The sequence below is a fragment of the Rhinichthys klamathensis genome, unplaced genomic scaffold (genome assembly GCF_029890125.1).
Source record: "Rhinichthys klamathensis goyatoka isolate OS25496 unplaced genomic scaffold, OSU_Roscu_1.1 h1tg000105l_1, whole genome shotgun sequence".
Lineage (NCBI taxonomy): Eukaryota > Metazoa > Chordata > Actinopteri > Cypriniformes > Leuciscidae > Rhinichthys > Rhinichthys klamathensis.
Window position 1 is genome coordinate 721,375 of NW_026606644.1, and position 72,089 is coordinate 793,463.

The 72,089-nt window shown below is 39.9% G+C and overlaps 3 protein-coding genes across 3 annotated transcripts in view; 1 reads left to right on the forward strand and 2 right to left on the reverse strand.

Annotated features, from left to right (window-relative positions):
- Window positions 1-21,147: 21,147 nt before the first annotated feature.
- Window positions 21,148-24,847, reverse strand: LOC130087181 (uncharacterized). Its single transcript, XM_056253407.1, has 2 exons — window positions 24,415-24,847; window positions 21,148-22,493 (listed from the first exon to the last, which is right to left on the reverse strand). The coding sequence occupies exons 1-2, from the start codon at window positions 24,845-24,847 to the stop codon at window positions 21,148-21,150; spliced, it is 1,779 nt and encodes a 592-aa protein (XP_056109382.1).
- Window positions 24,848-29,575: 4,728 nt separating this feature from the next.
- Window positions 29,576-32,232, forward strand: gpr35b (G-protein coupled receptor 35 b). Its single transcript, XM_056253400.1, has 2 exons — window positions 29,576-29,759; window positions 31,197-32,232. The coding sequence occupies exons 1-2, from the start codon at window positions 29,757-29,759 to the stop codon at window positions 32,073-32,075; spliced, it is 882 nt and encodes a 293-aa protein (XP_056109375.1). The 5' UTR covers window positions 29,576-29,756; the 3' UTR covers window positions 32,076-32,232.
- A 22,253-nt stretch (window positions 32,233-54,485) lies between these two features.
- The window catches only part of sema6ba (sema domain, transmembrane domain (TM), and cytoplasmic domain, (semaphorin) 6Ba), a 166,188-nt gene continuing 148,584 nt past the window's right edge, over window positions 54,486-72,089 (reverse strand). Inside the window, exons 13-17 of the mRNA XM_056253452.1 lie at window positions 71,350-71,529; window positions 62,462-62,602; window positions 60,922-60,999; window positions 60,309-60,367; window positions 54,486-56,080 (exon numbers count right to left, since the gene is read on the reverse strand). Of these exons, the coding sequence (XP_056109427.1) occupies window positions 55,164-56,080; window positions 60,309-60,367; window positions 60,922-60,999; window positions 62,462-62,602; window positions 71,350-71,529 (1,375 nt within the window). The 3' untranslated portion in view covers window positions 54,486-55,163. The remainder of the gene's footprint in view (window positions 56,081-60,308; window positions 60,368-60,921; window positions 61,000-62,461; window positions 62,603-71,349; window positions 71,530-72,089) is intronic.

The following is a 72,089-nucleotide window of genomic DNA, read 5'->3' on the forward strand; positions in this document are numbered from 1 at the left end:
AGAAATACGGTTTGAAAAAGACAAAGTATAATGAAACATGATAAAAAATTTGACCATTCATCATGGAGCATTTTTTTTTATAATGCCATGCCTGCCTGACACATTTAGAACACATTTAGCCTAAAGGTGCAAAAAGCTCACAATGTTAGTGTTAGGGGCATCATGCTCAGTATAAATCACTGTTTTATAAACCATAAACAAGGTTCAAAGTAGCCCCACACTTCGTTGGTAGTATAATTAAGGTTCTAACATTTGAAACAAGGCATTGATAACTTTGTAAGTGTACATATAGTTTATTAAAAAGACTGTTTTTATTGAAACACAGTAAAGTTACCTTGACTTCTCCAATAATCATTTGCTCCTGCCCTGCAATCTGTATTGAACGCAAAAACAACTTACCCGTGTCAGTGAAGACTTGACAGACAACCAAAACTGCCCAAAACTAGGAACCATGCCAACCAAGCAGCAGCTTTCCTAAAATTCAAATCCAAACAGTCATTAATCCGTTTTAGTTTTGCAGTTTCAAAGTGTAAATTTATTTTCCTCACATTAATTTCCGCCTTCGCAAATTTAATACATAAAACATAACGTTATAAAATCTGCGTTCATATTGAAAGCCGGGGGAGAGGCAGTTAGCCTGACTTTAAACTCTGGGCGGGAAACGTTAACGTTAAGTTGTTAGCTAGCTAACTTAAACGTCACTCCCATATTGAGGTGATTCATTTAACGTTAGCAGCTAATTGTCGTTACTCAAAACTCAGTCATGAATACATCGTTTTTTTAACAACATTCATCATTTTTTCCTTTCATAATATCCATTCAATCGGTCTAACGGTATATAATCTTAAGTTCTTGGATTTCCCTGGAAAATCGTTAGCACCTAGCTGTAAAATGGCGCGTTAACGCTACTTACCACTATAATGTCAAAATGAATGTTATAATAACTTCTAATCTGCGTGTCTGTTCATTAAAATGATATGACGTTAATACTTTTCAAGTATTTAAATGCTGAATGGTACCCCCTTACCTGACAAACGTGTCCTGTTCGCTTCGCGTTGTTCAACAGATGACTCTCCGACTTCTGCGCTCGGTCTCTTCTAGAACCTTCTCTCGAGTTTTCACGTGTGCGCATGCGCAAACCATGCTTTATCTAATAAAAGTCGTTTGATCGAATGTATAATTTAAAATTCATTGTAATGTTATAATTTTATATTGTACCAATCTAAGAAAATAGACTGAAAGACACATACAAATCACAAAATGTAATTTTACTTAACAATCTAATAATTTTAGGCTATTGGAATGAAAAAAAAAAAATCAAACGAAAAACACCAATGTTTTACTTTTTACAGTGTATCCAGTAGTAAATAGAGCTTTAAAAAAGATCTTTACAGATTAATCACTTTCATACACGTCTCCACACAAGTCCTCAATACATTGTCCCAAGCATATAATTAATTAATTAATTAAAGTGCAAGCAGGGCTTAAGGGCTTATGGGTATTTCTCCATTGTAATGCAGTGTGATCTGGTTACACTTGTCTAAAAATATGCATCATGTGGTAACATCTAAATGAACTAGTTTTATTCAAAAACATTACTGAATATAAAAGTTTAGGGTCTGCATGTTGAAATAACTGTAGTCAAACCTTAGCCAAATAACTTATAACAAAGTCAATTTTAAACAGGAATAAAGGGATTTATTAGAGTTTGGCTGACCAACAAATAATTAAGTTGGTAACATAAAATATTTAAATGCTATTCAACAGCATATGTTTTCGTTATATTTCAGTGAATTATAGTGAATAAAGTAAGTATTTTATACACAGTCATTTTACAGTGTACAACTAACTGGAAACATGCTAAATGTCACATTTAAATGTTGGATGTGTTTAAAACTATAATCAGTGCCAGTTCTTTCCTATGTACACACCCCCAAACACCCATTAAAGAGACATTTGAAGGATTGTTCTGCAAAATGGCTCTTTTATTAATCAAACCAGGCTAAATTAATCCCTCAGTCATAAGGTATAAATACAAGCTGGTCCCATAGTTATGACAGATGGTTATGTAATCCTTGAAGGCCTGCCGGAGGCTTGAACAGGCTAATTATTCATTATTCATTAATTTATTTAGAGGGGGCATTAACCCTTTAGCTTAAGAAATAAATCATTCCCTTATATAGTTGCAAAAGAATATATATTAATCACATTTTAACATTTCAGACAACCAGGAGACTTATTCCTGACAGGAAAACAAACAAACATGTTTTTGTGTTCCATCCTCCATCTACACAATTCAAGCGTCCGGACACCAAATTATGAGCCAATATGTAAGACAAAAACATACATGTGCCTCCATGTGCATATGATTTATGCCCCTTTCAAAATCCTAAATGACAATGACGAGCAGCGAGTGCAAGTGAAGCTTGATGATGCAATTCTCTGGCAGTGGCTCTTATGAAACACACAAAGATTACAGTAAGTAGGTTACTGGAACAACCGCTCAAAGCGGCTCTCTGTTTGGCCTCCTCCTCCCCCATCCGTCGCTGTTGTCGCTCTATGACTGTTTCATCCATGTCCGCTTCTCCCGTCCATCTCGAGGCTTGCTGCCCTGGAGGATCTGCTCTTCTCCTTTTCTTTTTGTTGCCTTTTTTCTGATTCAATCTGTTTATTTCTATTCGTTCACCAGACTGGCCTTCTGCGCCCCCTGCTACTCACTGTCTTTCATCTCTCCACTCATCCGCTCATCTGTCTGTCTCTTTCATACAATAAACATCATGGTTGCAGAAGATAATCCAGCCATATCATAACAGAAAACTCTCAGTACAAATCCAAGAGTTTTGTTCCTGATTAAAATGTGTACGCCACTGTTACATCTTTTGTTTGGTTGTTGAGCTCGTTCGATTCTCTACATTCAACCTTTCCCGTGTTCCCTCATACGTGTTCGGTAACTAATAGCAACGGCCGTGACATTCTGACCCTAAACCTACGTAAATGCCTTTTTTACAGTCTATGGTAAATGCAGAGTTATCGAAAGCGTTGGGGACAGGGCTGAGCGAATCAGGTTTTATCTGTAGAAACAGTGAGAGAGAATGCAGTTATGATTCATGACAGATGGAAATTAAGAATAATCGATGTTTAGGCGATGGACACATTTAAAAAAACATTTAGTAAAACATGAATCAGGATGTGATGCTGCAAATAAACAATGTATTCAAATCTATTTTGGTTACACAAGGTCAATAAAGCAGGTTATTCTTAAACAGTTAGGCACCTTACAGATGTAATGTACTGTGTGTATAATATTAAAATAGTTCATACGCTTTGATTTAAACAAACCCCTTACTCTAAGTATTAAGTATTATTATTTTATGCCTTGCAATCCAAGGGCAAGGTAATTACATCAGAAATTTAGAAGAATTTTAGACAGAATAATCTGTTAAAACAAGTTTGATACTTATTTGACTTGTAAAGTCACTAAAACAATGAATCTTCTTTGATTAAAGTCGTGCTGTTTTCTTTCTAAAGACAATGCTACCTCTTTCAGTTTTGCTTGATGGAAGGAGAATGTAAAGGGAATGATCTGTTTGTTCTAGTACAGAAGAACCATTTGTGCTGTGGACATGAATTACACCTCAAATCATGTAGCTTATGTGTTTCATTACTTTTTGAGGCATTCATACTTACAATTTCTACCTGATGGAGGATAAAACTAGATTTGCATTGAAGGAGGGATGCAACATTTAGGAACCAGAATACCATGGAGGTGGGCTTTTTTGACTTGGGCCTGTAAACAATCAAGTAAGCATCCAGAAAACCATAGCAATGACCCAACAACGACCCAGAAAACCATTGCAACCATATAGTAACATGCTGCTATCGAGTTTTACAACCACTCACATTTAAATCTATAGTTTAATAATGTAATCCTAAAACAAATAATATTAATGCATTAAAAAACACACATATTGCAACAGAGGCGTTGATTAATAGAGTGAACGGACGGGTCAGAAACTCATTGTACATGGGAATGGTGGACTGATGAGGTGTCCAATGGGTCAAAAATCCTCACTTTCGCTCTCTCTAACCAAGATGGAGGTTTCAGCATTCACAGGGATTATGTTTGATCCTGTGTTCGCATGGTGCCCTAATCCCACTCCCTCCATCGCTCCCTCTAATCCCTTGCTTTTCCACCATTTCAAAAGCTTTCTAATCTCTACTGGCTTGAGCCTGGTTATCTGATGTGACTCCAGGCAACACACTACCAGGTCAGTGTGTCAGTGAAAACACACTCTCTCACCTTATGTTATCTCCTTCCATTCTCTCTCTCATCCTTATTCCTGTTTCCCTCCCCCTCTCTGTCTCTTGGGCCAACTTTAGATATCAATATCAGAATCTATTCTTTAATTTAAAGTGACCCATTGTGCTTTTTTCAAATATTACCTTTCATGCACTGTGTAATATAGCTTGTTTGTGAATATGAAATGTCTGCAAAGTTTCGAGATCAAAGTGACCGACCAGTAAATTTATTGTCTCCTTAAAGAAAGAATCGATTCTGAACCACTGAATAGAGTCGGCAGCAATTCAAGTCTCACTTCCTGTTACATATAACAATGCAGGGGCGTAGAATTTAGTAGGGATGCTAGGAATGTGTCCCTACCAATATCCAGCGACACTGGTATATCCCTAGCAATAATTTCGATCAAAACTCAAACTATATTTATATAGTGTTGTCCCCGTCCCCACCAATTTCAAAATCAAACCTACCAATTTCACCAGCCACCCACCCTGGTGACTGACCAAGGGGGAGCCGGTGGGATGAGGGAACCCGGGAAAGTCGAAAGGCCGAGGGTGTCTGGTGGAGCCGACAGGTCGACGGACCGAGATGGAGCGAGATGATCTCAGACAGGAGGCGGAGCCACTAGATCCGCTCAGGCACTGATGGTTGCAGGACCTGAGGCTTGGCATTGCAGGAGATGGCAAAGGGCTGACAACCTCCAGCAGAGGCAGGAGGACTGGCTGAGCAGGGCAGTAACGGAAGCAGATGAAGGCTAGACAGGGTTGAAGGTAACAACACATTGTCCATGCAAGTGTCTGTGCAGCGAGGAAGGTTCAGAGGAAACAGGAAAAAAGTTCATACAGTCCATGGTGCTGTCTAGGAACAGCGATAAAAAAAGTCTAGGAGCAAAGGAGACTAGTCGATCACGAGGGGTTTAACAGGTAGATCTATAGATAAACTCATCTTTCTGGCATTTGACCGGCCAGGTTGACACTTCAGCGTGAGAAATCAGGGGTGAGGCGTGAGATCGTGAGAATTGGCTCAATTGCGTGAGAGTTGGCAGCCCTGAATGCCCCTTCTTACAATATGTAAAATAAGTCTCTGTTGTTCCCAGAGTGTCTATGCGAAGTTTTAGCTTAAAATACCCCACAGATAATTTTGTAAAGCATGTTAAAGTTGTCCCTTTTTGAGGATCAGTAAAAACACGTCGTTTCGCGTGTGTCCCTTTAAATGCAAATGAACTGCTGCTCCCAGCACAGAGGGCGGAGCTTTAACAGCCCGCTAAGTGTGTTAGCAGCCCCATGCAGACTAGCACTAAAATGTCAGAAACTGTTGCCTTTTATGTTTAAACTGGAGTCTGACAATGATGGAGAGACTCAAGAAGAAGTGACAACATGTAGAATGGAACAGGACGTTTCTGAATGGTTAGCTGATGTGGAGTTAACTATCTTCAAGTCATTGATTAACATATTCTGTCATGATAATCTATAAATCGCTAGTGTGGGAACTGTTGTAAAATGCCTACAGAGTTTTATGCTATTGTATTTGTGTTACGTACTGTATTGTGGGGGAGACCGGGGATGGTTGTAACATTTTTGACCTTTCTGTCTATATCTTGGAGTACTTTTAAGCCAGTGTGTTCAAAATGTGATTCAAACTAGTTACAAGTGTCTGCTATCAAATGACATAACTTTTGGCTTTGCAACACAAACAGATAATGCATGGTTTAGTTTCAAACACGAGGAGTGAAATGTTACAATTCACCCCATAGTCTGGGTTAGTTGTAACATACCCTGGGGTGAGATGTAACATTATGAGATCCACCGGGGTGATATGTAACATAATGAAATAAGGATTTTGACAAAAAACAAACAAAAAAGGATTTTGAAAGCTTTTTATTCAACACTGACTTTTCAATACAACTGATGTGTGTGTCTGTGTGTGTGTCACTCCTAGTCATAGTAATTGACCACTATACATTTAACTTGAACACAAAACATTGTTTGTGTGTAAGCTTGTTTGTTACAGTCAGTCATAGTATTGGCCATAATAAAATTTAAATTGAACGTGTGTGTGTGTGTGTGTGTGTGTGTGGGTGTGACGTGTGTAAGGTGTTAGGGTTAGGTAACGTTTCATGTTACAACTAACCCAGAGTCATGTAGCCATGAACTAGCTCACCTTACAGCTAACAGGCAAAACATTTGCACTAACAACTTACATGAAAAATATCTACACAGACACACAATAAACATAATTTAAATTTGATGAGTTTAACTATAAAGCAGAAATTCAATTCCCATAACAAAAATAAACCAAGTAAAAAAAGTTACTTTCATACCTCAAAATTGATTTTTCCACTCTAACAGCTGTGTTTGCCACAGGGCTCTACTTTATTACATGTGGAATAAGGACTAAACTGAGCATGTGCGAAGTGAATCAGGGGATTTGTAACAAGTTCCTGATTGGACAGATTGAAATTGTTACAACTGACCCCTGTTACAACCATCCCCGGTCTCCCCCTGGTAGTGTCCACACACTGCAAAGAAACATTTATGCAAACACCATATAAAAGTGAATTTTGCATCCGATGACCCCTTTAAAAAACAATTTCTTTAAAAGCAAATATCTTCCTTTGCTTTGAACTTTGAGCGTTGTAACTTTGCAGATGTTGTTTATGCTCAAACAGCAACATTACGCTAACAAAAGTAAGAAAAGTCAAATCATAATCAACCACCCCTTTAAATATTTATATTAAACTTAAACTTATTTTATTTCATTTTGTTGCTAAAGGAACATTTCTAATTTTCATTTAAGTTTTTATAAGTTTAAGGGCTTTTTTTAAATCTAATATTTATATTTATTCAATTAATGAAAACCGTTTTAATCATTTTAGTTTTAGTCAACAATAACAAGACTGGTCCATACAAAAAGCCATAGCAATGTAACCTTGACACACCTTTGGGGAAAAGCTCTTTAAACAAAACTACACCTACTTCACACTTGTTAAATCAGACAGAAACATTATGTAATTGTTATTTGCGGGCATGCACCAATTTGCCAGCTATAGCCAAACCCATCTCACAACAGCTAGTTTGACTCTCAAAGAATGATCTGTCCTTCACCACATGAACATAAAAGTGAGAAAACACCAAGACCTTCCATTTTAAAGTGATATGAGAGGGAAAAACACATTTCTATCGACTGCAACCTTCAACAGAAATTGTTATAATACAAATAGAAACCAGGAGTATTTAAATGAGATTTTATTGTTGTAGGATATCTGTGGTATGACTGGCATGTGTGGCTTTGGTCAACAAAGACATTACTTCTGTACCTTTCAAAGTGAACAATATGCCAGCTTTATTAATTCTAAATGACAGATGTCAGGAAGGACATGTGTCAGAGAAACTGAAAGAGAAAAACAAGTAGAATCATAGAATTTCGACCCATTTGGCAAAGAACATAATCACACGTCACCAACAAGATGGACAAAAGCACGCATGAGTGACGTGTCTCTGATTTGTGAGGCAAATTTCCCTGCAAATGTTCCAGCTGGGGAGAGGAAGCAGATGCTTGCGGAGCCATTGAGATCACATAGAAATGGCAGGGACGGTGTTGCTGTGGAAACGGGTGAGCGAGCGAGCCTGTTTGTTTACTGCCGTTGAGTCAGCCAGCATGCCTTGCCATGTGAGACTGACATCGGCAGGGATTGGCTGAAACTTTTTCATTTTAGGTTTCAGAAGGGGTGTCGGCAGATATGCACCCTCGATGCACACTTTGGGCTCAATTTATTTTTTTCTACTGAACAAAAAATAATATATTTTTTGAAGAATGTTGGTACGGAACTTTATCGCAAAAAAACTGCATTTAGCTACCCGCTAAACTGGTGATGGATAATGTGAGTTGGGAGAAAAAATATATTTAAATCATTTTGTGTGTGAACGCAAATTTTCTCAAATGAACGCAAAAGTTTTTCAATAATGCAAAATCATTTGTCCTCTATTCTATGTAATATTCTAATGTATTCGCCATTCTACAGAATTGGTTCAAAGTCTTTTTAGCATTTATTGCACGAGAGTAAGTGCTTTGATAACATTATCCGTGTATCAGGCCTAGCGTCATTTACAAAGTATTATTAAATCGTTTACTTACGGTTTGTGATCCAGCTGCTGTCAAATCCAATGCAGTTGCTGATTCATCTTTCAACAAAAATGTATTAGCAAACTCTCCATTACACTGTGTCTCGTTTAAAGGGGACCTATTATGCAAAACTCACTTTTACATGGTGTTTGAACATAAATGTGTTTTTAATTCCCATAAATCATAAACAGTGTCTCAGAACAAGGCCCCGCCCACGACTGCTGACGGACTCTGCTCTATTAGCATAGACCCGCCCTGAGTGAGCTGTACACAGTCTGCCATGTTCATCTCCTCGCCAGAGCATTTAACAGCGACATTCAAGTAAGAAATGTATTCTTATTAAAGCTACTATTCAATCAAGAGCAGTGAGTGATTTTTTTTTTTTTGATTCATATGAACAACCTCTAATCCAGCGGTTCCCAAACTTTTTTCCTTGCGCACCCCCTTCTATGTCCCAACCGGGTTGGCGCACCCCCAATCCCCACTTAAATTTTTTATTTTTTTGAAATGCAACAAAACTTTGTTTTATTGCCATATAAAGACTCGTGTTTTATCATGCTCAAATAACCAGAACACACATGACAATAACAACATCAACAAAGTTTCAATATAATGCAACAAAGCTACGCACAAGCTTCCAACATTTCACACCAATGCGACCGTTATTTAGAATTTGTCACTTTAATGTTTCCATGGTGACGCGTCATTGCTTGTCACGGGACACAGCGCAACCACAACACAGCGCTGAATGAATGAGGATCTGCTTTTATGTCATTTTTCCTTTTTTATCAAAAATATTCACAAATGTATTAGCTATACATGAAACACTGATATTCCGATTGTCAAATATGTGTAAGTGGACGCGTTGTGTTTTTTAAACGCCTTCATAACGATTGCGTTAGTTGAGCTTATGCCCGATGGGCGGCGTCATGTTAGTTTGTGCCACAGTTCAGAGAAGAATCGGATCTGTTGGATTTACAACACGTCAGTTTCTCCCCTTCTCACGAAATACATGAACGTACAGTAAGAGGCTGGTGAACTGGGAGAAGAATAGGGTAAAATCTGAAGCTACGTTCTCACACAGGGTATCCGCGGGGTCTTGAAAAGTATTAAAAGGTGATAAATCAATTTTGGGAAAATTAAGACCCTTAAAAAGTATTAAAAAGTCTTATCACGGCTTTATAAAGTCTTAAATTTTGAAAGTATTTTTTCTAGGGATGCACCGAATATTCGGCCGCCGAAAAAAGCCCAAAAGTGCATTTTCGGTTTTCGGCCGAAAGACTTTTATCACCGAAACAATACGGCCGAAATGTTGTGATGACGCAAACAGAAACCGCGACCTGCACGTGCTTGTCTGAAGCAACATGTCTGCGGTGTGGACGTATTTCAGTATATCTGAACCCGCGAGGAGACGGAAGCCTTGTTTATACTTTCGCCTGCCTCCGCAGCGCGAATCTCCACAGACAGCGCGCGCACCTCTCCAAACGGTCGAGGCGTTTATACTTGACGCGCTCGCCGTTGTACTATTCTTTGAAACGACAGGGGACGACTCAAGTAACTGTCCTCTACCAGCAGGAATCGGTGAGAAGAAGAAAGATAAACACGTGACAATGTTTATTTTTTAGTACCACCACCAATACAAAAATAATCATGTAAAACCCAGTAAACCCTGAGATTATTACTTGTGACATTACAACAAAATATGTATAGGAATATGTACTAAATTAACGCTCTCTTAAATATTTTCTAATTTCACTAAACATATTTCATTAAGTTTCGTGTACATTTGTATTAAACATGGACCTTTGTTCATTAAAATGGCTTTTTATGCTAGTGTATGCTCATTTTTAAAATGTAATCAACTAATTTAGACGTGCAAACTGGGTGCTGGTGTGATGAGAAGTTCGTGCTCGGCTTTGTTTTTATGAGAGAACATTTCATTTTAAAACCTTTCTGCAGGCCAGCAGATTATTATTTAATGTACACATGAGTGGGGTCAAGTTAAACATTTTAGTTTGAATTTTATTTTATATACTGTGCATTGTGCTAAATAAATATTTGCATAATTTGTAATTGTTTTATTCTTTGAAAATGTTAATTTATGCAATTGCAATGCCTTGATTTTAGTAAAGTTTGTACACAGTCATAACCATAAATGCAATGGTACTTATAATTGGCATAATTTCTTTCGGTGTTTCGGTTTTCGTTTTTTCGGCCTTGGGTTCCTCGGTTTTCGGTTTCGGCCAAGAATTTTCATTTCGGTGCATCCCTCGTTTTTTCTGAATTAGCTGTCCAACAGTTTGAGTCCCAAAAACATCGTAAAAGTGTGTGAATTTAGTCTTTTTTTCTTTTTACGAAGAACTGAGGCACATGTCAGCATGATTGTTGTTGAGGGTGGAGCAAAGTTTTGTTTTGTTTTTTAATAAACTTTGCTTTGATTTACTATCCCAGCCTATTTTTTTTATCAGAGTGGTCTATAGTCTTTATCACAAACTAAAACTGTTAAGTTAAAAGTATCACTGATGTAAATGGTTACAGCTACAGGCGGTGAGGTATTAAAAAATATTGAGAAGGTCTTGAAAAAGTCTTGAAAAGGTATTAAAATTAACTTCAAGATTCCTGCATATACCCTGTCACAATGAATAAAACGTGTCATCTTATAATGAAAAGGATTATTATTGCCTTATCCATAGATATCAGCAAAATCAAAATCATTGTTTTGCTAGTACTTATGTGTATTTAAATGTGTGAAACTTAAAATAAACATTATGTGGTTGAAAACACTCAATAGTTGTGATATAGGCTATGACAGCACTGGCTAACGCGCGAAAGCACATTTGAATTTAGAAGTTGATAACGTGACATATTATAGCCTAGCGGCTGCAGAGCAGTGTTTAAAAGAGCAGCTGTCTTATACGTTTCTATTAAAAACTAATAAATAATAGTTTTTTTATTTAAAATATAAGCGATTACAAAGGAAATGTTTACAGTTCATGTTTTTTTTTTATTGTATGGAAAAAATCCCATTTAAAAAAACAGACCGCCATTGCATTTTTCCTCTCGCGCACCCCCTGGTGACAGCTCGCGTACCCCTGGGGGTGCGCGCACCACACTTTGGGAATCCCTGCTCTAATCTAATAGGCCTATGTTTTTTTTATCACCATGTCCCTTTAGAGACTCTGTAAAGAAAGAAAGAAAGCAGCTGGATCTAATATCATCGAAATACTTTGAAATCAAAGCGAAACAACACTGTACATCAGAGATGGGGACTCGAGTTTGAGACTCGGACTCGAGTGCGACTTAAGTCCCACACACAGTGACTTCAGACTCGACTTGAGACTCGTCCTCGAAAGACTTCAGACTCGACTCGGACTCGAGCTGCGGGACTCGTGAACAATGTTTATTTTTAGGAAACGTCTGATGAGCTCGCTGTTACCCCCCTCCCTCCGTTACCTATAACCTGCCTACGTAACCACGTACTACGTGGCCTATTGCTGGCAGCGCGCGCGCGACCATGAGAGGATAACAAACAAAAAGTTCGACTGCACCGGCCGCTGCTGTGCCATTCATCGTTAGCTTTAGGTTCAAAAACTTCAAACAAGACGCGCTCAAAAGAAGCGCTCAATGCAAATTATGCAGTATCACGATAAAAGATTCTGGCTCAACTACATCTAATTTTATCAGGCGTCTGAAAACGCACCCTGATAGGTGAGTAAACATGTTTAGCTCAGCATTGACCATCTACCGTTAGCTTGCTTATTGCTTTAGCTACCTAACGTTACGGGAGGTTAACTCCGATTGTCTTCCTTATGAAATATGAATGAGCGATTGTTTAATTGCCAAACTTGTGGTGGTCGATTAACGTAATGTTAATCATTTACGTGCCGCTGGCTGCCCGTTGTCTACAAACAGGTTACAGGATTATTGTTGTTTATGTAACGTTACAGTTTCATTTAGTTATAACGTTACACTGGTTTGAGAGTCTGGGATGTGTTGACTTACAGTATAACGTTAAGCTATGATTAGTTGCATAGGCAGTGCAGCCAGAAGAAGCCAGAAATGTTTTGTGGCCCATACCTAGTGAGTGTGTTAAGAGAAGAGAAGGTTAACCAGTCTGATCTCACCCTTTGGATTTTTTTATTTCTAAACATTTTGTTCTTAACAAGTTAACGTTACATGCCATAAGTTGGTCAGTTGCTTCACATTTACACTAAAGATTTTGAGCATTTGAATGTTTTGGAAGTGCACTGTAGTGTTAATTTCATTTGGACGCAATAGTTTATTTGCATTTAGCTACACTGATGTTTTGCACTAAATAGGAGTGTGTCAATTTTAGTGTTGTGAGTTATATCATTTTCTATATTTGGTCTTATGTCTTGGTATGTTCAAGCTACAAGGCAAAATAAAGAAATTAACTAGGTCCTAAAAGTAAAGCATTCTTGGTGTTTTTGTCATGTTGCAATAGCCTGTTTACACTGCTTATATACCAAAATCAAAGCTGATACTGTATGCTAATAGATAAAGGAGTCATAATAACATATGGTAACAAATGGTACCCCATTTTGATAGTCCACTTTATACATTCGACTAACTATAAGTAACTTTGCAGCTGCATGTCAACTAACTCTCATTAGAGTATTAGTAGGCTTAATATCTGCTAATTATGTATTATAATATCTTATTTTGTTGGTTCCCCAACAGATATTCTACTGACTATAAGTAACTTGGCAACTACAAGTCAACTTGTTCTCCAAACCCGAACCCACATCATAACCTGACAGTCTACTAATACTCTAATGAGAGTTAGTTGACATGTAGTTGAAAATGTACATGGTTAGTAGAATGTCTAAAGTGGACTATCGAAATAAAGTGTAACCTAACATATTACATGCTTCGAATTCCTTATATAAAGTTATGCAGTGTTCTAAGCAACCTGGATGGGTCGCTGTACGTGATGCAACACTTATAACCACAAGAGACTTGAGACTTGACTTGGACTCTAGCTCAAAGACTTGAGACTTGACTTGGACTCTAGCTCAGAGACTTGAGACTTGACTTGGACTCTAGCTCAGAGACTTGTGAGCATCTCTGCTGTACATAGGGGTGGGCGGTATGACCAAAATTCTATTTCACGGTAACGATATATTTCACGATATAGTTATTTATATATGTAGCTATTCTCGAAAAATCGACAAAAAGGGCTTCGTATAATAAATAAACCCAAATACTTTAGAAATGAAAAGTACTTCACATTGTTTTCTGTTTCTCTTATTTGGTAAATTATTTCTTTGGTAAACTATTTAGATAGCTAAATATAAACAAAACACACTCATCAACTTTTAGATGAACTGCCCCCAACTGATTGATATTAAATACAACTCATAGGTGCAATTAAACTTTAAATAAAGTGTTTCTGAATAATTTTTCAATCTCATGTTATGCTTTACTTCATCAATCAGTTTATAATATCTGAATATTTTATATTGAACTATTCTATTCATGATAAATTAGTTATTTCCTTTTAATTTTGTAGGATAGTTATACTAGTTATGTTTAAATGTGTTCCACGGTACATTTTTGCCATGTCTGCTTATAGGCTACACACTGCGTTTTTAAGGGGCTTGTTTTGCTCTTTTTGTGATATCTGGCAACCCGTCACTCTGCGCTTTAATCAATAGAAGTTCAGAAGTGACTAGAAGGAGAGCAGCAGTTTGAAAACCGAACAGCAGCTACTGTTAGTGTTGACAAAGTAGCCTAGTTTAAATTATACACACCTTGTAACTGCGTCATTATTTGACCATAGCCCGGTGAACACCGCGCTCCCTCTCAGTGCGTGTGCACGCGCGCGTCTTCTGCATCAGTAAAATGCGATCGGTTAATTTGAGTGTCAAGTTGTAATCACGTATCGAATCAAAGGAAGATTTTATCAGCTGGTTCAGTGGCCAATTGTTTGGAGTTAGAAATATATAACTCACGATGCATATTTAGTAATTTTGCCTCAGATAGGCAGGCTACAGGATTACACATTCACTTTAACAAGGTTGCACATTACCACGGGCGGCAAACTGTTTGCGTGTTTTAAAACTATAAGAGACGGAAAGATGCAGATAACTATACATTATTTAAGGTTATTTCTATTCGTTACGATATTGATGAACTGTTGTTGTCCAGCTTTCCCCGTTGCGAGCGTGCATGCACTAATAGCCTGGGTGCTGCACTGCTCTACTTAACTGCTGCGCCTTTCCCCCCGAAAATATCACGTTAACAACAACAACAACCCTTTAGAAAATGTCATTCCTTTGTGGATCATCTTGATCTGCTTTCTCCGTGTTTCTTTTTACAATTCTCAGTGTTTCAGTCTCACGCACGTTGGACGAGAGTTAACCACGCCCACTTATTTGCATGTCGCGGTATACACGGAATAAAAAAATCTGTTACGTTGACATTTTCTACCGCGGTAACGATATATACCGTCATACCGCCCAGCCCTAACTGTACAGATGAAGTAGAAAAATGACAGAACTCTCTGTTTGGTGACCTAATTTTACTGTAACCCCCCACAGGCCCAGTCTCACCCCATAAAGACCAATATGAGTTATAATTCATCTCACACTCTCTTCCTGTTTAACTCAATTAAACATGTAGTTACTGTCACTCTAAAACACTATTGTCTATATTTTTGCTGTTCACTCCTGTCCTTCGTTCACACAATACCAACCATCAAAAAAAAAGGAAAACACCATTTTCCATTTAGCTGGTGTCCATGGTTACAGCTATTCTACCTCCTTTTACAGTAATACCATCATTCTCACTTTCAGTTAAACAAGACACTCTCACTTTCAGCGTTTCCTCTCTCTCGCTCGCTCGCGTCTTGATGTTTCTCAAACTTCAGGAGGTCGTTCAGAGGTTACGCAGTTTCATTTTTTTCCTCCCACTATACTGTGAGAGAGAGAGGGGGAGAGAGAGAGAGAGAGAGAATCATTGGTGAGAAACAAAGAGATTTAATGAGTCTCGATGGTCAGGGCTTACATAACAACTCTGCAGTGTTAGTGCTAGCGTAGCATATTCACACAGCACTTGAGCTGATGTAAGACTCAGAATCAGTATTCACAGCGAGCGGTGCATGCAGCAGGGACACACCAGCAGCCACAGCATATATGGTAATCTCTTAACACTTTCTGACAGCGAGCACACTGCACTACACACTGGAGAGAGAGAGAGAGAGAGAGAGAGAGAGAGAGAGAGAGAGAGAGAGAGAGAGAGAGATACAGACAGACAGACAGACACACACACACACACAGAGGAACGATAAATAGATAGATAGACAGACAGACACACACACACACAGAGGAACGAGAGAGAGAGAGAGAGAGAGAGAGAGAGAGAGAGAGAGAGAGAGAGAGAGAGAGAGAGAGAGAGAGAGAGAGAGATCTTTTAGAACATGAATGTGTTCATTTCAAATAAGTTGCTGGAATATTCAGGGTCTTAATTCTTTAACATTTGGTTCTAAAAGCACAGACCCAGAATTTCTAAAACATAAAGAAAACAACTTAGAAAATTATCAAATCTGAAACATAAAGAACCAAACAACACTGACATATAGGAACTGAATACTTTTCAAAACTAAAAATATATAAAAACACAATTAGTGAAAAAGCAACACCATCTGACCAAAAGTATACAAGAATTAGAACATTCAATAAATCAGAATCAGTTCTAGGATATGTGGAATAATCCGAGCACAACAAAACCACAAGACCTACCAATACAAGATGGAGAAATTTGGACAAATCATTTTGAAAACTTGTATAAAGAAATCCCATCAAAACAACTCAATGACAATTACAATGTGATCAAACAAAATCTACAAACATATGAAGAGACAATTAAAAATAATCAAAAATCCACTTGACTTTCCAATTACACATGAAGAATTGATAAACAAACTCAAAAGCCAAAAATGTAAGAAATCTTGTGGTCCTGACAGCATTCTAGGTGATCATCTCAAATTATTCAACATTATACTTAGTTCAGGCTGTTTTCATGACATCTGGAGCCAAGGACTTATTACCCCAATCCATAAGAGTGGAAATAAATTGGACCCTAATAATTCCAGAGGCATTTGTGTGATCAGTAATCTGGGGAAGTTATTCAGCAGTTTTTTAAACAATAGAATTGTAAGCTTCCTTAACGAACACAATGTCCTGAGCTCGAGTCAGATTGGCTTCGTTCCAAATCACAGAACTACTGACCACATTTACTCTAATCAATAAACACGTAAAACAGACCAAAAACGGAAAAATATTTGCATGCTTTGTCGATTTCAAAAAAGCATTTGATTCTATTTGGCACAACGGATTATATAACAAACTTTTACAAAGTGGTGTAGGGGGTAAAGTTTATGACATTATAAAATCAATGTATTCGAACAACAAATGTGCAATACGAATTGGCAACAAACATACAGAATTCGTCACCCAGAAAAGAGGAGTGCGGCAGGGCTGTAGCCTGAGTCCAACGCTGTTCAACATCTACATTAATGAACTAGCGGTGCAGTTGGAACAGTCTACAGGCCCTGGACTCACTCTACAGGACAGGAGCATTAAGCTCTTGCTGTATGCAGACTGTAGCGGCAACTATAGCCGCTGAGAGGCTAAGCAGCAGGAAATATCCGTGACGCGTTTTCTTTCACTGAATAATAACATTTTATTGGCAAGATAACAGACTATCCACGTAGAAACATGATAAAGATACTTATAAACGGTCAACAGAAAGTGAGCACTACCCGCTACTCACCCCCTCTCTACACAATGAACCAAACAGGAAACACTACCAGGTATATACCCACCGATACCCATGTGACCAAATCACCTGGAAACGTACACGCAAAAATACAAAATAAAAGACCAACATTTTCTGCACTTACACAGACGACCCACTACAGCAGCACCTGGACCTGCGGGAGAACTACTGCCAGAACTGGGCCTCGGCAGTCAACCTCACAAAGACCAACATTATGGTCTTTCAGAAGAAGCCCAGATGTCAGGAACACAGATACAGTTCAGTCAAGGCAGCACCCGCCTAGAGCACACGATGCAGTACACTTACCCCAGCCTGGTCATCACTGCATGTTTCAGTATGGCTGTGAATGCTCTGAAAGATAAAGCTCGATGAGCTCTATTCGCCATTAAGAAGAAATTCCAAAAAATGTAATTACCAATTCCAATCTGGTGTAAAATCTTTGATAGTGTAATTCAGCCCATTGCGCTGTATGGAAGTGAGGTTTTGGGTCCACTCAGTGATCAAAGTTAGCCTACACTAGTTGGGATAGACATCCAACAGAAGCCCTACACACAGAATTCTGCAAAATTATTCTAAAACTACAAAAGAAAACACCCAATAATGCATGTAGGGCAGGCCGATTCCCATTGATTGTTAATATGCTAAAAAGATCCCTCAAATTCTGGATGCATCTAAAATCAAGTCGCACAGAATCGCTACATTTTAAAGCACTACAAACCCAAGAACTAACCCTGAATAGATAGATAGATAGATAGATAGATAGATAGATAGATAGACAGACAGACACACATGCACGCACACGCACACGCACACACACAGATAGATGTGATAGGTCAGGTAGGTTTCAGGTAGGCCTACATTAGGTTTATTTAAAGCAGTGTTTCTCAACCTCTCCTGCAGGGACCCCCTGACAGGCCATGTTTCTGTTTTAACCCTGAAATGGCACACCTGATTCAAGTCATTAAAGGCTTAATGAGTAGTTGACTAATTGATTAATTGAACTATTCCTACTCTAATTACTCATTAAGCCTTTAATTACTTGAATCAGGTGTGCCATTTCAGAGTTAAAACAAAAACATGGCCTGTCAGGGGGTCCCTGCAGGAGAGGTTGAGAAACACTGATTTAAAGTAACAACAGGTAGTTTTTTGCTCTCGGGCTCCCCCTACAGTTGGGAAACAGTATTGTCCTCTACTACTGTCGTAAACTCTGTCATCCTACATGCACGTGCAATTGTTGACAACCAGGATAGCCCTGAACACTGTAGGAGGAGGTCACATGCAGGTGTTCTGCTTGCGTCGCGTGTGAAATGTCTTCATCCCAGGTACAGTGGCATATATTTCAGCATGTCATATGAATATAATTTCATGGGTTTTATTTTTTTTCTAACGACAAATGATCGCGATGCTCACGTTTACAAGCCAGCGTCATTATAGTAGCCTAGTCTATTGGTTACCGTTTTACTGGATCTATTATATGATACTTCAATGCAATGTTTGAGTGGTTGATAATAACCATATATCGTCAATATTATAATATCAAGCTACCATAAATGAATCTGCAAATTTTACAAATCGATTTGCATTATAGCTTGAGGCAAGACAAATAAACAAATATCACAGACATGTTAGGTATCCTAAAATATGATTTTATTAATAATCTTCCTCCTTTCTTTGTACATGTTGAGTAGACTACACTTTTTAGGTCAAACATTTGCTATTTGCATTTCATCGATTGCAAAGTTCAAATCAGAACGAGAATACTAGCGATAGCTAACCATCAAAAACTAGAATATCGTTTACTAGCTACCAGATTGATAATTCGCTACTACTCTAGCGAATTAGAGAGGTTAGAGAGAGGCATTCTTTTTTCGATGGAGGGTTCGATGCTCCCTGCACACGCAAGGTCTCTCGCTCGCTTTCTCTCTCTGCCGTCCGCGCGCGTTGGAGCACAGTCTCTGTCTCGCGTGCGCGCTCGCTCTAGATTCCGGGAGATTTGAACTAATTTGCGGTATAACTTGTCGATCACGAGTGGCTCAACAGGTAGATCTATAGATAAACTCATCTTTCAGGGATTTGACCGACCGGGTTGACAATTTAGCGTGAGAAACCGGGGGTGTGGCGTGTGAGCGTGTGAAACCAATCAAATGCGGGTGTCTCACGGCCAATGCGTGTGAGTTGGCAGCTCTGCAATGTTGATCCTCGTTCTGCCTTTAACGCGATCACTTTCTCTTTTTCTCTTTTTGCTTTGCTCCGATAAAACCTTTGCTTTCTTGTTTTTCTGTGCTGCTTCGGCCATGACTATAACATTTGGCTCGCAAGTCCGATTTTAAGGAAGTGGGGGTGGTGGTGGAAGTGACGTATATGCCGTAAAGCAGTTGAATTTTGTAGTTCTCTTTGTTCGCCGGTTACTACCCGAAACCCGAAGTTTAAAAGTACGATTAAAAACGCTACAGACCCCGTCAGGCTATGGCAGACGTGTCATTCAACCTATTGTAAGTCGATGTACCATCACAAGAGACTTGGAAATATATTATGAAGGTTGAAAAGTTACCTGTTGTTACTTTAAAGCTGCTGTCCGTAACTTTTTTCAAGTTAAAAATAATCCAAAATAATTATAAAAAAAAAAAAACATATTCAGCCAGTGTTCAAAACTATCTGCTTGCCGTAGCTCGATTCAAAATGGTTAGCTTGTAATAATGATTTTATTTCCAGTGGTACTGGTGGGTTTCCGCGGGAGATTCGAGCATGTCTTTGCGTCATTACGTCACATCCGTACACATAAAGAAGGAGTTTCGGCTAGCTATATTGCGCGTGAGGATGTTGACGGTGTGGAGATGTAGAGATGTATAGCCTTTTCTCGCAGCACTTTACATAATTGAACTTATGGCGGATCCAGAAAGATCCAAACCACAATCATCAGTGTCAACTGGAGATTCACCAGTTATAAAACCCAAAAGACTTCGTACTTCGGATTTAAAGTGGCTAGAGAAAGACAGCAACCGTCTCATGCGAACACAAGGAACATAGGCAGGGCGTTTGGTGCGTGAACTCCGTGTTTTGAAGGGGTTCAAAACGGAAGAAGAGACGGCTTTTTTCTGCTGGACAAGTAAGACATTTCAATACTTCAATCGTGTAACAGTACCAAAATTGTTTGCTTAATTCACACAGTTATGGAGTTTCCTTTGTTGTGCCTTTCTCGTTTAGCTATTATGGAGAATATGAATTCTGAACTACAGGTAACCATAAAACACATTAAATGTAGTCACGCAAAGCTGATGTTGTTAACATTAACAATTTGAGAACAAAGTATAATTTGCACGGTTCGACATAAGCGATCGTTAGATTTAATCAGCGCGATTTACTGCAGTGCAATCTATGACTGAAGAGCTCTTTTCCAAAACGCTATATATCCATTTTGATTGTTTTGAGATAGAGGACAATTATTTACCCAGACCTACATATTTTGTAAGTATTTAATTTATATAGTTAAAAATCCTGTTTGGGTCAGTCTGAACACCATCAACAATAATTGAGAAATCAAACAAGAATGTTAATGATCATAAATCCAAAGTTTATTTTATTTCTTTTCAAAACGCTATATATCCACTCTCCACTACATATCCACCATGTGTTCTTTGCTCAAAAATGTTATAAAACCATTCATTTTTTTCAGTCTGTTTTTAAAATAAGTTAACATACAATATCATGAGCTCTATATGAGACTATAGAGCGCTCGCTATTCACAGTAAAGACACAGTAAAACATAACACACATACAAAACAAATGGCCAATTAGTGCAATATTAAGTGCGAAACCAATTAAAATGTTGTTGCTTGAAGTGCATAACCTTTATAACAATAAAACAAAGATAAAATTTAATACTGCATTACATACTGCATTACATTCATTCACTACACTGTAGGAATTTATTCTGGGTCTTCGTCACTCTGGTGAGCGTTTTCATTCACATCAGATAGTGCATCACTATAAAATGCGCTCACTGCCTCAGACACACCTATTGCTTTCAGGAGTGCAACCACATCTTGCTTCTTTGCTTTCTTCACTGTGGTTTGGCTTTCAAGAATGGCAGGTTTCAGGTCAGCCCACCGTTTGCCCCGTTTCAGCACACTGTGGAAGCAGTACTCCCCATTGTATGCCACCTTTATACCAACCTTGTTGGTACTCAAATCCAGCATGCGTGCTTCACTGATCTTGAAGCTTCTCTGCGCCTTCACGCACTCTTTTGTAGCTGACTTGTAATCAAAAGCCTTCCAGTCTGTGCCGTAAATGTACACATTACCAAACTGCTGCAGGAGGGCATGGTATTCTTGTGGCAGGAGAATTGTGTCGATCCTTCTGATTTTCTGCTCAATCCTGCCAAAAACTCTATCTGCGGGGAGATAGCTGTGCCCCCTGACTGGAAATGTGTGCTCGATGCAAAGATTGGGGAAGGTTTGCCTTAGCTCCATGAGCATGGAGACCATGGTCATATTTTTGTTTTGTCCATAGCACGAGTCACTGAAGAGCCGAAGCCCCTTGGATCTGCGAATTTGACTGGCAAGGCGAACTGTGAAGCAGTCATTCAAAGCAGATGCAATCATGTTGCTGTTCTTGGGACCCTGATTTTCCTGCCACACATAGAGATGGACATCCTCTTTTGGCTGCCGACTATTCTCTCCATGGTGTCTTACAACACCAAACAGGTAGAGATACAGCTGACGAGAGTAGTAGGCCTGCCCTATTGGAGTTTTGGGAAGGATCAGATTCTGCATCATGTCAAAGCAGACAGACACAGAATCCTTCGCAACTCTGCCTAGTAGGTCATAGAAAACACGAGCTCTACGACGATGCAAAATGAATGATGCAGATTCTATCTGCCTCTCTGCTTCTGTCATATTTGGATCTGTGATTCTGAATTTGTATTTGGCACAATCAGAACATGCATCAGTTGCTGGGTGGCCGAAGCCAAGATTGAAATTTTTGGCAAAAACAGAGTAGTAGAGGGAGTAGCTTGTGTGTGCGTGGTTTAGAGCCTCAAAGAGCCCATGCATCCTGCGCACACTGAGGTCAGCTGGCAGATACCTGCGCCCAGGTGCTCCCCTCCGCCCATAGTGGCTGGCCCTGCACGTGAAGGTCTTGATGTGATTTATGATCAGTTGCCTTCTACTGTCGTTCCCCTCGATGTTTCTCGCACCACCTCTTCTCTCCGGACGAGCCTCTGCAGTCTCAGCATAATACCGGGCAACCCGGGAGGCCCGGTCTTTGCTGATTCCTGTGGTAAAGTGAAGGTAAATTAATGAATTAGATCGATTGAATGTAAAACCAACATGCATACACATCATTACACACACTATACACATAGTCCAGTACAGAATCAACTTAAAACACTTCTTTTGATCAGTGTTGTTTTCGTCAACGATGACGATAACGAAATGATTTCGTTGACGCACTTTTTTTTATGACGATAACGCGACGATGACTAGCTAAAAATGTCTCTAAGGTGACTAAAACATGACGAGACGTTTTCGAGTTTTCGTTGACAAGACGAGACGGAACGAAAATGATTATAAGTCTGACGTTCACAATCACAAGCATGTCATTTCCGCCTATTTTGCGTGAAATCTGTCTGTTTTGAGCTAAAAAAAAGTATCAGCAATGCTGCCGCTTCCTTGTTTTGGGTAGGCTACCCATGCCACCGCGCGCACCAGATTCCACACAACACACCTGCGGCTAGTCACTCACCACACATCTTCGAAGGACCACGGCAGCGATCGAAGCCAATAGACGGGCATGGTGGTCGGAAATGACGAGATGATTTATGGACATACTTTCAGTTTCAGTATAATCCAGCGGTTCTCAAAGTGTGGGGCGCGCCCCACTGCCGTGACAGGTCTCCTCCAAACGGGAGGAAATTTTCCGTTTTATGCCTTTGTATCTTTATTCGCTCATGGCGTCCGCATCGTCAACTTCATCTTTGCTGCGACACCGAAAACTCCAGTTTATTAATAAACAATTAAATGTCTCCTTGCTATTTTTTTACACATTCATAATCATTACTTTTGCCGGTTATTTGTGGCAAGCTTTATGCGTGCGGTCGTGCGCTCGAGTGCGGCTATAACGCTCATTATCCTGTATAGCCTATTTAAGTAATTAAATTAATATAAAGGGGCGATTTGTCCACTAATGGCTTAAATGAACAACTACTAGTCGACTAGAATAAAAACTTTAGTCGGAGGCAGCCCTTATTCCACATATTCTCGAACCAACAGGCCATTCTGGGTTGAGCGCGCGAGCCTGAGCTGAATGAGCGAGCGGAGGGATATTCAGAAATGCGCTCTCCGCTCACATGCTCTGATCGGAATAAAGGAATATTACAATAATTAATCATTAGTTTATATCTTATACACTGCCCATACACTACCCATCATTTTAATCCCATATCAAACACAGTATGTTATGTCTATTTTATCTATTTAAAAAAAAAAAAAAACGTTTTTATGTATAGGCTAAAGGCAGAGAGCTGTGTGCATTCTTCTTCCCTTTGCCACATCATATCTCTGTGAGATGGGCTTTTCAGCTTCACTGAAAACAAAGTATAGATCTCAGCTGAACATTGAGCATGACTTTTGAGAAATTGTGCAATGCAAAACAGGCTCATTGCAGCCACTAATGCAGGGATAAATAGACCTGTCTTGCCAAATGGATTTCTATTCTTTTCTCTTTTTTTAACAGATTGCAAAGTGGCACTTTTATTTCTTTTCCATTTTTGAACTTGATACAAATTGACACAGCTGCACTTTTATTTTCTCTATTTTTTAAAGACTAATTTTTTCTTTTTTTACTAAAATTGACTAAAACTTGACTAAAACCTTTTTTTGTTTTCGTCGACTAATACTTGACTAAAACTATTAAGTTTATAAGTGACTAAAATGTGACTAAAACTAAAAAGCATTTTCGTCCAAAAGACTAAGACTAAAACTAAAAGGGCTGCCAAAAACAACACTGGTCTAGAAATGGCTTTAGCCATCCACTACACAAATAAAGGGTTGTGTATCATCATTACTTTTCTCTGATAAGTAGCCAAAAAACAATCCTTCTAATAGTATAAAACATGACGCCCATCAGTGTAACTACAAAGGAAAATCACATACAAAACGGATTTCAACTATTCCAAACATGAAAACTTTACTCACCCAAAACTGACAGGAATGTGGCCTTGCAAACTGGCAATTTGTTGGGGTGCTCATCCCACAGCAGGCTGTATTTCACGGTGACATTCCTCCCCTTCTGTCGGTTTTCGTCGTTCTGACGCTGCCGTTTTACCTCAGATACGCTCATCAGGCGAAGAAGTGCCGCGTCCTGATCCACCTTATTAGGTTTGTCATGAAACTTCTGAAAATTCATGACAAGGTCATCGGGTGTCAATCTATCTGCTTGGCAAAAGCATTTAGCTGAGGTGTGTTTACATCCAACGGTGGGGATCCGTCCTCCACCAGAGTAGCGCATCTTCTTAGTTTGTTGACGTTCGTGGTTGTCTTCGTTTAAACGCCGTCGTCTTCCACCTGGCGCGGGCTTAACAGCTTCTTCGGACCCATCAAAAGTGTTTATCACAGTCAACACATTCATTTTTCCGACGTATTTAATTCACACTGACGATGTTTACCTCACGCCTCACGTACACCTCACGCATGACAGCTATTCGAAGACTCCGATTGGCCGAGAGAATATATCGCACTTTGACTCGAAACGAGTGTAGCGGCTGTCGCGGTTTGGAGTAAAACGACACCATTCAGTACAATTTAAACAGGGATATGTAGCGATTTGGTTAGAAACATTTATGGAGCAGTGAGTAGGCTCGGTATACAACAGAATGACGTGACAAACTCATTTTTTTTAAAATGGCGTTTATCGCGTTTTGGAAAAGAGCTCTTCGCATTTTCCCCGTAGTTGATCTGAACAAAAGTGGATGTTACTTACTTGTTCAGAGTAAATTTTCCAGTGAAAATTCTTATGTTGGTCATCCTGTACTTCCAAAAAGTAGAATGTGTGATTCTGAATGCCAGTATCCACACCGGTGCTGTGACCGACAGCCGCGACGCGCACTCTCCTCACAACATTGTGTTCATCCGCGCTGTTTCATGCCGATGTACAACTCACGTAAAATTAATAATTCCGCGAATGACTGCAATTGCAGACTTCAAACAGAGATGGCGACAAAGAGGAAAAGCTACGGACTGCAGCTTTAAGAACAGAAACTAAATAATCAAATGTAAAAATAAAACACTACTTAGTTTTCACTGTATGAATTAAATATATATACTGATTCTTATTTATGCTACAAAAGTTATTCAGCCAAGAGCAGTGAGTGATTTTCTCTTTGTCTTTTGTTCATGACCCCAGGTATTGCAAGCTGTTGCGATATGCATATTGCGATACATTTGCAATATTTCGATAATTTCTATATATTGTGCAGCCCTAATAGATAGATAGATAGATAGATAGATAGATAGATAGATAGATAGATAGATAGATAGATAGATAGATAGATAGATAGATAGATAGATAGATAGATAGATAGATAGATAAAATGTCAGATATATATGGACGGACAGATAGAAAGTCGATTCAAATAGGTGAATCAGGCAGTTAAAAATGTGATGTTCATTTTCATAAACTAGAAATTTGTCTGTTTTTGGTGATGAGTAAACATGTAGAAGGGCAGTTACAGCTTCATTAGCACATGTGATATGAGAGCGCTCTGAGAAATCATGATGAAATATGTTTTTCAAAATGATACAAGAGAACTGCAGCAGCTTAAAATACATGAGCACGTTCCCCAAAGATAACATCAAGAAGACAGCAGCAGATTCTGCAAAGAAAGAAACACAAAAACATGACACAAAGGAAACTCTAGAGGAAGAGAGGGTCTGAAAAAAGTTTGCAGAACTAAAGTTCATGCTTATCTCACAGTATAGGCACGCTTTTAACCAAACCTTTTTATATGTCTAAAATCCTTCGCTATGAAGCTCTGTTGTTTATTGACGTAAAAGAATACAAGATAGATCTTCCCCTAAGGAACCAAGAACCACTGTAGAAATACAGAAGATTATATTCAGTTGTCAACACAAGAACAACAGCAACAGAGAGAAACAAATGCTGTTATAAATACTAAAATAGTGAGACAAGAGGATGTTGTAAACAGAACAGTGCAGGAAGTTTGAGATGTTTCTACTGTACATTATTTGCTGCTTGCAAATAGATTCAGCCTTTTATTTGTCTTCCATTCAAGCCTTTTCTGACATATGCGGTCAAAGTTGGGGAGTTGTGTATATCGCCTATTTTATAACAGCTTCAGCTAATCAGATTTCTAATTCATACATTAATTCAAGTTAATATAATAAATTTGTCTGCAAAAATCGGTAAAGCTTCATTGAAAGTTTTGATGGATTTGATACAGGCAGGTTTCTGTACCTGATTCTCCAACAGAAGTGTTCAGCTGACCTACTTTGGATGTTCCATCAAGGAAAAAAGATGCCGTCCAGACCATTCCAGCAAGAGAGAAACCGGCCATTCATTTATACCCTTTTTCAATCACAGAGACCCCAGACTCTGACCCTGGAATGCGTATTTAAATATATTTTTCGTCCCCTGGAGATTTCTAAATATGCGAAGAAAAGCAATTTTGAGAAAGAATAAAAAGAGTGGTCTGGAAAAAACTGTTCTGATCGACTACATTCAAACTACATGGTACACGAACAAATAAAGAAAGGAAACAGTGAGAGAGAGAAAGAAGAGAACAAACCAATTTAAAGTAGAAAAGAAAGAAATTAAGTTGTATCGTGTACGAGGTTGGCATGAATAAACCAGACTGTCATGCTGGCAGGCGCCGGTGTCCTGATTCTCTAACAATATCTCTAAAGTCACCATAAAATCAAATTGGACACATTTTTTTCAGTTTTTTTTTAAATTTATGGAATATTCAATATTGCATTATTATTATTATAAATAATTATTATATATTGTTATAAATGATTTATCTGTGCAGCAACATCTCTTCTCTGATGATGTGTTTACTGGCATGAGGGCGGGGCAACCTGTCACTCACATGATATCGACCAATAGCAAACCACAACCAACCAATCAATTCCCCATGATCAAAGTCAAGTACCACTCTACATTTTTTTTTCTTGTTCGAGAAGCCGTTTCACTCGGATATACGTCACAAAAAGGAAGTAAAGACTATCGCAACTTCAGTTTCATGCCGACTTTAAAGGTGCATTGCGCAACATTTCATGTTAAAAATACCCGTTTTTCTAACCCATACATGCTTAAACAATTGCCTGCTGGGCTGAATGAGCCCTTCTCTGATCACTGCGATTGCCTCTATAATCCTGTACAGTAAAATAAATAAGAGGGATTCGGGCCGGAACGTGAGACTGGGCATGACGTCATGCGCGTTCACGCTCCCCTGGCTATGTCTGGCAGGTTTGTGTATTTTCCGCCATTCTCCGTATCAGCGAAGACAACTCGAGCGACAAAACTTCAGTCAACTTACGACAAAAGTAGAAGATGGATTCAAAGAGACCGGCTTGTAGTTCATAAACCCCAACGCAAACTCCACGCAAGACAAAGACAGTATGGCAGTTTCGCTTGTCGCCAGAGGGGGGCATAGTTCTGCAAAAACTCAGAGAGGTGCGCAATGCACCTTTAAGAAATAATTGTATTCCTTGCTCTATTACTTACTCACTACACACTAAATAAACTCATTATATTAACAATCTACAAGATTTTAGTGCGGTTTGCAAATAAAACGGCAAAAAAAAAAAAAAATAGACATATTTTAAAGGCCCACTGAAGTGCCTTGGAACACACAGCTTTGTATGATGCATTAACGTAATTTCCACTGAAACAGGAAGCTAATGCGATACATATTGAATGGCTTTTCAAATAGCCAATAGCGTTTAGTTTACCTCACAGACTGCAAGTCGTACTTGACAGCTCCATGTAAGCGAATCCGAGCACTGATGATACGTTGGATTCAATAGCAGAGGTGTGAATTGATTTTAGCCATTTCATTCTTAACCAACGTACAGTTGGAAAACAGAATAAAACTCGAGCGTTTGAGCAACCGAACACACATCTCCAACCCATATTGCTCTGTGACGAGTCAATGGCCGCTTTGGCCAGGTGGTATTTATAGCACAGGGTGCAGGACGCTTTAGATTCTAGAGAGCATTTGATCGAACAAAAGATGAAGTCCGTGTTGATGTCATAAAAATCTGTGATCCATTTTAGCAGAAGTGAGAGACTGTAAGTTTTGAATGCTTATATCTCCTAAATTTTGTCATTGTTTTGGAACACTATTCATTACCTTAAGGCTAACATATTCAAATTAAAAGCAAAAAAACTTACATTTTGATTTCAGGGGCCCTTTAAGGAGGGACTATCTAGAGACCAGAATATAATCGAAACTTGAGGGTGGACTCTTTTTTCCTAAGGTCAAAGTAACCATCTAGCAACCACTCAAAACACCCTATAGCAACTATACCAACATGCTAAACACTCAGAACACCGTTGCAACCACAACAACCACAATTGTTCAACTTAGGCTAGGCAATTTTCAGAGAAGCAGCAATAGCATTCTAGCTTTGAAAGCATCAGATCCCACCCTCCCTTCAGAGCGTGTCCAAAGCCACACCTCCTTCAAAACACACGAACGCAGTACATGTACAGCAGGGAGCAATCAAAAGAGTTTCCATCTCTTCCAAATCACAGTAGTTATGGCGTGAACGCAGCATAAGCTGGTTGTTTTGCTTCAGGAGGAACAGTAAAAGGCGGCTGCTGTTTCTGTTGCGGTGCTCAGTGACTGACGTCTGTCTAACTCTGCAGAGCATGAAACACACTGATGACGTGTGACGTCTGCGTGAGCCGGTGTGCGGAGGTATGGAAATACATATGTTGACAGGCAGGTAGGAGGTGGAGGCAGGACATCGTACCATTGCATTTGAACCGAATGCAATGATTGGACGAACATTTCATGGTCCTACGCCTTCCACAGACGAGATATACATAGGCCTACATTTAGACCACTTAACTTAGTGTTTGAAGAGACTTTCAACCAGTATAACAAAAAGGTTTCTGAAACAAATCGCCTACCCTGCCTTTAAGCGTCATGGTGGAGTGTTGAATGAGCAAATGACCACAATTTTTTTCCATGCATGTGCATTTCACAACGGAAGTTCTTTTTTCCAATAAACATCATCACACCATGTGGCAAACCATGTAAGAATTGGATGTAACCAAACCTTCGGATGGAAAACTGTAACCAGCAGTGAGCGTGTAGGTGATCTATCTGACATTTTACAGTTCATTTATGTTCAATCAGAACTCACCACATCATTCAGCATCAGCAGAGGATAGACGCATGCTGTCAGGTCACGCAACACAGCCGACTTACACGTTTCAGTTCTTTAAAACACAGCACTTATCACACCATTGAGAGCAGCGGTGTTGAGAGAAGAACAAGCAGTAAACCATGGTGAGTTGATCTTGTTGTTAATCATGCAAATGAAGGAATAACTGGAGGTCATGTTCATTAACATGACAACTGAAGATTTTTCATTTAAGTGATCAAGAGTAGTTTACAGAATTATTTTGATTATGATAACTTCAATGTCAATGTCAAATTTATTTATATACTTATTTATTCCTTTAATATTTATATAGCAACAACAATAAAAATAAAGAGCTATAAAAAATAACAATAAACACTAAAATCATATAACACATTTTAAAACAATTCTCTATGAATGGAATCATACACACTGGAACACAAATATACTAGCAAAACTTATTATTATAAATGTGAGATCCTTAAAAATGTTGTACATGGTATGATTTTGTATTCAGGGCTTTTAAGAAAAATATTACATACTACTTACATGCTAAATATTACAAATGACCTGGTCATATAAAACTATTTTACACCACAACATCATATCATAAACAATTAAAGCACTTTTTTTTTGTGAATCAACTTATTATTCATTACAAACCTAGAGCTAGTTGTTAAAGTTTTGTCTAAACACACTGTTCAACACTTCCTGTCCTTGTTTGCGTATAAAGTTAGGCCTACGTGACCGATCTCAAACCACAGTGTTTGTTACAGCAAGCTCAATGTTTCACCATGATTATCTGCACTTTGCTCTCTATACTCTGAAGTACAGTGGCCCTAAAAATATTGAGATTCTTAAGCCACATTTGTGAAAATCATTGCCCTAGATAACAAAATATCAAACCATGTGGTATTTATTTAGCAGAAAGCACATTCTCAAGCTAGATATTACACAAAAAAGAAGTTCGTTAGATTAAGTGTTGTTCATCAAAATTTATATGGACACTTTCTGGTTGTGAAATGTTAGTGGAACATGTTCATAGTTAAAGGGATAGTTCACCCAAAAAGGAAAGTTCTGTCATCATTCACTCACCCTCGAGTTGTTGTAAACCTGTATGAATTTCTTTCTTCTGCTGAACCGAAAATAAGATAATATGGGTAATCAAACAGTTGATGGGCCCCATTGACTTCCATGATGACAGAATTGTAATTTTTTAGGTGAACTATCCCTTTAATGTGATCAACTATTCCACTACATGTGAACTTGAGAAGAACTGATTTCACACGTCCAATAAAAACCACAGAAACACCAGTTGATTGGACTCTTATCAATGTATTTCTCAGAAAAGATTTGACATATTCTCTAAAGGAGGAATGAGCAGGAATTATGAAGAAAAGTGAAGTATTTGAGCTCTATGTATTTAAATATTTGGTGTGTAATGCAATGACATTCACATCATTGTGGGGTTTGATTGCTCAAACATTGTGACACTAAGCTGACATCTACAAACTTGTGAAACCTCTGAAAGCTACTTCCCCACTGAAATAACTACTAACCCTTACAATATGGTTGTCTTCTAGATTGACTTTAACTGCAGTTCACCGATGAACCACCCAGATGCATCGCTCCATCTCTTTGAACGTGTGGCCTACATACTTGTCTTCATAGTGGCCTTTTCCTTCAACATCACGGCTCTATACATGTTCTGTCACATCAAGTGCTGGACAGACACGCACATCTACATGATCAACCTGCTGGCTGCCGATTTCCTGGCCATTCTTTTTCTTCCCTTCAGGATACTGGAGGCCTTCTGTCCAATAAAACCGAACTTATTGTGTTCGTTCCTGCTGTGCACCCAATACTCCAACATGTACTGCAGTATCTTCATCATTACAGCCATCAGCATCCACCGGTTCATATCCGTCCGGTTTCCGTTTCTGACCAAGGCACTGGCCCCCAAAAGTAAGATTATCGCCACCACAGAGTGCATTATCATCTGGGTGATCGTGGCGGTGATCTGCGCTTGTAATTATAAAGACCTTCTCCCAGAACATTTAGAGCACTGTTATGACCGAAAGCTGACAGAAAAGCTCAAAATAACTTTTTTCTTGCTTTTGGAGATTTTAGGGTATCTTATACCAGTAGTCATCGTCATATTTTGCTCCACACAAACCATCTACATCCTGGTCAGATCGCTTCGGCATGTTGAGGGTAGGGATAGAGTGGAAAGGAAAAAAATCGCTGCTGTTATCACCGCGAACATGTTCACATTCATAGTTTGCTTCACACCTGTCCACATTGGTCTTTTGCTGCAATATTTATCTGACGAGTCCCACAAAAACTTTGTGCATGTGTTTCTTGATGTGGCCGAGTGGATTGCTACGACCAATTGCGGTCTGGATTCTATTGGGTATTACTTTCTTCTAAAAAGAGTTCAGAAAAGAGAGCAAAGTTACTGATTGTTAAAAGTCAGCAAAGCAAAGTCTTCTTAATCTATGGATAGATTGAAGCAGGTCCGTCATAGGCCTATGGGAGAAACCCAATAAAATAAAGGTTTATCAGATAAAAGACTTACCGGTAACACTTTACAGTTAGGTTAATCAGTTAACATTGTTAATTTTAGTTAATAAAAATACAGCTGTTCATTGTTTGCCAGCAGCCATATCACCCTGTAGCCCAAGACTGGTTGCCCACTGAAGCTAAGCAAGCTTGAGCCTGGTCAGTACCTGGATGGGTTACACTGGCACAACAAATCCAATCTTTTACTCACATCTGACACAGATCGGAATTGGTTGCCCACGTGTAAACACAAAAAATCCGCATGAGATCCAATTTATTCGGATCCAATCAGAGCCACTTGCAAATGTGGTTTTAAAACAGATACATATCCGATATCTGGACATCCGACCTGGCATATCAGATTCCCCTTTGAATTCCAAGCCACAGGGCGAGGACGACACGTTTATTCACAAAGACAGCTTTTTAATGTTGAGGCAGACGTGCCTGTGTGCGCTCGCTCACAGCTTTTTATTGAGGTGGGAACTTTACATTTATCTTTGTAAAAAAAAGAAATTGCGCGAACAGCGAAACATTCAATTCAAGAGCTGGTTTTCAACCTCTGCCCATGACTTTTATAAATAAAACAGCTTCACTACTGAAAGCTACATTATATTTCTCTGCAATGAGGTCATAACTTCGCTTTAAAAAATCCCCAAAATCGGATCTGGTCAAAAGATCGGATCGGTGCATTAGACTTGCAGAGTAAATGCAGTTGCTGCTGGAAGAGGTGTTATGAGGCCAGTAGGGGGCGCTCACCCTGTGGTCTGTGTGGGTCCTGACACCCCAGTAGAGTGATGGGGACACTATACTGTCAAAAACACTGTCCTTCGGATGAGATGTTAAATCCCAGGATGTTCTTCGAAAGAGTAGGGATGTAACCAAATTTACCCATTGGCTTCTGTCCATCATGGCCTCCTAATCCCCATACACTGATTGTCTTCATCACTCTGTCTCCTCTCCACCAGTAAGCTGGTGTGTGGTGGGCGTTCTGGCACAATATGGCTGCCGTCGCATCATCCAGGTAAATGCTGCACATTGGTGGTGGTTAAGGAGATTCCCTCCTTCTATGTGAAGCGATTTGAGTGCAGAGAAAAGCGCTATATAAATGTAATGAATTATTATTATATTATTATTGTTTGTTCATGTTAGTTCACAGTGCATTAACTAATGTTAACAAATACAACCTTTGATTTTAAAATTGTATTAGTACATTATGAAATTAATATTAACTAGGATTAATAAATGCTGAAGAAGTATTGTTCATTCTTAGTTCATGTTAACTAGTTAACTAATGTTAACTAATTGACCTTATTGTATAGTGTTACCGGTTCACCATTAGTGGAACTACCTCACATTTCCTATTAAATAATACGGTGCATACAGAAGATAGTCGCACAAGTACCATGGTATACATAAAATGGTACCACCACAGTAGCCTATATTCTTGTGAAAATATTCAATGAATGCAAAATAAAATGTCTAAATGATTATCCTCTGCACTTGTTCTAGCTTTATTTGTTCTAACATGATTAAGTGGAAAAGTGATAAAGGAAATGTTAACATTAGTTAACATGAGCTATCGACAAAAATAGCTAAAATTGTTGTTTTTGTATTAGGCCTATCATATTTTCACGCTCACGTGACATTGCAGTTCGGCATGCTTTTTAAAGCCATATTAGTCTAAACTTCTGATATATGGTTTTCTGAGAGCACAGAAAGCTGGCTGTTAGACTGCGCGTCCCGTGAGTATTAAACTAAGTTATATTTCACGTCTTACTGCACTTAAACTGTCAAATACACACAAGGTTATCTCAAAAACACTCAAAGTTCACATAAACGCATGGGTTATGTCTGTGAACGTAAACAGCAAGAAAAGAAATATGTGTATATTAAATCTGTGTGTAACAAAGCAGCTTAATATACAGTACCTGCTATGCTAAATGGTAAATGGACTGCATTTATATAGCGCTTTCACAGACCCAATGGCCACCAAAGCGCTTTACAATTTGCCTCACATTCACCCATTCACTCACTCATTCATACACCGACGGGCGACGGCAGCCATGCAAGGCGCCATCCAGCTCGTCGGGAGCAGCCGGGGTTAGGTGTCTTGCTCATGGACACCTCGACACTTGGTCAGGTGGAACCGAGGATTAAACCACCAACCTTCCGGTTTGTAGACAACCCACATGAACCACTGAGCCACTGCCGCCTATGCTGTTAATATGAATCAAACAAGAAAAGAAAAATAGAAAATCACTCACTGCTCTTGATTGAATAACTTAGTAGCTTTAATAAGAATACATTTCTTACTTGAATGCCGCTGTTAAATGCTCTGGCGAGGAGATGAACATGGCAGACTGTGTACAGCTCACTCAGGGCGGGTCTATGCTAATTGGGCAGAGTCCGTCAGCAGTCGTGGGCGGGGCCTTGTTCTGAGACACTGCTTATGATTTATGGGAATTAAAAACACATTTATGTTCAAACACCATGTAAAAGTGAATTTTGCATAATAGGTCCCCTTTAAACGAGACACAGTGTAATAGAGAGTTTGCAAATACATTTTTGTTGAAAGATGAATCAGCAACTGTATTGGATTTGACAGCAGCTGCATCACAAACCGTAAGTAAACGATTTAATAATACTTTGTAAAAAGGATGCTAGGCCTAATATATGGATAATGTTTTCAAAGCACTTACTCTCGTGCAATAAATGCTGCCTTCGGAGGATGCATTCCAAGGTAGGAAGGCATCAATACATCCAAAATCCGAATCCAATGTTAGCTTCACTTTCTGTCTCCTGGGATAGGGACAGAACCTACCTTTATCTGAGTGATTTTTGAAGGCATCATAAACAACGCTATTAATATTACAAATACATGTAGGCTACATTTATAATGAGCTTTTTAAAATATGCTTTGTGTGTGTGTGTGTGTGTGTGTTCCCGCTGGTCTGCTCTAACTTAATAAGTTAAACACTTACCTATAGGAAACTTTCTTACTTTCTTTTTTAAACGTTTAAACTAAATATGAAATGCACGACGAAAATGTGTCTATATATTTTGTTTATACGTCAACTCTCCAGCCACATTTGATCACATGATCATAAACGAAATTACTTCCTTGAAGTGACAATCATGTTCCCTTCGCCAACGGACTTGTGTAAGTTGTTCACTTGTTCACTTTCGTTTGCATTTGATATCCCACAATCCTGTGCTTTCCATTCTCTGACAGTTGGGCAAGAAAAATAAAGATGCCGTCTGAGAGTTGCGGTTGGTGGTCAGTTTGTGTGTAAAAATGTAAGTTTTTGACCAACCTTTCTAATGAGAAATTACTAGCCTAGCTAATTAAATATTCACTTCCAAAGCTCTCTCTGTTTTGCTGTAGATCATTAAACCATTAGGCTGCCTCAGAAATGAGTTTTGTGAGGTACCTTCGTGCACAAACGCTGCCTGGATCATTGCATCGAGGCAGCCTGCCAGGCAGTACCATTTTTCAGATGCAGCCACTGTTTCCTATGCAACTATGACATTATAGCCAATCATCATAACAGTCTGACTCAGTATAGCAGCTGCAGTGTAACAACATATCATGTCACAGTATATCGCAATGCAAAAATGTGTCGTGGATAGTAACAATATCCCAGATAGCACAAGTCTATTTGATGTGATATTTCCCAGATAGCACAAGTCTATTTGATGTTATATTTACATCTGGAAGACGTATTTTTAAGAGTGTTTGCTCATCTGCAAGACGTCTATAGGACGTTTCCTGTCAGATGTCAAATAGACGTTTAGAAGATGTCTTTAAGATGTAATGATTTAGAATGCATGTTAAACTGACATCTTCTAAACGTCTATTTGACATCTGACAGGAGACGTCCTATAGACGTCTTGCAGATGAGCAAACACTCTTAAAAATACGTCTTCCAGATGTAAATATAACATTGTTAGGGGGGGTAACAGTTTCAGACCCAGGACCAGAGATGATGAAAGAAGACCAGGAGTCGTGATGTTCAATCAAAGAGTAAAATTTACTGAAGAATAGTTTGCAGTTTAATTGGCAGAGTCAGCGTCAAAGTCTCACGAGGAGGTCGCAAGCTAACTCTACCTTACATGAAAATCGTACACCAGTTATACTGTTTTCAAGGGCATACATTACATAAACATTCACTTCTGATTGGCTCAGAAGACATAAAGCCTAAACAATTACACATAGATAGAAGGGTACGTTGACATCAATCAAGATAGCTGTCATCCAAGTCACGAAGATCCAGTAATGACCTCGGAGGGCCCATCGAAAAGCGTCATGAGACCAGCCACCCCATGTCATGAGACCTGCAACATACTGATAAAACCTTCCATCCTCAGAGAGAAGAAATAACAATTACTTTACTTCTTGAGAAATATATGTATGAAAGAAGTAAAACAAATCATAGAATCATACAGAAATTGACCCCTGCCCATTAATAGGGTCAGCAGAGAAACATGATCATATGATGAGGGTTTTCTTTAAGTTTAACACACTCATTAGTATACATACGGACAAAAAGCCTGTATTTAATGTTCTTGCTCAGGGCCACAGAAGATTAGTCCCAGACATCATAAGACATTCATGAAAGATAGGCCTTCACCCAACATTCAGGAAAGAGGTGCATTCAACAGAAGTATGAATAAAAACTATATGTGAATCATTTATTGCGTATAGGAATGATTATATAACTTGATTAGTGCTTATTATAGTAATAATGTAATCATAAAAAAGGATATACATATAGTTAAATTGAAGAGGCAAGGGATTCTGACCCCAACCCTTCAGTCCCCCGTTTTAGACCGATGTGTGGTCCAATACCGCCACGTCTGGTCTATCAAGTGAGGCCACTACGGAGAGGGGGAGTGGTGACGCATGCTTCCCTGACGGGTCACACTTGTCTCTTCACCTCGTCACGGACATGCTGGATACTAAAAAGTCCAGTCCCCGTTAAGAGGCTCTCCCACCTTCCACTCACATCAGGGCTTCAATGTTGTTTTGATCCAATTTGTCCCTCAGGTGGGTCGTGAGCATCAGCAGTCTCTTTTCCTCCTCAGCAGGATTCAGATTTCTGCATGCAGTCCTGCACAGATAGGAGAAACAAAAACGAACACACAACCAAATACACAAACAGAGGAACATCACCCCCACAAGGGCTCCCACAGCATACAGCACGTAGTGCACAAATCCCATGACTATATCTTCCGATGCTGTCACCAAATCATCCCAAGCTTCTTCCACATATTCTTCTACAGTTTCTGCCATATCTGTGAATATAGCACCAACCGAAAAAGCCAAAACAAAAGCCACCGCAATAGCAGATGGTGCTTCAGAGTCCGACATAAGAGAAGTTCCCTTGGACTTAAACCAGGCAGAATTCAAATACTCATAACCTGCAAATGGATCAGTCGTCTTTACCTGCTCAAGGAAAGCTGTAATGTATTTCTGCTGAGCTTCCTGGGCCTTTACCTGGGGAAAATATTCAGTTTCTTGCTTCAATTCAGTAACACAAAGGGAACCCTCCGCTCCATTACCATCTTGACTCTGATCCACTGGACGCCACGTGGGACCCAAGGGATGCGTCCACCTATGTCTAGCACAGTTCTTGGGAGAAATGTTATACTCGTCATGCAACTGGATCGGACCCAAAAACTGCCGAAATTGTTTTTCCCTATCAAACCACTCATCCCCTATGGCTACATCCTTTAACTGAGGCCACATCCTCACCTGGAATGGTTGATAATTATCCCACAATAACTCCTCATATTTCACTGGTACCAGACGAGTCTTTATTCTAGTATACATCAATTCAATCGTCAATTTAAGCACATGAAGGTGCATCCAGGCAGTCACATTATAAGCCATGGAGGTAGGGCTGTAACATTTCCCTTCTAAATAATCATGCAATTGATCCATTTTAAGAGCCGTTTTATTAGCAAAGCTCCTAACGAGCTCGTACTGATGCAACACGTCATACAAACTAGTCCAAGTGTATCCTGTCTTAACAAAAGAGGAATTACATACTTCCATAGGCACTTCCATCACCTTTACACCTGTGAGTTTTTCCGACATCGTTTTACATTTCTTAACATCACCTGGAGGAAAGGTTTTAACAAACCATTGTTGAATGTTTTCACCTAAACAACGTTCCACCTGTACTGTCTCCTTCCACGGATCATCAAACCTAGTATACTTGGGCCAAGAGAGAGAAAAAGCATTGACAAAAGGCAAACCATTTTTACTGCCATTAAGGTCGAAATTCTTTTTATCAGTCTTATCGATTCGTCCGAATCGATCACAAACAGCACCATAAGACCTGTCTACGTCCCATCGGACCATGTGAACCCTCGTGGGAACTAACACTTTCCATCTCATCGAATCCTTATCCTTCAGGATCTGTTGATACAAGTCTGAACCTGGTTCTTCTCTCACAACAATGTTGCTATGTATGTAACTTTGGACCACATCTTTGACAACCTGATTGGAACCTAATTCAGCTTTAGCTTTGGGCAGGTAATATGACATTATGTGTCGAGGGTCAGGTGCACTAGGATAAAGGGGAAGTTTCACTGGTTTCCCTCCTAAAATCATGTGGGAATCCCCTAATGCTACGGTCTGACGCTTCTTCCGCCCTGCTCTATTCTCATTCTTCATGGGTTTCAACAGATAACTATTAGCCATATTCATCCGTTTGGAGCAGGCAGTGTGGTTTTCATGGGCTATGCTGTCTGGAATCCAACTCATGGAGCTAAAATGCGGTTCATAAACATAAACACCTCCATCTCTCACCCAACGACCTTTTTGCATAATGAGGGTATTACCGGGATAATTTGGGGAGTGACCAAGCCAATAGGTCACTGACTCATTTCCGTCCAACCGATAGCATCTATCGTTTACCTTCTGATACATAGTCGAAATCAAATTTAGACCCTCAGTTGAATTTAGGCATGGGTATTGTACCCAGGATGGACGGTTGTCAGTTTCTTCACAATCCCAATTAGTCGCAAAAGCATGGAATCGACCGGTCCAAATGGAAATCTGTATCCACAGTAGAAATGACAAAGCGATTAGGATTAAACATACAAAAGAGAGCGGGAGTACTAATCTAACAAAAGCCCGTCTCATTTTCCGTCGCTTCTCATTACGCACTTCTTCTTGCAGAATTAGCAGCTTCAATAAGTCGTCTGGCTCAGCCATCTGTAAATGATAAAACAGTAATGCCAGAATTTAGAAAAATCATATACGACAGATATTGAAGAGGTACGATTTATCATGTTATTATGTGGTGGTATTCTGGTTGCAACACCTCTCAAGTGGTTTCACCTGTGACCAATGTCTCCATACTGTACCCAACACACCTCTGTCGAGTAAAACAGATGTATTAGTAGTCAACAGAACTTGGTAAGGTCCATCAAATTTCGGACCCAGAGGAGAGATTATCTCCCTTTGCAACATTACACTGTCACCTATCTCAGGCAACGCAGGCATGTCTTTTTGCTCAGTGTTATCTTTCTCTGCTTGTCGGATACTGACACTAACCCTGGTGTCTTTTAAACAGTTATCCAAAGCCTTCAGATAATTTTGCAGAGCATCTTTCAAAGGCCCTGACGGTCCCTCATGTTGCAGAGGAGCGTCCCAGGGCAGTCGCATGTAGCGACCTGTCATTATCTCAAAGGGACTGATCTGAGTAGTTTTGTTCGGGCTGGCTCTCATACTTAAAAGAATGGTTGGGATAGCAGAGTGCCATCCCTTCCCCCACTCCAACAATCTCTTTCTCAATGAAGTTTTAATCGTCCGATTAGAACGCTCGACAGAACCACTAGACTGAGGACGAAACGGTATGTGGAAGTGTTGTTTCACTCCCATCAATTTCATCACATTCTTCATTACCTTCCCCGTGAAGTGTGTGCCCTGATCTGAGTCAATGTGCAATGGTAAACCCCATCTGGGGAAAACTTCATTCAACAGAATTTTTGCAGTTGCGTCTGCGGTGCAGTTTTTCAGAGGAAACGCCTCCACCCATCTGGAAAACAAATCAACAATCATCAGAATGTATGAAAAGCCTCCACTAGGGGGCAGGGGACCTATGAAATCAATTTGAAGGTGGGTCCATGGCCCCTGAGGTCGAGGGGCATGTCCTAAAGGAATCTTTAGCTTTGCTGGGGAATTCACTTTAAGACATACTAAGCATCTTTTACAAAAGTCATTGCAAGAAGCTCTCAGCTTTGGCCACCACCAGGTTTTTGAAATCATTGCATGTAAATTCTCAGGACCAGCATGTGCCAAACCATGATACAGAGACATTAGTTCAGTTCGAGCAGAAACAGGACAAACAAAACGGTCATTGAATTTCCATAATCCTTCTGTATTTTTCTTTGCACCTAATTTTGTCCATTGCTCTATCTCTTCAGGGTCATCCTCTGAATAAAGTTCAAAAATGTCTCTAGAGGGTTCACTCTCCTGGGGAGCAAAAGCCAGCACACTCACGCATGTCTCAGTCAATTTTGCAGCCTCTCTGGCAGCAGTATCAGCCGCTTGATTCCCTTTGGCCTCTGGAGAACTGTCAGTGGAGTGTCCCGTGATTTTGATAACAGCTCCTGCTGCAGGGAGATCACATGCAGCCATCAATTCTTTTACCTGGTGCTGATGAGAGATGGGGAGACCAGCCGTGGTTAGAAATCCCCTGCGTCTCCAAACCGGGCCGAAGTCATGAACCGTACCGAAGGCATAACGACTGTCCGTGTAGATATTGACGCGTCTCCCTTTGCTGTGCTGTAATGCTCGGGTTAAAGCAACCAGCTCTGCCACTTGAGCCCCTCCCCCTGAAAGAGAACCACAGTCAACAGTTTCACCATGTACATTTACGACAGCCCAGCCTGTGAATCGTTTCCCCTGTTCATGAAAGCTGGAACCATCCACAAACAAACTCATGGCATCGGAAAGGGGCTCAGACTGGAGTGGGCTTTGGCTGTCTGTGTCAATCAGCCGTGCGCAGTTATGGACAGTTCCTTCGTCTGGAAGCAAGGAGGCAGGGTTTATAGCAGTCTCAATGTCAATTTGTATCTCCACATTTTTACTCAAAAGAGTGGCTTCCCATTTAGCTCTTCTTTGGTTAGAAATAGATCCTAAACGAGTGTTTGTTAGCAGTTTCAAAATCTGGTGTCTGGTGTGCAGAATCACCTTTTGATGTGTCACAATGTTCTCTGTGGTTTTCACTGCCCACTCGGCACAATCACATATCAGCAGACATGGATGTTGTCCTGCCATGGAAACAGGAATAGGAGTAGAATAGTAGCCTACCATTCCATACGAACTTCTTCCTGGAACCTTTTGACCCAGGGCAGCAGAGTAGGATCTGTTTCCCACCCAGGTCCACAGATGGAACGGTCTGGTTGCATCAGCATGTCGCAGTGCTGGGGAGGAAGCAAGAGTTTCTTTGATACTCACAAAAGCCTCCTCCATCTCCTCGGTCCACTCGATCAGATCTGCTCCAGGTTTTCCTCCTTTCAGTGCCTCTGTGAGTGGTTTAGAAAGTTCAGTGTATTCACAGACATACTGGCGGCAGTAATTCAAAAGACCCATTACTTGCCTTAGACCAGTGACAGTATGTGGCTTTGGAAGTTCAATGATAGCTTTAACTCGTTCAGGGGTGATGCGTCTGCCATGCACCCCAACAATCTGTCCAAGATAAGTCACTTCAGGCAAAGCTAGCTGTGCTTTCTTCAAATTCACTTTGAATCCCCCGTTTTGGAGGGCATTCAAAACAGTTTGGACAGCAGTCAAATGTTTGAACTTAGTTGGACTAGCAATCAGTATGTCATCCACATATTGCAGGACAACCGATCCGTCATTTTCAATTTGTTTTCTTACCGGATCGATGAAGGATGCTAGTACCTGATGAAACAAGGTGGGGCTGTTGCAGAAGCCTTGTGGAAGCCGACTCCAGGTCCATTGGCGACCCCTGCTGGTAAAAGCAAATTTCCCTTGGTCCTCCTTGGCTAAGGGACAAGTCCAAAAACCGTTAGAAATATCAAGAGCAGTAAAATAACAATGTTCAGCTCCTATTTCATGAAGGATAGTTGCGGGGTTGGCCACCAGAGGGTGTACTTTCTCAGAAATAGAATTTAAAGAAGTATAGTCAATCGTCAAACGCCAAGATCCGTCCGCTTTTCTGACAGGCCACATTGGAGAATTAGTGGGAGAGGAACATGGAATGATTATTCCCCGCTCACTTAACTCATCCACAACAATGTCAGCTCCTTCCCTAGCTTCATTTTTCAAAGGATATTGTCGTTTGGCTACATGCATAGGACCTGGGATGCTCAGTGGCTGGATCTGTGCAAGACCACAATCATATTTGTCTTTGGCCCATACCTTTGGGAATTTTGAAATTATGAACTTCCACTCAGGACGAGTTTCAGTGAAACCAACAGGTTCAGCCACTGCACATCTCTCATGGTGGGGGCCAGAGTGAGATAAGCGAATTGTTTCATTGCAGCCGAGCACGAGCTTATCTTTTGAAAGCAAAACATCAGCTTCGAGTTCTTTTAGAATGTCAACACCGATAATAGTCCCCACAGTATTCTTCCCCACCCAAAACTCAGTCCAGAACACTTTGTCAGAATCAGAAAGGGTTAGAGGAACAGAAACAGATTTGTGAAACACCTTTTTGCCATTTAGGCCTTCTATATACAAAGTTTCAGAAGTGATCTCAAGATCGAGATCAGTAATCGATACTGTAGCACCCGTGTCAATTAAAGCAATGCATTGCCGGCCTCCTAACAACGCGTTTATGAATGGACGGGTGTCAGCATAATTACTATTACCGGAGGCCGCTGACCCCTAGTCCCCACCTATCAGCTGTTTCAGCTTTGCAAGATCAGCTTGAGACAGAGTGACAGATGGGGAAGCTTCTTTTTTATCATTTGAAGCATTATTTTTGTTACCTCCCTTTTTCCCGTTTCCTTTATTCTTGGGTCTACGGCAATGTTTCGCAATGTGACCTTCCCTTCCACAATTTCTACATTTAGCAACTGACTTGGGACAGGTTCGGGAAGTGTGGCCTAACTCATCACAGTTATAGCATGTCACATCATTGCGGGGAGGGGCCTCCCCTTCAACTGAAACAGCAGCCGCTTTCACAGTGCTCACAGTATCAGCATCGCATGCTTGCATACGGCTCCAGCTCACAGAGCACCAACGGAGCAAATCTGCCCACATTTGGATATCAACAGCACTGTTCATCAACATATCTTTGTATTGCTTATTCAGACCGCCTGTGGCTGATTCGATTACTATAGCAGAATCAAAATCTTCATCATTGTTATTAGCAGCACAGTAGGTCTCATATGCAATACGGAACCGGTCCACATATTCTATCGGGCTTTCACCGGTTCTCTGTTTAATCTGGGTCACACTACTCCACGGAAAAGAACCCCGACCCAGCAATTCTTTCACAGCTGTTTTATAATCAGAATAAGCCACACAAAACTCACCCCAATTTGCAGGGACCCGAGGGAAAAAGTTCACACCCTGGACAGCCCTTAATTTGGAAGAAGGAACTAACCCTTCGACCAGCGACTGGATATCAGCAATGCCTAGATTTTGTTGCCTAGCAACAGCCTCTAGCTTGTCCCATAGACTTTTGTTTGGGTTATACAACTTAAAAGGTTCCAACCCTGCAAGCAAACTGTTTTTCTCAGTGGGTGTGAGTCTGACCCATTGACCATCCTCACATCCTGCACCCATTTCAATATTCAACCCGGCCCAGTTCGTGTGTCGAATCGGGGCGGCGGATGCAGTAACATTAGGTTTAAATGCCTCCATGGGAGTCAGATTAAGATTTTTGACCCCAGAGTTATATTTAGTTTGTTTTGCTTGCACAGAAGGAATCTCTGAACTGTAGGGAGGGGGAGTTGCAACAGCCACATTCAACAGCCCGCGTACCTCAGCGTAGGGCCCACTATTTTGGTTATCAGTCTGTCTGGCAGAGCCTGAAGCGGCAGCCGCCTGAACAGAGTGAGAAGGGAAAGAGGGGGCGGAGGGAGTAGGAACTTCCTCCTTTTTTACAGCCTTTTCTGCCATTTCACACAATGCCTCAAGCCCTTTGCTCAAACTACACAGATCACTGCCTATTTCATTCCCAAGGATTTTAGCCATCCTGTCACGTTGGGCAATTAAACTCTTCCAACCATTAATCATGTTCGGGATTGCCTTTTCAGGGGTTAAGGGAATTCCACCCATTTTACAAATCCATGAATAGGCAAACACGGACAAAAACTTCACTCTGTCAGCCTCTTTCTTTTTTTGCAGCCAGTCAATCTGTTCTGTGACTCCCCAATTAGCATCAAAACCCTGGCTGACCATTTTCTTAATCAGTTCTGCGTATTTTTTTGATTTGAGCGCATCAGAGAAGAGCTGTTTACAGCATGCACTCTCTTCAGCCTCATCACTTGGGTCAGAACAAATTGAGATAACCTTTTTATCTGTCATTGTTGGTCACAGGTGAAACTCACCACAGAGAATGTTCTTAGCAGCAAAAATGTTTTAGCAGCGAATTGAAAAATATGTTTTAAATGACAAGTCTGGACTTCTACACAAAGAAACCACAAAGTATTTTTCACTCACGACTCCCGATCATATATTCTGATCCATGCCAATTTGGGTCATAATTTATTTAAGGGGATCGTTCTTGATGCATCCCTGGCAAACAACCCTGTCTCTGTTACTATATATATATATATATTTTTTTTTTCTAACTAATTTCTCAGTCCCTAACTGCCTAATCCACTAAATTCGGGGATCCCCTTTCTGAGATGGAAGAGATATAGTAGGATCACGGCGCCCTGGACCTTCAATCCAGGGACGTACTCTGCTGGGGTGTTGCTATATCAACAATGCCCAGTGGGGCCCCCACAGAGCACGCTTCGCTTGCGCTGTCTGCTCTTGTTAAATTTTTAAACAATGCTATCAGCGACTTCCTTTTATACTTTAACCTTCAGTATAATTAATCTTCACTCTCCTCATCGGAGTGAAGCTCTTCCGTTCCCCTTCAAATCTCTTCCATTCAGACAGACCTATAGCCTATAATATAATAAATCTTCCTACCTTGTTTGTTGGTTTGCCAGGGGTGTCACCTCAGAATGATTGCCCGCATCCTCCACCAAACTGTTAGGGGGGGTAACAGTTTCAGACCCAGGACCAGAGATGATGAAAGAAGACCAGGAGTCGTGATGTTCAATCAAAGAGTAAAATTTACTGAAGAATAGTTTGCAGTTTAATTGGCAGAGTCAGCGTCAAAGTCTCACGAGGAGGTCGCAAGCTAACTCTACCTTACATGAAAATCGTACACCAGTTATACTGTTTTCAAGGGCATACATTACATAAACATTCACTTCTGATTGGCTCAGAAGACATAAAGCCTAAACAATTACACATAGATAGAAGGGTACGTTGACATCAATCAAGATAGCTGTCATCCAAGTCACGAAGATCCAGTAATGACCTCGGAGGGCCCATCGAAAAGCGTCATGAGACCAGCCACCCCATGTCATGAGACCTGCAACATACTGATAAAACCTTCCATCCTCAGAGAGAAGAAATAACAATTACTTTACTTCTTGAGAAATATATGTATGAAAGAAGTAAAACAAATCATAGAATCATACAGAAATTGACCCCTGCCCATTAATAGGGTCAGCAGAGAAACATGATCATATGATGAGGGTTTTCTTTAAGTTTAACACACTCATTAGTATACATACGGACAAAAAGCCTGTATTTAATGTTCTTGCTCAGGGCCACAGAAGATTAGTCCCAGACATCATAAGACATTCATGAAAGATAGGCCTTCACCCAACATTCAGGAAAGAGGTGCATTCAACAGAAGTATGAATAAAAACTATATGTGAATCATTTATTGCGTATAGGAATGATTATATAACTTGATTAGTGCTTATTATAGTAATAATGTAATCATAAAAAAGGATATACATATAGTTAAATTGAAGAGGCAAGGGATTCTGACCCCAACCCTTCAACATCAAATAGACTTGTACTATCTGGGTTACATCTGGAAGTGTTTGCTCATCTGCAAGACGTCTATAGGACGTTTCCTGTCAGATGTCAAATAGACGTTTAGAAGATGTCTTTAAGATGTAATGATTTAGAATGCATGTTAAACTGACATCTTCTAAACGTCTATTTGACATCTGACAGGAAACGTACTAGACGTATTGCAGATGAGCAAACACTCTTAAAAATACGTCTTCCAGATGTAAATATCACATCAAATAGACTTGTGCTATCTGGGATAGCACACGTAGCCTACATCACGGAGACGTCTATTTAATGTGCGTGTTTACATCTAGAAGACGTATTTTTTAGAGTGTTTGCTCATCTGCAATACGTCTATAGGACGTTTCAGATGTCAAATAGACGTTTAGAAGATGTCTTTAAGATGTAATGATTTAGAATGTGTTAAACTGACATCTTAAAGATGTCTATCAGATGTTAGTAAACAGCAGATGCTTTCCAGATGAAGTGATCAGATCCCAGATAGCACAAGTCTATTTGATGTTATATTTACATCTGGAAGACGTATTTTTAAGAGTGTTTGCTCATCTGCAAGACGTCTATAGGACGTTTCCTGTCAGATGTCAAATAGACGTTTAAAAGATGTCAGTTTAACATGCATTCTAAATCATTACATCTTAAAGACATCTTCTAAACGTCTATTTGACATCTGACAGGAAACGTCCTATAGACGTATTGCAGATGAGCAAACACTCTTAAAAATACGTCTTCCAGATGTCAAATAGACTTGTGCTATCTGGGAACAGACATCTTGCAGACGTACGTGTGCTATCTGTAGGCTTATTGTGTATAGTTCACCAAAAATGAAAATTACTGTGTGAGAACAAAATTAAGTTTACAGAGTTTTAGTGTCATTAGAACATTAAACTACTATTTATAATTGTGACAATTAAGTCCACTGAAAGCAAGTTGAGGTGAGAACCCAAACGCAATTTATTACAAAACAAGACAAACACAAAACAAAAGAATGGAAAACTCTAAACTAAAACAAGAACACAAACCAAGACTAGAGATCAAGATACTGGAGCCAGGGCAAAGAACAAACAATACTTGACAAAGACACAGGGCATTTAAACAATCAACCAATGACAACATGACACAACAGACAAGGGAACACAAGGCAAGATCACATGACTAGAACAGGGGATCACATGACAGACAAGAACCAGAAACAAGAAACAAAACCCAAACCGTGACAATAATGTTTAATATAATGTATAATAATGCAATGGAGGAATATTTGTGGGTCCTGATAATGCCACATGTTTTATGTGTTACAGTAAAAAGTGGCCTACATTATTTTAAATAAATAGTCAGTGACAGAGTGCAAGCATTTTCGTCTAAAATAATTTTGTATTTTCAGCTTCAGAATCATGAATATTTTTATTCTGGTGTCACCATTGTCCTGTGCGGTTTCACCAAGTCCAAGCCTAGATTAATTTCCACCACCAATGTAATACCAAATGTAGCATTTTAAAACAGTACATTTTTGTTTACCTTTTACCACATGTCTTGGAGTATCGCAATAATATCATATCGTGAGCTCAGTATTGGTTATCGTGACATGATGGTATATCGTTACTAATCTAATGTTACTAAAGCTTAATAAATACTGTAACAAATATATTGCGTATTGTTAATGTTAGTTGTTAGAAAATAATTAATTATTTAAATAAAATTAAACATCCCTTCTGTAATTTCATTCAACAGGCCTTCAGCTCTGAGACGGTTTGCACGAGATGTTATGTGAGGTTAAACTGCCCTCTAGTGGTCATCTAGTGTATTCCACATGCGTTGCCTCTGCAGACTCGTGCACATACAGTATGTTCGAGGCAGTATGTACACCGAGCGACTCTATATTATCATCTGAACTGAAAACTGACCCAGTGTTAAATGCCACATCATCCATTGAGAGTACCTAAAAAATTCATATCATTAGTACAACCATGATTTTTGGACATATTATCATGGTAATAGCCTACAATGTTTTTGAACATGTATAGTAAAACCATAGTATACCTTTATTAAAGTAGGCCTATCAAAGTATTTTAGGCAGCTCAGTAGGCTTTGAGACATCTTATTAGACCTATATGTCCTGGCAATTTGTTGTTTTACCCCCTTTTTTTCTTCTTTTTTTTTTCAAAATTACAAGGGGATTTTAGGGGATGATGAATTTGACTTATTAAAAAAAAAAAAAAAAAAAGCCTACTCCACATCAAATAGTAGGCATACATTACACATTTGACTTATTTTTAGTATTAATTGGCCTATCCATTATGAGGCAAAGGACATGAATAAGTCAAATTAAACTGCACTGATGCTAAATGCCTGATGTAATTGATATGTTGATGCGTCTAATTAACTTCCAAGTAATGATCCTTCAAAACAACATCACTCTAGTCTTTTAGATGCACAGATGTTGCTATGGTGACATGGTTCTCCATAGCAACAGAGAGATGCTCTGTGAAATTTCAATGTGCATTCTGTGAAACGCCATCTTCTGGGCGGTACCGTGCAAGTGAAGGCAACAACAACCTTTCCACTTGATGATCATGTGTAAACATTAATCAGAACTATGCACAAACACTCAAACTTTTTAATTAAAAACTAACAGGTTGCCTAATAAACTGCTAAAGTTAGCCATACCAGCGAGGGACTAAAAGTTAGCTTACAGTACATCATCTTTTTAAATGTTGATACCAATTTCTATAATTTTATCAACTGAATGGAATAAGACAAACCAACTAAAACCACTAAGCATCAAATCCATGGCTAATGCTTACTAGTGTTTGTGCTGTTTTCCCTCCAAAATGATGCCACTTCCTGTAGGATGATGTCACTGAGGAACTTGCTTTTGTTGAAGGGATTGTACAAAAGACTAACAGGATGGAAAGTGATAATATGGAACATCCTATTGAATAATTCCAAGAATCCTATACATTTATTACCAATTAAAAATGTTTTGTTGGAAAACAATTGAATATTGCTTAATAAATTGCCTGTTTTTATTTAAAAGCTTGAGACGTGACAAAAATGGCAACATCCCCTCAAACCAAACAGTGAAATTATTCAATGTTCAATGAATTATTGTGGATTGAAACTAATATGATTTAAAATTGTGAATTTAATATATTTTTAATAAAGACATACATGATGAGGACAATGAAAAAATATTTAATTTTGCAAAGTGATGTGAGCCTATTCCTTTTATAAAACATTAAATATTTTTTAAAAAGTATATTTTTTTATTTAAACAACATCCATTGCATGCTAACCTTTTTTTAGTTGGCCTCTATGGGTATTTCATTCTGATATACAGTAGCTTGTAAAAGACTGTCAGAATTGACAACATATATCTTAGGCAGCTGGCAACCACTTAAAGGAATAGTTCACTTAAAAATAATTTTTAAGTGAACTATTCCTTTAAGCCTCACTGCAAAATGGGACACAGGAATCATGACACATTTCACAGAGACAAAGGTCAAACAATCAAATGTGTTTATTAGAATGATAAAATCTCCATGTTGATTGGCGTTTGAAAATAAGTGTGTGCTCCAGTACTGAGTCGTGTGTGTTCATGTGTGAAACTGGATGTATAAGTGTGTACTTCTATACAGGTGAGGCTATTTAAAAACCAACCAACGAACAAAACAATTATCACTGTATACCGCCCCTCGACTTCTATACACAGGGACATTACATCATCGCCAGCGGAGGGGTGAAACTCAGGATTTGAGCTATGTACAGAGCAGCTGAGTCAAATAAACAACTCAACGTAACACTGATTCAGTCTTACACACAGCCCTTCACGTCGAAGGCAGATCTGCGTCGCCATATACACTGTCTTACAAAATGCTGTTCCTTCAGTCGTTATCAAGAGATCAAGAATCCTTCCTCATCCTTTGCAAAGTCTGCGAGAACCAATAAATGTGATCATTTGTGGAACACGAAAGTGAATTAAACATTGTGGAAAAAGTCAAACTTACATTATTGGCCTTGATTATTGTACAATATTGTGCTTGTTGCAGCATGATCAAAGATTATGAAAGGAAGGCGTATGGGGGGAAATCGTTTGAATACATTCACAGCACATTCAACACTTTCCTTGACAATAATAGACCAGAATTAACACAAATGGCACTGTGTGAAAAAGTCAATGTCACTCAATATCACTAAGAGCAATAAAGGCATACAAACACCAGAAAGCATCCGAACAAAAAGAAAAAATATTGCGAGGGACAAAGTCATGGAAATTGAAAACCATTTTAATTTACACTGAGGGACTTCCTGCTACAAAGGAAATAAGCTTTAGGCACTGAATTTTCAAGTTAATGTGTGGACACTTGTATATTTTAATTGAAGGCAGTTTGTGTGTGAAAAAAGGATAATTAGGAATTATACTGGGAACTTGACTTTTTTTTTTTTAAGAAAATATGTGATAGCTATGTGGTTTCATGTTGCTGTGTATCCACACGGTGAGAAACTAAACTTTGAGCACTTAGAAAAGGAAAAGCACACCTCAATAAGCTGCACATTTTGAGGTATCAATTCAGTTAGTAGCACGAACGGCGTGTGACACTCTGAAGTCACACTCTGAAGAAATACTTGTTTTGGCATCTTTGTAGCTTATTAGCAAACTTAGCGATTTCATTTTCTGTTGGCAAACACTTTTGAAGATGGATATGGCACAATTTCTTTGAAGATTGAGAAGTTAGTTAGCCTGGGAAAACCCAGACAACTTCCGGCAAATTTAGATTTGCTCTGAAAGTTAGTCTGGCAAAGAGCTCATTCAAGCCCATTTCCAATCTGTCGAATTTGAGGCACCAATCAGAAACGTTGGGGCGGGCTTTACACGATGGCGACAGCGTTGGGATTTTGAAGCAGATTTTGTAGCCTACATTACAAAGATGGATGCCGCCGTCGAACATCACTCGTTCGAATCAGCTATCGCGTCTGTTTTAAGCGATTTGAACGTTTCCTTTTAGTTAAAAACCGAGCAAAGAACAACACTCGGAGATGTTTCTCCGCCGCTCTGCATACGTCATCTCCTTCATCGCTTTGATTCGGGTTTAGGTCTATCCGCGACGTCCGTTGGTGACGCCCCTCTGGAAATGATTTGTCTATGACGCTTTGCCAGACCATAACTCAGTTACAACTGAGAATGGTCTGGTTTTAACCAGGCTAGAAGTTAGTTTAAGCTTAGTTGAAATGTTAGCTGAAAGTATACGTTATCTTCTTTCTTTCTCCACATGTGGCTTTCACATTAGAATATTAGCAGTATTTGCTACTTCCTGCATTTGATTACTTGCTTTTGTGTCCTTGACCTACAGGTAAGCGGCTATATCCTTGCATTTCCTGCCTACCGGGATATATTTCCTGTGTTCTGGATCCTATTTCCTGCCGGGTGTATCTTTAGTGCTGAAGAGAGGAGACAGAAATACATACACACGGTAATTTAAACACATAAACACACATATACACACACAGAGAGACAGTGCAATCAACCACGACTCTCCTTTCAGCTGGATTTATGAGCTAATCAATGTTCAACCGACCGTAGCACACAACTGCAGGAGTGTGTTTTCTGAGAGCATCAGCAAAGGCGTATGGTTTCTAGGATGGGGAGTATGCTTAAGTGATGCGTGTAGCACGTGCTTTTAATAAGAGACATCTTGCAGGTGCATGAGCACCATTATTAGATGCATTCCAGTGAACTCAAGTGTGTGTGGCAACTCATCTAATCAGACATCTGCTTTCAATATCTCGCAGACTGATGCCATTAGACATTTAATAACAAAGCTAGCCTATGTGGAGACGGACACTTGAGTGCGAGGGTCATGCAGAAAGAGGCTCTTTTCCAAACCCTAGTGAGCCTCCTACTGTCTTTTAAAGGCAGAATCCTAACCAAAATTACTGTTTTGAAACAATCTTCTTGGACAGAAACTCCATTAATTGTGCCATTAATAGATTCCCAGGGAATGCATGAACTGATAAAATGTATTCCTTACATGCAATGTAAGTTGCTTCGGATAAAAGCATCTGCCAAATGCATACATCTGTCTTATAAAGTCTGAATTTAGGACTGTGGTAAAGCATTCTTCTGGCTCAAACAGCAGAACATGGAGCCAGCAATACCAAGGTCATGGGTTTGATTCCCACAGAATGCATGAACTGATACATGTATATATGCAATATAAAGCCCTATTTGGACGGGATTAGTTTTACAAGGGTAGTAATGTAATTTACGCATCGCCATCACCTCCCTCTAGTGATGTGCGTATTATGTTGCTTCCTGATATAACAGTTTGGTCCAGTCAAACGATTCATTAATTAACTGATTGGATTCTGTTGGTAATAGGCACTTACCTAAAACTAAAATAAGTTTCTCTAACAAGTGATTTCACCTCGTTTGATCTGAGTGGTATGCGGAAAACACTTGAGGTTTGCCACAGACTTGCCCCACCGCCTAAAACGAAACTGAATGCTTCTTCAAGCGCCTCCATACTTGAAAAACCGCGGAAAAGTACATTTCAACAAGAAATGACGGAATATTTATGCTCATATTTATAGCTGGTCAATTCACACGGGATTAGCCTTACCTGAGAAAATTGTTCCGGAACATTTTACAGAAGGTAAAAGTTGCAATAATCTTTACTAACATTGTCCGAAATTATAACTGAGATGGCACATTTGGACGGGACTAAAATCACTGAGAAGCTCTGGTAATAATTATTTTACCACACCTCTCCATGTAAAACTAATCCCTTCTGAATAGGGCTTGAGTTGCTTCCAGTCTTCGAATTTGGCAAGGCAAAATAGTTTTTCAGCCTACTGTTTTAACAACCTTCAATGCTGTCTAGGTAGGCAGCTCTAGGGTTTGGAACAGAGCCAGGGACTCTTTCGGTGTAGATTTGATTATGTTACCCTTTTAGTATTCTCATATAGGGACACAATGACTTAAGGACACAGGGATTTCACTCTGACAGTTCCCAGGTACATGAAACACGCAATCCATTATCCGTGTTGATGATCTAGAACTTTTGAAAGGACTTCCATGACTAAAAAACAAAACAAATAAATACAAAAAGGAAGGGACATATATTATGATGGATATGATAAACAAAATGATTGGTTATTTCACAGTCACACCCAATAACATAACTGGCTTCAAATCACATGACATTCATTGACTTTATAGACCGTTTAGTTCACGTAATGTGATTCCTCTTCTCTGGCATTTTCGTTTGCTCTCCTTCAAACTTCAGGAGAAATAAAAGGTGAAACAGTATCTTTAAGAAGAAGTCAAAGAGTTCTCAGGACAGAGTCTCTCTTTCTCTGTCTCTAATCGTGTCTTTCTAGAAAACAGCGGGTGTATTTACCTCAGTTCTGTGTTCCATGTTACGAGTTACATATTGTGTAAAAAATTCACTGTACAAAAAGGAAGAAACCAAACAAAAAGACAACAAACTTGGAATCCAGCGTGTTCATAGATTCTCAGAGAGTCCTCTGATAAAACTCACAGAGCTACACAGAAATTCATGTTGTTGAGGCCATGAAACTCATCCGACCAAAGCTTTCCCTCTTTCCGTCTCTCTCTCGTGTAAAGTCTGAATTTAGGGCTGAGGTAATACTGAGGTAAAATGCCTCAGCTCACTCAACAAAGAAACACAATTTCCAAGCATACAAAAGAAAAATCTTTTCTATCCATACATCCATACATTTTGGTCAAAGTGATGCATCAGAGCAAATGGCGTACCGCAAATCTTGCAAAGCGAACGAGGCACCGCCCACAAGAAATGATGTCACACACAAGCGTTTGTAATGGAAAAAGTATCGCAGATGGAGACAGACAGTTGATGTTATTTTGGGCAATGTGGCCCTCTATATAATCTGCTTCTCCTTACTTTCCCATTTAATATGCAAAAAAATATTTTCAAGACCATTTCAGGAGCATTTGGACTCCGCCTCAAATGAACTGATCTTGACTAGTCATAAATATATGGTCTTGGGCTCGGACTTGAGTCCGAGTCTGCTCTTGTCCAGACTCGAGTACTACAACACTGCTATTTATGTTATTTATAAGGTGTAAATTTGATGGGCTACAACAAGTTATATTTTTTAATAAATCAGTAACGTAAAAGGGAGAGAAGCGATTCCGAAGCGAAAGTTCTGTTCCAAATATTTCCTTCTGACCAGTTGATCTGTCCAAATATGCTCCTACAGAATTTACACTAATGTAAATAAGATGTCCTCAGTTTGGTATTGACCAGAATCATACGAGACTGACCACAGTTTACAGAGTCATTACTCCAAAGAACTATTGGGTTCTTGGTTGTATTTGTATTGAACAATTGTCCCAATTCCCAAATGAAATGCCGCCGTTATATCAAACTTACAAATTTGCTGAAAGGGTAACCTGCTAAAGAGAGTTTAGGTGTGAACATATTCAGAGATAGATAGTCTTCAAGATGGCTATGGTTCTTTCCTCCATCTGATAAAGGGGCAATAAGGTTTGGTAAGTCACACTCGTAGTCAGTCAGCAAGAATGAGAGCTACTGGGAAAAGCATGTCTCTGCCTACATATATGTGTAATTGTGAGTGATAAAGAGAGAGAAGAAGAGAAAGAGGTCTATCCAGTTGAAATGGCCACTCTTCTTGTAGTCAGTGAGGTCCGGTTTGGCTCGTCCTCATGCAAGCCGTTCCAGACAAATGAGGAAAAGGATGACAGGCAGGTGAGAAAAGACAGAAAGACAGAGAGAGAGAGTTACAGTGAGCTACTGTGGTTGGCCAGGTTGCGCTCTGCAGTCCACGTGAGGTTTCAGCCGCTTACGTTTCTACAATTTCCTGCTACCTTGCTTCTCTTCATTCACTGGCCTGTCGTTGACCGATCGCTTCCTCCCTTCCCGAGCAGGTGGCTGAAGTCCGCCAGGTCGATGAGCCCCCGGGACCCATGAAGCACGGTGCGCGTCAGTCCCGTGGGATGCTGCGAGGACGTGGTGTAGTGGTGGCCCGTTGGAGGTATGCCGTGACTGCTGAAGATGTAGCCTTCGTGGGTCCAGCGAAGAGGCTCTCCGCTGTACTCTATCTGGGTGCTGGGGGCCGACACCACTCTCCGCCGGTCGGGGGAGTCTTGGGGAGTCATGGGGTAGTTGTATTCGCCTGCTGACTTGCGAAGAAGAGTGCCTGGGCGTATTCCCTGATCCCGATACTTGGAGAGGGAGACGTAGCGTTGGCGGTCGATACCGGTTTCGATGGCTTCCTCGTGGCGTCGGCCATTTCCTTGCAGGAGTTTAGAGCTGAGAAACAAGGTGGATGGTGGAGGTGGGCACTGGGTACCAACTGAGCTCAAGAAGGTCTGACTTTGGTCCCAGCTGGATCCAGAATCAGACAGGCGTAGCCCACGTTTCTGCTGCAGGGGAGTTTGCTCGGGTGTGGGAAGTAGACCTGGATCCAAGTCGCCTGCTTTGACCCAACCATTAGGCATGACGAAGAGTGTCTCACCTTGTGAGCGCGGCCGGTCTGCGCCGCTGTGCCGGGATACACTCATCACGGAGCCGCTCCTGCTTTGTCCCATCATGCAACGCTCTTTCTCGGTCTTTCGCTGACTACTGGACGATGGAGTGTTGCTATGCGAACGGTGACGATGTTTCTGACCCATAATCCAGCACACTGCCAGACCCGAGAGTGCCGCCCCGGTGGAGAATGCAGAGACGGCAGCAACAACCAGCAGGTTCAAAGTAACAAGACTTTCAGGCTCATCCATAAAACTTTCATGTAACAGACCTGCATGAAAGACAGAAAAATACATTACAATTCCAACATAGTAACTTGCAATTTATTTGCACAAGTTGTATGCGTTTTAGCGACTTGAAGGGCAAAAATCAGCTTTAGGACTTCTAAAAACTATTGATATGATTAAGCTGAGGAGGGTCAACCATTTAAAAATTGTCACTAGAATGGCTTACAAAAACATCAAAGTAGCTCCTCTTGACTTATGAAGCTGTGTGCTATTGATCTATTGAGTTTCTGTACATTACAGCCCCAACAATCGATCAAAAAACAAGAGACTTTTGCCTACAGTCTCTACTAATTCGGTAGACTAGATATAGTGTGTGTTTTAGTAGACACAGAGAGGGTCGCTCTGTACAAGAGATAGAATATGACCTTATAAACCTTACACTTAAAAGTCCGAGCAGTGAACATGTAAACACTGCATGTCAAACACCAGCCATAAGTAACCTGTGCACTTCAGCTTTATTCTGAAAGCGTGAGTAGATGTAAGAAATATTATAAGAAGATAGGTCTAGAGAGATTGTTCGGCAAATTCAAAGAACACAGCGATTTTTGGAGTTGATGACTCATGCTTTATATAGCCTACTTTCTAATCGCTCCTCTTTGAATTGGCGTTTGCATAGCACTGGCCTTTCTCCTCTCTTTTAACAGCATTTCTTGTACTCTTTCTTCTGCTGTTCCCTGTAAGATGTCCTTGGTTTTAACCTCTATTTTCTCAGTCTACCTCTCTTCCTCTATTATCTCCTTTCTTGGCTTTCTTCAAGCTGACTATCTCTCTTCTAGCAGTGCCATTTATGTGTGGGCTGTTAGCTGTCTCAGAAATGAAAAGCTGTCAGACTCAGCGTCTATACCTCAGTATCCAAACTAGTAAATGGCTTGACAGTAATAGGAATTTTAAAAGAAAAGTTCACCCAAATAGGAAAATCCTGTAATCATTTACTCACCCTCATGTCAGTCCAAAAGATTTCCTTTCTATTGTAAGCCACAAAAGAAGATGGACATGTTTGGAATGACATGAAGGGGAGTACTGTAAATGATCATTTTTGGGTGAACCTTTCATTGTTTGGTGGCTCACTCATTCAATTTATTAACAAATATTGTGTGCAACCCCTCTATGAATACTATGGTACCGCCACCAAAACATGGCATTACCACAAATACACAACAGTATACACAACATACACTCTTTGACAGAGCACATTTCTTCTATGTCTATTCACCCACATGCATAATGACACTTACACAAAGGCATACAAACACACATGCATACATACACAAACCCCAATTTTCTGATCTCTTCTTGTATTCTCTCTCTCCCATTACCTTTATGTTTTCTGCCATTAAGAATGTTCTCAGCTGGGAATCTCAGCTCTCATCGCATTTGTTCATTGTAACAGCAGGAGTCTGCTGCACACATCACACTCAACAATTGAACCCTTTTCTCAATATCTTGTTTCCTTGAACATTCCTTTGAACATTCTTAAAGACTAAAATACTTCTACAAGATTGCTTGTAATGTGTGTGTTCTCAGGAGTGTAGCAATCATTTCAAAGAGAGAGACAGAAATTTCTAGCCTGGGAAAACCCAGACAACTTCCGGCAAATTTAGGTTTGCTCTGAAAGTTAGTCTGGCAAAGAGCTCATTCAAGCCCATTTCCAATCCGTCGAAATCACGGCACCAATCAGAAACGTTGGGGCGGGCTTTACACGATGACGACAGCGCTGGGATTTTGAAGCAGATTTTAGCTTACATTACAAAGATGGATGCCGCCGTCGAACATCACTCGTTCGAATCAGCTATCGCGTCTGTTTTAAGCGATTTGAACGTTTCCTTTTAGTTAAAAACCGAGCAAAGAACAACACTCGGAGATGTTTCTCCGCCGCTCTGCATACGTCATCTCCTTCATCGCTTTGATTCGGGTTTAGGTCTATCCGCGACGTCCGTTGGTGACGCCCCTCTGGAAATGATTTGTCTATGACGCTTTGCCAGACCATAACTCAGTTACAACTGAGAATGGTCTGGTTTTAACCAGGCTAAGAAATCTCCTGACCATAGACCATTTTCTCTAATACCTCTGTCTTCTTTGAATTTATAGCATATTATAATTGGCTTAGTTCAAGGGTGTCAAACTTATTTTTAGGTCAAGGGCTGGATTGGACCTTGTATTTTCTAACTTTTTATTTATATCTTGATGGTAAATGCTGTTCAATTGAACTTTCTATTCATCAAAGAATCCTGAAAAAAAATGTATCATGGTTTCCAAAAAAATATTAAGCAGCATAACTGTTTTCAACATTGATAATAATAAGAAATGCTTCTTGAGCAGCAAATCAGCATATTATAATTATTTCTGAAGGATCATGTGACACTGAAGACTGGAATAATGATGCTAAAAAATTCAGCTTTGCATCACAGAAATAAATTATATTTATAATATATTCAAGTAGAAAATCACAAGATACTTCTTTCAAAAACATTTAAAAAAAATCTCCAAACCTTTAAAAAGTTGGATACTGTATACACTAAATTAGTATATTTCAGCAATACTGACAAAACAAAGAGAAAACATTTCACTGCTCATGGTTGGATAAACTATATGTCTATATGGCTTCTGTCAAACTCCAGCATGCAGCATCAAACAGAGTGATTTCAAACACACTCTGAACAAACTCAGTTCTTTATCTCTGTTCTGATCTGTTTTGGCATTCAGTGTCTCACTCATCTCAAAATGTTTAAAATATGACTGAACTTCTATGCGATGGATGGAGAGAGTGTGGACAGAAGAAGACAGCCGTTTGATGTAGATGAGAGGATGGCTGACCGGCAGATTGGAGCTGTTTCAACAGGAGTGCCGAGTTTAATGAGCCTGTGACTCGGAGTCACATCTAAAAAACCAAATCATTTCACACATTTTGCAGACGCGTCTATGGGTTGATTTCCAGTTATATTATGAACGTGCCTACATTTCTCTTAAATGATCAATTAAATTAGCTCCCTTTTTTGCCTCTTGATGTTGGGGTTGATTTTGTTCTCCATGTTAATTCTGTTCATTCCCTTTCCGTTTTTCACAAACGCATAACTCATGTTATCTCAGGGGTTTGAGTCAAAAGTCCACTCGCAAAACATTTTAAAGACCTTGTTCATAACTGTTAAATTTTGTCAAGTTGTCACATCTATATGCTGTAATTACTGATTACAATTTCAAATAATAGTAATACAAACCATGCTGATTCATACTGTAAGTTGTTTTGTTTAAATTCTTAACTGTTAAAAATGAGCCAACAGCCTAAAATAGTTTCTTAATGGCAAATTCCTATTGTGACAACTTACCACATATAATGTGCCAACATGCCCCGGTAGCCCCGCTATTGATTCTATGCCATTGGTACTCAAACAGGAGGTCAGGGCCCAGCACATATCAACCCAAAATCACTCTCAAAATCCATTTGTGTCTCCTAAAAACTTCAGAAAGTTACTTCAAGAAGTAGGATACGGCCGTCATTCTTTCCCTCAACTAAACTGTGTGCAGACATTAGCAAACCAAACAAGACACCCATATTCTGCTGCTGTACCCCATTTTTATCTTGGGACTATCTCACAGAGACAGATTCCTTGAAAGCACTAGTGTACTAAGCCAGTGAACTTTATTCTGTGCTCTCTCGCTCTCTCTCTCTCGTATATGACTCAGCTGAACCGATACGGCTGTAGCAATATATAACTTCTTCTGCCTGAGCAGTCTGTTATGTTCAAGTGCTCTTGAGGAAGAGACTTGAGAACTTCCCTGCTGTTCCACGTTCTGCTAAATCTGAACTTTGGAACATATTTAAGCGGTTTGAGCCATGAATACATCAGAGATTGACAGTGAGTGTTTCATATGCTGCCAGCCTTGCAAAATGCCATTTAGAGCGGATTTACTGCGAATCTAAGCTTCTGAATGTTTAGAAAATATAAACCATCTTTTGTCTTTTTAACAATGTATACACTGTCACTAACTCACTTAAAAGGAATGAATTAATTTCTAAAAAGAAAAGACTCAAGGCTGGTTTTCTCTCTCATTATCTTCCTCCATCTCCAAACTGTGACTTTCTTGTGACTTTGACTGCTTAAGCAAACCTTTCGAACCAGACCAGACTGGATCTTCTCTGTATTGTTAAGGAGTTTCTAGAGAATTCTCTCGGGGAAGCTAAAGGGCACATCCTAAACAGGTTCACAAACTCACCGTCGCAGTCTCCGAGATGTGAGGTGTTTCCATATTCAACGTCCTGCACGAAAGGTAATCTGCACAACAGGAGAAAACGGATTTGAACATAAACCGCAAATTTACAGATTAGATACATGACATGCATTCTATGCACGTGAATGTGAACGCTTCTAGTTATGCAAACTCAATTTGATGCACCATTGCATTCAGAAATGTGTCCAAACACAATCCAAAACACATTCGACTGTCAGTTTTCTTTTTCAGGTCAACAAACTGTCATGACTTTTTTACTGAACAAGTATTAGCTGAACTGTCACGATTAGATGGCTACCTAAATAATAACACATCTGGGTTACAGTGTATTTTTTATATTAAAGTGCTTGTTCCTACCCCAATATAACTACCAAAACATTAACACATCAGCATTGGCTATATGAGTGTCCAATAAACCTGTGTAAAATCATTTGCGTTTGTTGACGGTAGTGGTACAGAAATTTGAGGGTAACTCTATCGCCCCCTTGAGTTGAGGTTTGAATGCATGTTGGGTATATGTACAATGAGCCAGCATGCTTTCAACGCTTTTGCCAAGCATTTATCTTTGTGTAGAGGATGTTCATGGTTTCTATCTGACCTGGTGCCTGGCCGCAGGAGGGAGCAGGTACTTCCTCTGGTCCAGCCGCAGTATGGATCTCTGGACGCAATGCAATTTCTACACAAACACACACACAATGTTATGTCAATGTTATTATTACAGAGGACTATACCGAGCTCCTCTATAATGAACACAGGAAACAAAACCCGAAAACATAAATCATGATTTGTAGAGATATACAAAGACTGAATTAACAGAGAGAGACAGAGGACTGCATTCTCATTTTCTGATGATCATATCTGTCTCTCCAGCTCTCCAGTTTCCCTTCTCTAAATATATATGCAATTACATTGTCACCATTATGTTCAGTTTTATTCAGTTCAAGGACTTTTAGTTTGTATTTCTTCAGTTCATGCCTTCCTTTGTTTGATTTCCCGCCACTCTTTAGTTACCATGGTCACGCACGTCATTAGTTTATTTGTTCCAGCTGTGTTCTATTAATTACCTTGTTTAGTTCACTATATAGTCTTCACTATTTGTCTGGTCACGTTCACATTTAGTGGTGTTTGCTAACGCCTGTTGCTGAGTATATTAGTTATTAAACGTTGTTTAGTTAGTTGTTCTGTTCCTGAGCATGTTCCCTTTCCTGAGATTCTGTTTTGTGAGTATTTGATTTTGTTCTTGAAATTAAAGTTAAAAACTGCTGCACTTAGATCCTGTTTCATCTCAGCTACAACCAACGCTGACATATATATAAAAAATGAAAATTAAATGAGAATTTTCATAAGAATATTGAAGTAATAACTAAAGAGTTGTCAAGGGTAAAACATCCACATGCATATGAGATTTTCTTTTCATTACAGTAATTATTTTTATTATTTTTATTAATTTATTTATATTAATTATTATATTTAATTTAAACTATTACTGTAATGAAAATAAAATCTCATATGTTTTACCCTTGACAAATATAAATTTTTCATAGGAATATTGAAATAAAAACTTAATGACAGAGACATATACATAATTATCATTTCACAATTTGATTTTCTACTTGATATTAAACAACACAATGCATTCTTAATGCAATGCATTTATTTAAGCGAGTCTGTGCATGGAGGGAAATGAGGTTTGTGCCACCCATGGTAAAATGATGTGCTGGTGTAGGAGTCATTTAAACGAGCACATGGTGCTGCAGACGTACAAAGTGGATTGGAAAGACTTGAGTTGGTGCAGATGGTACGAGTGCGCTCACTGTACCACGTCCCGCAAGATGAGAGAGCATCAGCAGACTCAATCAAAGACTCTACCATTAATCACGGCTGAATTAAACCAGAGCTTTACTGCTACACAGGAAGAAACCGTTCCAAATGTGCCGTACGGGAGACGGGCCAGGAGAACTGTGTGTGTTGTCTGAAGGAAATTGTAAAAGCTGGGTCACAGTAATTTCAAAGCCGCTGATGAAGCAGTGTGCGTTTGGGTGGCACAGTTTACTTTAAGATGGAAAACGAGAGCGTGTGTGTGAATGTGAGTGTGTTTAATCAGTGTACAGATTGAGGGTGTGTGTGTGTGTTCTTACTTCATGCATCTGGAGTGCAGTTGGCAGCGTGCGACGGGCACTCTCACCACACAGGAGTGGAAGGCCAGCAGGAGTGTGTGACTGGGTTTGTCCAGGGTCAGAGAGAGAGGCTGCCGTGCCTGTACAGAGTCATCGCCGCACCTACACACACACACGAAAACCATCAATACAACCACTCCTGTACTTTTACAACTAAACACATCCTAGAACACGGATGCACACACTCATTAAAACCCAACATCTTCACATCAGCGTCTCCATGAGTCACGAGGTCATTAACATACAGTAAGACCACCCGTACTCCGCAGCTTGGCGGAGACGTTCAAACTCGTTTCACATGCGAACGAGTTACTGGCACAGGTTAGCCAATCATTACAGAGGTCATTTACATATAGAACTTACATGTTGAATATGTCATTATGTCATTTACAATAAGTCTAAAAGGTACAGAAAAAGGGGGCAGAGAAAGGGTGAAAAGAAACTTCACTAACATACACTATTGTTCAGAACTTTGAGGTTGGTAAGATGTTTTAATGTTTTTAAAAGAATGCTCACTAAGGCTGCATTTATTTGATCCAAAAATACAGTAAAAAAAGTAGGGCTGACTTCTAATAGTCGAGGATTCGACGATTCGATTCGGAGAGGTCTGATTCGACTGTGAACCTCATAGTCGAATAATAGTGTTATGTTACGTAACCAATAGGGGTGTATTATATTACCGTGAGACGACGGTTATAGGTGAACACCGTCATTAGAACTCTATAACCGCCAAAACCGTGCTATTCAAATATTTTTTACAAACATTTTTTATCATAGAGAATGTTTAAATACTAATATCATCTTATGAGGGAAGCGGAGGCGGAGTTAGTGGTGCATCGGAGGCTGAGTGCTGGAGATGATTCGGGAGAGGTCTGTGCACCTTTACCGATCAGAGCACGCGCTGACACGGAGTATATACCTTGTTTACTCGACGCGTCCGCACGAGCGCGAAGGTGCGCACGGCAAAAAATGACGCGTTGGGTGAGCAAGACCGGCAAGACCCCATTTCGCTTGGCTGTGTGCACGGCTTTTTTTGTAACAGCGCGCGCGACGCCGCATCCGAGGATGAACGACTTCAAGCCGAATCTGCCCGAGCATGTAGGCTACGTCTCACCGCACCGGCTCGCAGTTTGCGCGTCTAAATTGCAAAGTTCATTGCAAAGTTTTTTTGTTAAGGTTTTGTTTACTGTGTGTGATTTATTTTAAACAAAGCACGTTCATTGCAACGTTTTTTTTGTTTTGTTTTTTGTTAAGGATTCATTTAATGGAAAGCACATTCACTTCTAGTTGTCTTGCTGTTCATTTTAAATAAACGTAGAGCGAGTTGTCCTATAACAGACGAACAGTTATTCAACCGAACGTCTAGCTGCTATCTAAAAAAAAAAAAAAAACCGACTATCAGTCGACTACGGCAAAATCTAACGATTCAGATTCGACTATGAAAATCCTTAGTCGAAAACAGCCCTAAAAAACAGTATTATTGTGAAATATTGCTACAATTTAAAATAACTGTTTTCTATTCAAATATAGTATAAAATGTAACCTATTCCTGTGATGGCAAAGCTGAATAATTATTCTTCTTATTATCAATGTTGAAGCAGGAGCATTTCCTTGAAAAGGTTTTGTTTTGTAACAACGTAAAAATCTTTACTGCCATTTTAAATTAATTGAATGCTTTCTTCCTGAATAAAAGTTGATTTGTTCCCTAACTTTTAAACTGTTAATTTATGGACCAGACTATTTTCCCCAAAATGCATTACCTATTGAATTTCAATTGCTGCGTCTGAAATCGTATAGTTCCTTACTATAGTAAACTAAAAGAGTAATATATCCAAAAAATACATAGTATTCGAAGAACGGTAAGTGAAAACTCCCTGGATGACCTACTAATTCTGCCAAGATTCTGCGCATTTAATGAACACTTTACCTTCCCATGAGGCCACGGGAGAGGATTTATGAATGGCAGTGAAGCGACACAACTGCCGCTGGCAGGTCACATGATAATGACAACTAGGGGTGTTGAGATTAATCGATGCATCATTCGTCACATAAGTGCATCATGTTAGCGTAAAATGGCGGAGGGAGGTGAAACACAAAAGCGAGTAATAAAAAATGCACCCACTATTTAAAACTTTACAGCGTGTGAGCTCGAGTTTGTGCGTGCGGGTGTGAGCGTGTGTTCAGACTTAAGTTGCGTTTGATGTTTGCTACATTCAGGTAGTATACTTTCTTGGAGCAGATAAAATAATAAGGGAGTTCACATATTAAACTGCTTATACTAATTGACGAAAATGTAGGCATGTGCAGCAATATTGAAAAGTGAGGATGCAACCCATCGTGATATTGAATGGAATCGTTGACATGATAATCGTTATCGAATTTAATCACGAAACCAGTGATAATTCACACCACTAGTAACAACATGGTGGATGTAGTACGTCCGAATTTCATTCATACTGCCCACATTCATACTATATACAACATAAATGTGGTACCTACCCAGACAGTATGCAATTTTGGATAATTTTGTAATTCAGTAATTTCATATTCCAGCTCATGAACTGAAATAGGGGAAATTCTTAAATTCTGAGTTTTGTCCAACTTTCCTGATCAAATTCCCCCTTTCTCTTTCTCTTCAATAATCTCCTGTCCTCTTTCTACTGTAAAAAGTGGCAAACAGCCCAAAAATACACACTAAAAGAGATTAAGTCAAAGTTGGTTTGTTTCCAACACACATTAACTGTCTGCTAATAAAACATTAAATTACTGCAACATCTTTGATTAAATTACGACACCGACGTCTCAGAGAAGCTCCTCAACAGTAGCTCCACAGATATCAGGCATGTAATCTAAACACTGATAAATAGCTTGAAGACAAATGAGACGCATTACAGGAAGTTGTGTGAGAGTTTTGGATATCATCCAGAGAACACCTGAGGCAAGACAGAAGGTCAACCAGACACAGTGATCTCTTTGTTTCAAGTGTGTGTGTGTGTGTTTCTCAGCGAGCACTGCATCCTACTGAGAACCTTATCTCAACCGCCACACAACTCGCCTTCATGTCCCAGCATGCATCTCTCTGTTCTTCCTCCAGACAGGTATTGCCTTTCATCTTCAAAACCCCAGCCATGTTTTCATCCATCAGAGTGCCACACGCTCGCAACAGAGTCACGCACGCGCGAGCGCACACACACACACACACTCAAATAATCAGAAATCCTGTTGAATCGATTTACCTCCGTTTGCTTTTGAGGACATTTTCAGAGGTGCTGTGTGTTTGTTTGTGGATAAAAAGCATGGATTTATTCCTTCCATTGCATTTGATACTGAGTATCTTTTTCTCTTTGACTGTGCGAAAGTTTTTAATCCAGGTCTAAACGTCAACACCAGTAAACAACTGTGAGAAACTGCTTGATAAAAATGGATTTTTCAAAATAAATTCAGTCTGGAAGTAGATTAAAGGACGCTTAGGATAAAAACAACTTGATCTCCCTTCCTTACTTTTTAACGTCCGTGTCCAAATACTGAAACAAGTTTGTCTTATCAGGAAGGCAGGAGATGTATAGATGCATCTATAGATGCGTCATATTCTTACAGTCCGTTCATACCTATAATGATAACTAGAACGATAACTATATTAACGTACGGACGATATCGTTCTGTTATTCTAAGAGCGTGCTGCAGCTTTTTTTGTGAAATTTTCTGTTTAAATATGCAAATGCATTCTCTAATTAAATATGCATACACTTCCAGAATAGAAATCAGAACATTGGATAAAGCCAGGTTCACATAATTTTAGCAATTAAATGTTAAATAAATATCAGGCAATTATATATTAACAAACCTCTCTGTAAAAACCTAAACAGGAATAAAACGGAAAAGTTTGGTGTATGCAAGTGCTGCTGAAGTGGAGATTTCTGGCTCAGTGTACGAGAAAAACTCCTTTCGAGAAACCGGCCTTTGACATGTATTTTAATTGAAATCTACATGTGGGCATAGATAAAGTGTAATAAAAGAAACAGCTAAAGGGATAGTTCACGCAAAAATGAAAATTCTGTCATTATTTACTCACCCTCATCTTGTTCCAAACCCGTGAGACTTTCTTTCATCTTCGGATCAGAATGAAGATCTTTTTGATAAAATCTGAGAGCTTTCTGTCTCTCCATCGACAGCTACACAACTACCACTTTGACGCTTAAAAAAGTTCATAAAGAGTAAAACGCAAAACTAATCCATATATAGTAAATGAGCAGTTTAGTCCACATTTTCTGAAGATACTAGATCGCTTTATATGATAAACAGATTGAATTTAGTCTTTTATTCACATATAAACATTGATCAGCGAAAATAAACTGAAGCTTAACCAAACCTGCTTGATGCACGAGAACAAACCTCATGCTGAAGCTCAATCGTGCTGCGTAACACGAGAATGAACCTCATTGGTTCTTGCTGAAGCTCAATCGTGCTGCGTAACACGAGAATGAACCTCATTGGTTCTTGCTGAAGCTCAATCGTGCTGCGTAACACGAGAATGAACCTCATTGGTTCTTGCTGAAGCTCAATCGTGCTGCGTAACACGAGAATGAACCTCATTGGTTCTTGCTGAAGCTCAATCGTGCTGCGTAACACAAGATTGAACCTCATTGGTTCTTGCTGAAGCTCAAACGTGCTGCGTAACACGAGAATGAACCTCATTGGTTCTTGCTGAAGCTCAATCGTGCTGCGTAACAGGAGAATGAACCTCATTGGTTCTTGCTGAAGCTCAATCGTGCTGCGTAACACGAGAATGAACCTCATTGGTTCTTGCTGAAGCTCAATCGTGCTGCGTAACACGAGAATGAACCTCATTGGTTCTTGCAGAAGCTCAATCGTGCTGCGTAACACGAGATTGAACCTCATTGGTTCTTGCTGAAGCTCAAACGTGCTGCGTAACACGAGAATGAACCTCATTGGTTCTTGCTGAAGCTCAATCGTGCTGCGTAACACAAGATTGAACCTCATTGGTTCTTGCAGAAGCTCAATCGTGCTGCGTAACACGAGAATGAACCTCATTGGTTCTTGCTGAAGCTCAATCGTGCTGCGTAACACGAGATTGAACCTCATTGGTTCTTGCTGAAGCTCAATCGTGCCGCGTAACACGAGATTGAACCTCATTGGTTCTTGCTGAAGCTCAATCGTGCTGCGTAACACGAGAATGAACCTCACTGGTTCTTGCTGAAGCTCAAACGTGCTGCGTAACACGAGAATGAACCTCATTGGTTCTTGCTGAAGCTCAAACGTGCTGCGTAACACGAGAATGAACCTCATTGGTTCTTGCTGAAGCTCAATCGTGCTGCGTAACATGAGAATGAGCCTCATTGGTTCTTGCTGAAGCTCAAACGTGCTGCGTAACACGAGAATGAGCCTCATTGGTTCTTGCTGAAGCTCAAACGTGTTGCGTAACACGAGAATGAACCTCATTGGTTCTTGCTGAAGCTAAAACGTGCTGCGTAACACGAGATTGAACCTCATTGGTTCTTGCTGAAGCTCAAACGTGCTGCGTAACACGAGAATGAACCTCATTGGTTCTTGCTGAAGCTCAAACGTGTTGCGTAACACGAGAATGAACCTCATTGGTTCTTGCTGAAGCTAAAACGTGCTGCGTAACACGAGATTGAACCTCATTGGTTCTTGCTGAAGCTCAAACGTGTTGCGTAACACGAGAATGAACCTCATTGGTTCTTGCTGAAGCTAAAACGTGCTGCGTAACACGAGATTGAACCTCATTGGTTCTTGCTGAAGCTAAAACGTGCTGCGTAACACGAGAATGAACCTCATTGGTTCTTGCAGAAGCTCAAACGTGCTGCGTAACACGAGATTGAACCTCATTGGTTCTTGCTGAAGCTAAAACGTGCTGCGTAACACGAGATTGAACCTCATTGGTTCTTGCTGAAGCTAAAACGTGCTACGTAACACGAGAATTAACCTCATTGGTTCTTGCAGAAGCTCAAAGGTGCTGAGTAACACGAGATTGAACCTCATTGGTTCTTGCAGAAGCTCAAACGTGCTGCGTAACACGAGATTGAACCTCATTGGTTCTTGCAGAAGCTCAAACGTGCTGCGCAACACGAGAATGAACCTCATTGGTTCTTGCAGAAGCTCAAACGTGCTGCGTAACACGAGATTGAACCTCATTGGTTCTTGCTGAAGCTCAAACGTGCAGCGTAACACGAGAATGAACCTCATTGGTTCTTGCTGAAGCTCAAACGTGCTGCGCAACACGAGAATGAACCTCATTGGTTCTTGCTGAAGCTCAAACGTGCAGCGTAACACGAGAATGAACCTCATTGGTTCTTGCTGAAGCTCAAACGTGCTGCGCAACACGAGAATGAACCTCATTGGTTCTTGCTGAAGCTCAAACGTGCTGCGTAACACGAGAATGAACCTCATTGGTTCTTGCAGAAGCTCAAACGTGCTGCGTAACACGAGAATGAACCTCATTGGTTCTTGCAGAAGCTCAAACGTGCTGCGTAACACGAGAATGAACCTCATTGGTTCTTGCAGAAGCTCAAACGTGCAGCGTAACACGAGAATGAACCTCATTGGTTCTTGCTGAAGCTCAATCGTGCTGCGTAACACGAGAATGAACCTCATTGGTTCTTGCTGAAGCTCAAACGTGCAGCGTAACACGAGAATGAACCTCATTGGTTCTTGCAGAAGCTCAATCGTGCTGCGTAACACGAGAATGAACCTCATTGGTTCTTGCTGAAGCTCAAACGTGCAGCGTAACACGAGAATGAACCTCATTGGTTCTTGCTGAAGCTCAATCGTGCTGCGTAACACGAGAATGAACCTCATTGGTTCTTGCTGAAGCTCAAACGTGCTGCGTAACACGAGAATGAGCCTCATTGGTTCTTGCTGAAGCTCAAACGTGCTGCGTAACACGAGATTGAACCTCATTGGTTCTTGCAGAAGCTCAAACGTGCTGCGTAACACGAGATTGAACCTCATTGGTTCTTGCTGAAGCTCAAACGTGCTACGTAACACGAGAATTAACCTCATTGGTTCTTGCAGAAGCTCAAACGTGCTGCGTAACACGAGATTGAACCTCATTGGTTCTTGCAGAAGCTCAATCGTGCTGCGTAACACGAGAATGAACCTCATTGGTTCTTGCAGAAGCTCAATCGTGCTGCGTAACACGAGAATGAACCTCATTGGTTCTTGCAGAAGCTCAATCGTGCTGCGTAACACGAGAATGAACCTCATTGGTTCTTGCAGAAGCTCAATCGTGCTGCGTAACACGAGAATGAACCTCATTGGTTCTTGCAGAAGCTCAATCGTGCTGCGCAACACGAGAATGAACCTCATTGGTTCTTGCAGAAGCTCAATCGTGCTGCGTAACACGAGAATTAACCTCATTGGTTCTTGCAGAAGCTCAAACGTGCTGCGTAACACGAGAATGAATCCTTACTGGTTCTTGCTGAAGCTCAAATGTGCTGCGCAACACGAGAATGAACCTCATTGGTTCTTGCAGAAGCTCAAACTTGCTGCGTAACACGAGAATGAACCTCATTGGTTCTTGCTGAAGCTCAAACGTGCTGCGTAACATGAGAATGAACCTCATTGGTTCTTGCAGAAGCTCAAACGTGCTGCGTAACACGAGAATTAACCTCATTGGTTCTTGCTGAAGCTCAAACGTGCTGCGTAACACGAGAATGAACCTCATTGGTTCTTGCTGAAGCTCAAACGTGCTGCGTAACATGAGAATGAACCTCATTGGTTCTTGCAGAAGCTCAAACGTGCTGCGTAACACGAGAATTAACCTCATTGGTTCTTGCTGAAGCTCAAACGTGCTGCGTAACACGAGAATGAACCTCATTGGTTCTTGCTGAAGCTCAAACGTGCTGCGTAACACGAGAATGAACCTCATTGGTTCTTGCAGAAGCTCAAACGTGCTGCGTAACACGAGAATGAACCTCATTGGTTCTCGCACGTCAAGCGGACATGCTTGAGCTTCCGTTTACCACAACTCATGTGTGAGTTGATGAATGTTTACATGTGAATAAAAGCCTAAATTCAATCTGTTCATCATATAAAGCGATTGAGTCTCTTCAGAAAATTTGGACTCGATTCATATGGATTCGTTTTACGATCTCTTTATGTAATTTTTGAAGCATCAAAGTGGCAGTTACGTTGCTGTCTATGGAGGGACATAAATCTCTCATCTCTCAAAAGATCTTCATTTGTGTTCTGAAGATGAATGAAAGTCTCACGTGTTTGTGAGTAATTAATGACAGAATTTTCATTTTTGGGTGAACTGTTCCTTTAAATGTATGGTGGCCGAGAGAGCTCAATGCGCTGCAACTGAAGAAAACACCAGCAAATAGAAAAAACCCCCAGCAAATTAAGAAAACATCTTCATCAGTTTGACAACACGTGCACTTACAATCAGGACGTTAAAATAAACAACAAACTCACCTTTCAGATCATCGACAACCCCACTGACGAGTAGACACTGAACAATAAGCATGTGCCAGCCAGGTTCGTGACTTGTTGGGGTGCCCTTGAAACATTTGCGTTATGGTGCGCTATTTGCAGCGCGCTTCTGTATTTGGTTGCGTTGTATTTTCAGCACGTGTTGTCAGACTAATGAGAATGTTTTCTTAATGTGCCTGTGTTTTTTCTATTTGCATGTGTTTTCTTCAGTTGCAGCGCATTGAGTTTTCTCGGCCACCGTATACATGTATATTTTGGATGTTTTCTTACCACTAGTCTGACTGAAGAAAAGTAATGCAAGCATTGGCAAAATAGACCAAAACTGAACAGTGCCTGAAAAAACAATAGTGTTTGAAGCAAAGAAATCTCATCACCTTTCAGGGTTGTAGCCCTCCAGCTCTTCCAGAAAGGTGTTAGTGTTGGAGTACTGGTTCTCTGGGCTGGGTGTGATAAGGAACTTGAGAACGGTTCCCCTGGTGGACCCAAGAAACACCACAGTTCGATTGCGGTGGGGGCCTGCCTCAGTGTCCACCACCATAGTGTTCAACTGGTACCTTAAAAGTGAGGAAAATAAAGCAATATGCACAGCATTATAGAAGCTTATTGCTTTTATAAAACAGTTGCAACATCAGTATGATGAAAGACAATAAAAGACAAATTTTCAGCCAAGAATATAGTTCATCATCCTAACCGTAAGCTGTTTACAGTAGCCAAATAAAATAGTGCACTAAAATCAACATGAAATTGCATTTGCGACCCATTTTGCAACCATAAAGTGATATATTTCCAAGAGAAACATAATATTGAATAAGAAAAAGAATTAACCCTGTATTATTTTCCCAACCCACATGGCCTAGTTTCGAGTCTGAGGAACAAGAGAGTCCTTTCAGAGGTAAAATCAAGTTATTACATTTTAATTAAAAAAGCTTGCAAAGACAGTTTTTTTCTTTTCAATAACATTCATGAATTGTGAACATGTATTAAGAAAGTAGTTTGTGAAAGTTGATTTTGTGTTTAACTTAGCTGATGGTCACAGATATGTTTGTCATTTATTGTACAATAGCTTCAAACAAATCAGATTTTAGCACTGACGCTATCTGTTTTTAACAATTCT

Coding starts and splice junctions, on each gene's coding strand:
- LOC130087181 (XM_056253407.1), bottom strand. CDS start 24,847: ATGAATGTGTTGACTGTGATAAACACTTTTGATGGGTCCGAAGAAGCT. Junction 22,494..24,414: donor CACATTCCTGTCAGTTTTGG/GTGAGTAAAGTT, acceptor ACTTTACCACAG/GAATCAGCAAAGACCGGGCC.